The following is a 70,691-nucleotide window of genomic DNA, read 5'->3' as shown; positions in this document are numbered from 1 at the left end:
GATCACTCGCCTGCTCCCGGACTCACGGGGGGGGGGGGGGGGGAAATGTGACCTAATCTATGACAAATATACTATCACCTCTGGGGGGAAAAAAAAAAGAAAGGGAGAGAGACAGAGAAACACCTGCAGGACTGCTTCACCTCTCACAAAGTTTTCCTCCTGCAGGTGGCGACTGGGGCTTGAACCCAAGGGCTTTTGTCTTGTAACCTATTTATATATTATAAGCTCAATCAGATGCACAGACAGCTGCCCAGACCCACCCCCACCGCTTTATTTAAAAAGGATTTTATTTATTTATTAATGAGAAAGATAGGAGGAGAGAGAAAGAACCAGACATCACTCTGGCACATGTGCTGCCGGGGTTCGAACTCAGGACCTCATGCTTGAGAGTCCAAAGCCTCATCACTGTGCCACCTCCCGGACCCCCGCTTTTCTTTTTAACAAGAAACAGAGAGATAGAAAGAGGGAAGGAGGGGGAGCTGGGCGGTAGCGCAGAGGGTTGAGCGCACATGGCGCAAAGCGCAAGGACAGGCTTGCTTAAGGATCCGGTTCGAGCCCCCGGCTCCCCACCTGCAGGGAAGTTGCTTCACAGGTGATGAAGCAGGTCTGCAGGTGTCTATCTTTCTCTCCCCTCTCTGTCTTCCCCTCCTGTCTCTATTTCTCTGTCTTATCCAACAATGACGACAACAATAAAACAACTAAGACAACAATAGGGAAAGTAAATAAATACATAAATATTTTTTAAAAAAACAGAGCTAATTAGTGGCAGTGTTTTGTGTTTTGGTCTCTATCTCTATCGTTCTTTTTCGTTAAAATAAAATTAAAAAATCTTTTTAAAATGTGTTAGGTAGAGCTGGGTGGTGGCACACCTAGTTGAGCATATATTATCCGGAAGTCCCCAGTCCCCATCTGCAGCATGAAAGCTTTGCAAGTGGTGAAGCAGTGTTACAGATGTCTGTCTCGATCCCTTTCTATCACCTTCTTCTCTCTTGATCTCTGGCTCTCTCTATCCAATAAATAAATAAAGATAGACTTCCCTGGATTGAAGACCCCACCAATGTGTCCTGGAGCTCAGCTTCCCCAGAGACACACCCTACTAGGGAAAGAGAGAGGCAGACTGGGAGTATGGAGCGACCAGTCAACGCCCATGTTCAGCGGGGAAGCAATTACAGAAGCCAGACCTTCTACCTTCTGCAACCCTCAATGACCCTGGGTCCATGCTCCCAGAGGGATAGAGAATGGGAAAGCTATCGGGGGAGGGGGTGGGATATGGAGATTGGGTGGTGGGAATTGTGTGGGGTTGTACCCCTCCTACCCTATGGTTTTGTTCATTAATCCTTTCTTAAATAAAAAAGAAAAAAAATTTATTTTTCAACATTTATTTATTCCCTTTGCTGCCCTTGTTGTTTTATTGTTGTAGTTATTCTTGTCGTTGTTGGATAGGACAGAGAGAAATGGAGAGAGGAAAGGGAGACAGAGAGGAGGAGAGAAAGACAGACACCTGCAGACCTGTTTCACCCTCTGTGAAGCGACTCCCCTGCAGGTGGGGAGCCAAGGCTTGAACCGGGATCCTTATGCCGGAAATAAAGATAATTTTTAAAAATTTAAATGTGTGGTGGTCCGGGAGGTGGCACAGTGGATAAAGCACTGGATTCTCAACCATGAGGTCTTGAGTTCAATCCCTGGCAGCACATGTACCAGAGTGATGTCTGGTTCTTTCTCTCTCTGCCTATCTTTCTCATAAATAAATAAATTCTTTTAAAAAACAAAACAAGTCTTTAAAATTTAAATGTGTGGCCCGGGAGGTGGCGCAGTGGATAAAGCATGGGACTCTCAAGCATGAGGTCCTGAGTTCAATCCCCAGAAGCACATGTACCAAAGTGATATCTGACTCTTTCTTTCTCCTCCTATGTTTCTCATTAATAAATAAATACAATAAAATAAAAAATTAAATTCTGGGAGTTGGGCGCTAGTGCAGTGGGTTAAGTGCAGGTGGTGCAAAGCACAAGGACCGGCATAAGGATCCAGGTTGGAGCCCCCGGCTCCTCACCTGCAAGGGAGTCGCTTAACAAGTGGTAAAGCAGGTCTGCAGGTGTCTGTCTTTCTCTCCCCCTCTCTGTTTTCCCTTCCTGTCTCCATTTCTTAAGTGCAAGTGGCGCGAAGCACAAGGACCGGCGTAAGGATCCCAGTTCGAGCCCCGGCTCTTCACCTGCAGGAGAGTCGCTTCACAGGCGGTGAAGCAGGTCTGCAGGTGTCTGTCTTTCTCTCCCCCTCTCCTTCTTCCCCTCCTCTCTCCATTTCTCTCTGTCCTATCCAACGACAGCAACAACAACAATAATAATAATAACCACAACAATGATAAAACAAGGGCAACAAAATGGGAAAAAATGGTCTCCAGAAGCAGTGGATTTGTGGTGCAGGCAGGGAGCCCTGGCAATAACCCTGGAGGCAAATAAATAAATAATTAAAATTTAAAATTTAAATGTGTTAGGGACACATCCAATATATATTTCTCAAACTCGGCTATTTTTCTTCTGCCAACAAGGGAATTTCTCAATGAGTATACAGATGTGACTGTGACTTTACTTGGAAAGGGAAGGGCTCCAACTATTCCACAGCTAAACAATGTAAGCTGTTTCCATCACTGCATCTGTACATTATTGGAGCAATTCTAAGAGAATAGGAAGAGACCCTCCTGAAGTCTATTTACATGAGAGGCTAGAAGCCTCCCGGGAGTAAACGTATTATCTTAAGCAAAGGGAAGATTAGATCAGCTTCAAGCTTGATCTTGAAACAAAGCTTCAATGCTCAGAGGACATAGTACACAGTTCCTGAGACTGGCAGTATCTCTAGCTTGGAAGTCAAAGCAGAGTTTCAGGAAAGAGAGGGCTATAAATAAAAATGGAAACGCCTGTTCATGTTAAAAAGCTTTGACCAGGAGTCGGGTGGTAGCACAGCGGGTTAAGCGCACGTGGCGCAAAGCGCAAGGACCAGCGTAAGGATCCCGGTTCAAGCCCAAGGCTCCCCACCTGCAGGGGAATCTCTTCACAGGCGGTGAAGCAGGTCTGCAGGTGTCTATCTTTCTCTCCCCCTCTCTGTCTTCCCCTCCTCTCTCCATTTCTCTCTGTCCTATCCAACAATGATGACATTAATAACAACAACAATAACAACAACAATAAAATAACAAGGGCAACAAAAAAGGGGAAAATAAATATTAAAAAAAAAAAAAGGACAAAAAGCTTTAACCAGGGCAGAGGGTAGATAGCATGATGGTTATACAAACAGACTTTCATGCCTGAGGCTCCAGAGTCCCAGGTTCAATCCCCCGCACCACCATAAGCCAGAGCTGAACAGTGCTCTGGTTAAAAAAAAAAGAAAGAAAAAAAAATAATAAATAGCTTTGACCATTTGCAAACCCTCTGACAGAGCCTATCACAAATAATCAGCCCTGAACACTGCAGAACTTTGGCACTTCCTGGATAGCAGTGTGGGTATCAACAGCTGAATCTGGAAGAGGCAACAGTACACACAGAAATGATGCCCTGAAAGAGATGACAGTCAGCAACACTAGTCCTACCAGAGGATGAATGGCACAGCCCAAGAACCAGGCTAATGAACAAATGGCCAAGGTCTGAAAGGTTCAAAGCTCCAGGTGGATGGGGCCTGGTGGTGGTGCCCCTGCTTGAGTACACATGTTATAGGACAGGGGGGGGGGGGAGCGTACATAGTATAATGGTTATGCAAAAAGACTATCATGCCTGAGGCCCAAAAGTCCCAGGTTCAATTCCCTGTACTACTAAAAGCCAGAGATTAGCAGTGCACGAGTAAAGGGGAAAAAAATAAAATACAGGAGAAAGGAAAGGAAAATAAAAGAAAATCTGGATCCTCTTGCACCATAATGTGTGCACCCAGAAAGGGGGAGCCACCATCTGAACCCCGAAAACAATATACAAGGACCAAGATTGAAGCCCTCATCCCCACCTGCAGAGAGAAATCTTCAGGAGTGGTGAAAGCAGTGATACAGATGGCTCTCTGTTTCTCTTCCTCCCTATCTTTCCCATATCTCTTGATTTCTGTCTCTACCCAAAAAATAAGTAAAATGTTAAAAAACAAAACAAAATTACTTGTGGTCCAGGAGGAGGCGCAGTGGCTAAGGCACTAGACACTCAAGCATGAGGTCCTGAGTTCGATCCCTGGCAGCACGTGTACCAGACTGATGTCTGGTTCTTTCTCTCTCTCCTATCTTTCTAGTAAATAAATAAAAATCTTAAAAAAAAGAAAAAAGAAAACTAATGGAGAATTCTAAAAGAGTATTATTTAGCAAGGTGAATCTTGAGATGCAATTACAGAAACCAGAACTCCCACTTCTGCAACCCAAAAAGCATTTTGCTCTAAGTGGGGGAGATAGCATAATGGTTATGCAAACAGACTCTCATGCCTGAGGCTCCTAAGTCCCAGGTTCAATCCTCCGCACCACCATAAGCCAGACTGAGCAGTGCTCTGGTGTTTCTCTCTGTGTGTGTCCCTCTCTGCATTAATCTCAAAAAAAAATTAAATAAATAAAAAATTTTTTAAATAAAAAAAAAAGAAAAAAGCCTCCAGGAGCAGTGGATTCATGGTGCAGGCACTGAGCCCCTGGAGGCAAAGATAAGATCTGAGTTATTGAGTCATTTAAGTTTTTTTAATTAATTATCATTTATCTTGACTCCTTCCCCCCCCCCCAAGTGCTGGAGTAATCCCATTACCTTTAAACTGACTTTACTTTTTAGGTTGAGAGGGGCAGAGAGGAGTGGCACCACAGCACTGCTCCATCACCATGGGGGGGGGGGGGAGTTAGCATGGTGCTGTCCATGGTGTTTCCATGTGGTGTCTAGGTTCTGATCTGGGTCCTCACGCATTGTAAGATGTCATATTTCCTGACTCTTGTTTAATTTTTTGTATTATTTTTAAGCCCAGAAAACTGAACAAAGATGCTGTAGAACACAATTTGGGGTGGTCTGGGAAGTGGTGCAGTGGATAAAGCATTGAATTCTCAGACATGAGGTCCTGAGTTCAATCCCTGGTAGCACATGTACCAGAGTGATGTCTGGTTCTTTCTCTCCTCCTATCTCTCAAAAATAAATAAATTCTTAAAAAAAAAAAAAAAAGAACACAATTTGGGGACCTCTGAGGAAACTGTATAAAGTGCTTTCTTTGTAATACAATTGTACACATTGTTTTGAGAAAAGATTAAGTAAGCATGATGGCCAGGAGGCGACAGACACACCTGGTTAAGGACACATATTTCCACCTGGTTAAGGACACATATTTCCACGTGCAACATGTATAGTATGTATCTAGTATGTGTCGGAGTTTGAGCCCTTGGTCTCCTCTGCAGGGGGGAAGCTTCATGAGTGGTGAAGCAGGTCTGGACATTTTTGTCTTCCTCCCTCTCTACCTCCCCTCCCCCTTTCTTTTAATATTTATTTTATTTTAATGAGAGAGAGATACAGAGAGAAAGATACAGAAAGGCCAGAGCACTGCTCAGCTCTGACTTATGGTGGTGCTAGGGATTGAACTTGGGACATCAGAGACTCAGGAATGAACATCTTTTGTATAACCATTATGCTGTCTCCCCAGCCCTTCCCTCTCCTATCAATTTCTCTATGTCTTATCAAGTACAATAGATAGGGGAAAGGAAAAAAAAAAAGGAATCATAACAGCCGAAACGTTGAAGGAGACTTTTCACAAAGTAAAAGACAGAAAAGGGACTGTTAGTCCGGGAGACAGCTCCTCAGGTAGACCGCAGGTGCCGCAGCCTGAGGCCACAGTTTCCACCTTCACATCTCAGCCTGAGGCAGGACAGGAGCAGGGGGCTACTTTGAAAGCTCTTGGTAGGTCTTGGAGCCATTTGCCTTTTCAGTTGACTGACTTGATGTGCTACATGTATAGCATGTAGCTTTGGCATATCCAAAGCTGAGCAGTGCTCTGGTCTGTCTCTCTCTGTCTTAAAAATACAAATAACAGCAGCTTGGGAGGTGGCACCTTGGCTGCAGTGCTGGACTTAGAAGGATATTAGAAGTCTATGCCAGAGTGATGATCACTCCCTTTCCTGTTCTTGCTTCTATTTAATAAATACATCCTTAAACAATGAAGGGGGGAGTCGGGCTGTAGCGCAGCGGGTTAAGCGCAGGTGGCGCAAAGCACAAGGACCAGCGGAAGGATCCCGGCTCAAACCCCGGCTCCCCACCTGCAGGGGAGTCCCTTCACAGGCGGTGAAGCAGGTCTGCAGGTGTCTGTCTTTCTCTCCTCCTCTCTGTCTTCTCCTCCTCTCTCCATTTCTCTCTGTCCTATCCAACAATGACCACAATAATAACTACAACAATAAAACAACAAGGGCAACAAAAGGGAATAAAGGAATAAAATAAATATATAAAAAAATTTTTTTAAAAATGAAGGGGCCAGGGGCTGGGCAGTAGTGTAGCTAGTTAAGTGCACATGGCACAAAGTACAATGACCAGAGTAAGGAACCCAGTTTGAGGCCCCAGCTCCCCACCTGTAAGGGGCGGGGAGTTGCTTCATGGGCAGTGAAGCAGGTCTACAGGTAATCTATCTTTTTCTCCCCTTCTCTGTCTTCCCCTCCTCTCTCCATTTCTCTGTACTATCCAACAACAACGACAACAACAATAATAATGACAATGATAAACCACAAGGTCAACAAAAGGGAAAAAATAGCCTCCAGGAGCAGTGGATTTGGGTTCCTAATGCAGGCACCAAGGCCCAGCGATAACCCTGCAGGCCAAAGAAAGAAAGAAAGAAAGAAAGAAAGAAAGAAAGAATTAATGGGGGGCAGGTGGTGGTGCAGCTGGTTAACCACACACATCACAGTGCAAAAGGACCAGATTCAAGCCCCTGGTTCCCGCCTGCAGGGAGAAAGGCTTCACAAACGGGGAAACAGGTCTGCAGATGTCTCTCTGTCTCTCCCTCTCTATTTTCCCCTAACCTCTCAATTTCTCGCTATCTCTATCCAATAATAAATAAATAATAAAAATATTTTTTAAATAAAAATAAGTCTTTAAAAAGGGGGGTGGGGCAGGGGAGATGGCATATAATACTATAAAACAACTTTCATGCTTGAGGCACCAAAGGACCCAGATTTAGTCCCCAGCACCACCATCCGCCAGAGCTGAGCAGTGCTCTGGTAAATACACACATAAAAAAATTAAGGCCAAAATACTAGGCTGATTTGTTGACAGGATACAAGTCCTGTATCATGGAGACTTGACAAAGCACTTAAACTTCTTCTATGGACTGAACAAAAGGTATTACTTTCTTGATAGTGATGAGTCCAGACATCAGGTAAGTCAACTGAGAAAAGGTAAACAGCTCTAGGACCTGTTAAAAGCTTTCAAAGTAGCCCCCAACTTCAGTCCTGCCACGAAACACAGCCTCGGGTGAGATATGGTTGGGTCAAGCCCTTCAGATATAGGCTCAACCTCCTCTGTCTTCTTTATGAAGTACTATTATTTATAAGACACTTTACACACATTTAAATACTTACATATGTAGTTCCTCAGGTTCAGGAAATGAGACTTGTTGGGGGAGAAGGGGGGCACCATGTAATGAGGGAGTTAACAAGGGCTGATATATATATGTATATGTGTATATGTGTATATATGTATGTATATATGTATATGTATATATTTAGCTTATTTATTTATTCCCTTTTGTTGACCTTGTTTTTATCATTATTGTGTTTATTATTATTGTTGTTGTTATTGATGTCATCATTGTTGGATAGGACAGAGAGAAATGGAGAGAGGAGGGGAAGACAGAGAGGGGGAGAGAAAGATAGACACCTACAGACCTGCTTCACCGCCTGTGAAGCGACTCCCCTGCAGGTGGGGAGCAGGGGCTGGAACCTGAATCCTTATGCCGGTCCTTGCACTTTCCGCCATGTGCACTTAACCCACTGCGTTACCGCCCAACTCCTGATACATATATATATATATTTACAACATTCTTTAAAAAAAAAAAAAAGTCTTTAAATACCAGAAACAACTTAAATCATTCACTCTGGGCCTTCAGGACCTTTGTGGGTCTTTCAAGTACTTGGTTTCCCTTCTGGATGCTTCCACACCAGGCTTCATCCCAGACACTGGGCCGGACAGATGGCCTTGTCCACTATGTGGGCACTTAACCTCAGGATCACTAGGTCCTGGACCTTAGGGAGAGGGTTTCACAGGTGACCCTTTGCCCAGGGAATGCCAGGGGAGAAGGTGACCCTGAACGTTGACAGCACACTTTTAGACCCTTTGGGCGCAAAGGATGCCGGGACAGGTGGAAGTACAGCCTGAAGAAATGGCTGCCTCCACAGCTTACCGGAAGTGGCAGTGCCCATGGCCGGGAGCCAATTCCTCCAGCCTTAAAGAGAGGCCAGGGAGGTCCCATGGGAGCTGAGCAAACCCCTCCCTCCCTTATGCACACCCAGGGGATCAGTATGACTCCTGGAAAAGATCCAGGAGAGTCCCCAAATGTCACTGTCCTTGGTATGCCACCCCCTCCACGCCCTGGGTAGCGACATGGGGGCCCACTTCCGGGATGTGGGGCCTCTATGGCCATAGTTTCACGGGAAGGAGGTCGACGGAGCTGCGTTCTCTTTCCTGGCCCTCACACTCCCATCTGGACCCACGAACTGTGCCCAAGGCTCTGGGGAGAAAGGAGGCCACAGAGGGCAAACTGCGGCGGTGGAGGAGGTGAAGGCAGGGAAGCACCTGCCTCATCTCACCTTGACCCCAGCCCTCCTGCCCCCGCGTTGTCCTAGTGGGGGTCGCAGGAAGGCGACACCCACACTTGACAGTCACAGAGACCTGAGTCTCTCTTGGGGAGCAGCCCCGCTCCCCAAGTCCTGGAGAGAGCTCCGGGCTCCCCAGGAGGTTAGTGTGGGGGTGGGGGAGAGTTGAAAGCCTGAAGGCCATCCCTTCTGCGAACAGGAGGAGTTGGGCGCAGGCAAGCCAGCAACTGATGGGAATAATTGTCGTGAGCGCACCCATACAGTGGCACACATACACACACCATACACACACACACACCACCCATACGGTGGTGCATACACACACACACACACACACACACACACACACACACACACACACCAATACAGTGGCACACACACACCACCCATACAGTGGCGCATACACAAACACACACACACACACACACACACACACACCCCTTGCCTTCTTTAGCTACCCAGCCTTAGTATTCTGGGCATGTGGTTTTCAACAACTTACTTGACACAATAACAAAGACATTTAAATGCCAGGACTCAGACTTCACTTTTTAACCTGCTGAGAGGAACTCCTTTCAAAGCTTCCCTGCTGTGAATAAACTGACAAAAAATATGGGGTGCACTTATAAATTAAACACCTTACCCTCAAAGCACCGTGCATTAATCAGTTTTCTAAGGCAATAGCCATCTCTGTCTTTTCCTATTCACCCAAATAATGCCTAAGAAGGAACCCTTTACACAAGAGAGCTGGGGTGGGGGGAGAATTATACCCATTGCTAGTAAAAAACCATCTTAAATCAATAGAGCACCACTTGAACTCGAGTTTCCATTGTTTCACTGAATCATCAGTGTTTTTAATTAAACAGAGCTACCCTTTCTGTTAAAACATTACATAAAAGGGTTAGGTTTCTACTTTTGTTGAGGCAGCTGGCGTTTGTTGGCTGTTGTGTTTGAGCAACAGACTGTTCAATAGAAGCGAGAAATAGCTCAACGCAGTCTTAATAGACCTGTTTCAACAATGTACCTTGAAAAGGAATACATTGTGTTATTGTGTTAGTTTGCTACAAACCTATTAAAAGAAAAATAGCATCCATCAGGTCTAACAAAACAGCATTTGTATTATACGTACTTATCTGCTTCAAATACACTTGGCACAATGTCTTGAATTCAACTAGATCATCAAGAGTTGGACAGAAGAACACATACCAGTTAGGTAATGATACACGGGTTAAAAATAATAATACAGGAAGATCCAAGCAGTCTGTAATCGTTGCTTTTTGTTTGTTTATCGGGAGAAATACAGGCAAACCCACCTCACTGATAAAAATATTGTAGTCCTATGACAAAAATCATTTAAAGATATTTCTAGGATGGGGCTATTGATTCAAACCCCATTTTAGGAACGAATCTGGCAAACCCCATTTTAGGAATGAATTGGTAGTTTGTTTCAGAGAAAGATATAGGGCAAAAGCAGTGCTTCTTAAAAAAAAAAAAACAACTGAATTAAACAACACACTGAACCAGGTTCTTTAGGGAAACGGGTGAAACAAACAAATCGAAAGCAAGGGTTCCAGCCAAGAGGTTGGGGAGCAGAGCTGTCTAGCAGTAGGAAAGAGCATGCTTCTTGAAAGTGCCCTCCTAAAAATTATTTTTAAGCTTATCTTACTGTCTTTTAAACACAAAGTGAAAGAGCACATAAACTTGCAACTTTGCCATTATGAAACAGAAACTCTGGTAGGTTTCAAAGAGGACTATCATTTATTTGGACCATAAACCTTAGAAAAACAGTGGCAAATAATCAAGCTAATTTAGCTCTGCGATCTGCTTAGCAGAAAAGACACCCAAAGCAGCATCGTCAGAAGGAGATGCCTTTTGCTTTCATGAAAAGCAATCAGTTTGGTTTCCATTCTCAAACTGTCCAGTATTCAACTTTTCAAGTAAGGAAAATGTTGGGGGCACAAGAGAATAGTACAGTGCCTACAAGTGAACTCAATTGTCGAAAAACAAACAAACCATCAATTACAATAGCACCCTCGGTGAGATATCCAAGTTAGGAAAGACTTAAAGCAATATTTTGTCCAACATAGTCAATTGTTTTTCACATTTCTTAATTAGTGGATTTCCACAAAAAGGTGTAGAAAAATATCATATCACCGGGATATTTTAAATCATAATTTTTTCATGTGGTACAATAAAATGTTTATTATATGAAACTTTTCTAGAAGGCACTTAGGAGTCAGATGGTCGGTTAGACTGCTCTCTTCAGTTGAAACATTTTCTTTTCTGAAGGAGGGTATATATATATATATATATATATATATATATATATGTACACTGGAAGATGTTTGAAATGTGTTTGACTTATACTTTTAAGATTTTTTTCTGATAATGTCATCTCTAGTCAAAATCAAATTCTAAATTAATTCCTTTAGATTAAAAATAGAGATAATAGTACTAACCCCAAATTGCATATTATGACATCAGTTTCTCATAAGACTGACAGGAAAAGCTGACTTATTCAAAGTCAGATTTCTTTTTTAATGTACAGGCTAATCTACCAAAGATGAAAGGATATCCATAATAAATTGTTTTGACAATGACATGGAATGTTGCTACTGTCTTTCTAAAAAGTTCTTGATTTTCATTTAGAAACTTTAGGAATGTTTGCCAGTCAGATGTTAAGCTAATTAGGGGGAAATATTCAGTGCATTTGAATTTGAAGAGATTGTTCAAATAAACAAAGAACTTCCAAAGAGATCATTTGAAAGTCCAGCCGAAGTAGAAATATATTTTAAAAGAAGCCTGTAATCTGATGCTTTGTTTTGTTCTTCTTCTTGAAAACCCTTGATTCCTTACTCTTAGAAGAAGAAAAAAAAGCATTAATATATAGTGGATAAATATTTTATTTCTTTCTTTAATGTTAGAAAAAACCCCACTCATTTGTACTATAATCTATTTCCCCATAAAGACCAGAAAAGAGATGGTCCTGTATTTTCATCCCCTTCAATTTTTTTCCTAGAGATTTCTAACCTGTTAATTCATCATTGCTAATATCTAGAAACATCTGAACAAATTAAACCCGTATTTTTATTTGATGCCATGCACCATTTGATTTGAAAGCTACTCGAGTTTACATGTTCTAAATATCAAATCTTCCATTTGCTCAATCAGCCTTAGGTAGCTGTCTTTTTTGGCTCGCATTTCCTTTTCATTTGCCTGCTAGCTTAGAAGCATGGCAGTCAGAAAGGTTCATATTTTAGTCTTTTTTTTTTTTTTGCCACACGCAATTACTTCTGTACCATTCTTGGGGGGGTTGTGTCTGGAGAGCGGGTGACTGAGCCCGCTGCCTGCAGAGCAAAGACATTCAGCTGGACCCACCCCTGGGCATGGCCGGCTGAGGGAAAAGATCCAGCTTCCAAACTTGATTAAAAACACTCAAAACAACTCCTGCCCAGTTACAGAAGTGTGTGGCTTGAGAAACTGAGTGAAATGCCTGGGAGGGAGGTGCCTGTTTTAAGTCTACACTCCTTTTCTATGCGACTTGAGAGGAGGTAAGAAAACTGAAAAAACATTAGGTAGTGGCTGCAGAAACACCGCTTGTCTGAAATCCATAGTTAAGATGCACTTGACTCCATGTAAGTGTTAAGAAAGAGCGAGTGTACCTACCTTGGAATGCCTCACCTGAATCTACTCCAAAGGGAATGCTTTCAGTACTTGGAAGAACTATTAGAGAAATAGAAACCTCTTTCTGGTTTACCCCCTTTTCTTTTTTTTTTTTCTTCTGTGTTTCCTTTTGACAAACACTTCAAAATATTTTCCCCATCCACCCCCCAAAGTTATATTCTGGAAGACACAATTTAAAGGAAAATACTAATGTGGACAACTAAACTAGCTGTGTGGGTTGGTGAGCAGAGTAGCTGCCTCCTGTCAGCATCTTCTAAAGTGGGGCTGCCTGTGAATGTTTTGTGATTAAAAACTAAAGACACTAAAGAGGAATCCCCATATGACAAGATGTAGGTGGTTTCCTGACATGTTTCAATAATAAAATGAAAACTGTCCTTCCACTTGAAATTTTATTCCACAGAATGGTGTAATTTGTTCCTTCTTCTCCTTCTCCTTCTTCTTCTAGCACAGGAGGAGGAAAGTATGATACACTGGGGGATTTTTCAGTTTAGCTGTGTTTAGTTTTAATTTTCCTGTATTTTAAAATAAACACTTTGACCAAAGCATGTTTGATCTTTGTGAGAAGGAAATATACATTGTGAAGGAATGTGCAGGGATGGGGTATGAAAATGGGGTTGTGGCTCACAGCTGCAGGCACAAAAAATAATAATAAAAAAAAAAGGTGTCGTAGTGTCAACCAGAGGTGTTCAGTCTAATAATTCAAGCTGTAAACTGTATCCCCTAAAATTACCTACATAATAAATCATTGTGTGAATGGGAGGGAAAAAGTTTGGACTGCAGAGTGTGAGTGAAGCAGAATGCCCAGGAGATTTCAGTGCTGGGACCTATTGACAGTGCTGTGACATATGGGCCTCTGCTACTCAAACCTTTAAGGCCCAGAAGAACGCCGAAATGGTTCTAGGAGAGCAGAGCTTTTTTTGCCTTTTTTTTTTTTTTTGTCTTTGTCTTTCCACATATTTCTGCATAGTCAGTTGCAGACATGATGGACTTGCTTCTCCTTTTGTTTTTCCTCCTCTTCTCTGAGGGCACAGAGAAGCTGTTTTGTGGAACTTGTCATCTCCGAAGAAAGCTCAGTTCCAGAAAGACTTTCAGGAATGGAGGATAGAACTAAGTTCTTATGTTACCCCCTCGAAGAGAATGGAAGTAGAGATCTTTTCTGGAAAGTGCCTCAGGTCCCTGCCTCGGGATTTCAAGCTTGCTTGTAGCTACCAAAGAAAAACACGACTTTAGTGTAAACTAGTGGATTTGGCTCGGTCTGAACCGCTAAGTCTCTGCGGTTGGCACGCACCGCCGGTGCCCAATCCTGCAGGCTGGAGAGAACCCCCCCCCCCCAAAGGTAGTGCCTAGGACCAGCGGGCCGGGGAGCGCGGAGGAAGAAAAAAAAAAGATGCAACTGGGCCAGAGGAAGTATCCGATCCAAAGGATGCCGCTGCGAAGGCTTAGGAACAATAAGGAAGTCCCGGAACAGGCTCGCCCACAAGCCACAGAAAACCCATTTTTTTCCCTGGGCTCCTCCAGCATCAGCGAAGAAGGGGGGCAGCGCTGAGCTGGGGGGAGGGCGGGGGGCCAGGCACAGCGGTAGGGACAGAGTCCCTGAGTCTGACTCCGGTCTCTTGGGGCCAAAGCTTTGGGATCAGAACTCTCAGAGGAGCCCCGATGGGAGAGCAGGACCCTAATGGAGTTTGGGCGAGCGCTGACTCCTGCCACGACTGTAATAAAGATAGATAGATAGATAGATAGATAGAGGTGTGTGTGTGTGTGTGTGTGTGTGTGTGTGTGTGTGTGTATGTTGGGAGAAGGTGTCCACAGCACCACAGCAATTAAAAGCCCGACGTGTTCTGGCTTCTTAGCATTCATGAGCCAGTGCCCAGCGTTGCCTGAGCTTTCTCCCAAGATCAATATATCTAGGCAGCTTGGGCCCTGCGTGCGCTCGACCCAGTCAGTGCGCCTTCCTGCCAGGCTGAGGCCCCTGCAGACACCCAGACACCGGTCCCCTGCTGCAAGCTGAAGCTGCCACTCGGCCCTCCCCCGCCCCGTGGGGCCAGGACAGAGGGACAGGCCCCGGGTGCTGGGAGCTTGGTTTCCAGCGGGCAGACCCAATCGACTACAGTTTCCATAAAACTCCTTCAGCCTCACCAACCGGGAAGGGCCCAGGAGACCTGTGAGAATGAAGAGGAAAAAGGGGTCTCACCGACAGCCCAAGGCATAGAGCGGCTCCAAGTTTTGGTGGTGAGGGTGGGGTGAGAGCCAACCTATGATTCCCCTCTCAGTAACACCCCCCAAAAAAAAGAAAGAAAAAAAAAACCCTTGCCCACCCCACTCAGCCACCCCCATGCAAGCTCAGATGCCTCCCCAGGCCTTTAACAAAGTACTCAGCCTTAACTAGGGTGATTATCTCTGATGTTATTAGCTTTATTATTATTTCTACCCCCTACCTTGGGGCGGGGGAGGCAGTCTCTCTGTTCCCTGGGGCCACCAACTGGGCCTCAGGGATAGAAGGGGACCAAAAAAAAAAAAAAGCTTTGAGAAGTTAGAAAAGGGAGAACTTTAAAGACTGGTGTAGAAATGAGGGGTATCTGTATTGGGGGGGTCTGCCCCTCCCTCATTTTCTAACATGGTCCAAGTAGAAGGTGAGGGGGCATCCCTCCATTCCAACTTAGCTAGGAGGAGGCTTCAGGGATGGTCTAGTCCTTCACAATGCCCAGGAAAAGGGCTGGAAAGATCCCCACACACAGAGGGATAGACCCCCCCTTCTCTAATTTGATCTTCTTCTGGTGGGGGGGCTGGGAGTGCAGTCCAAACAAGGGGCTCTCAAAGTCAAGCTGAAGAGAGACTGGGTGGGGGGTTGGGGTGGGGGAAGGGAGGTGAGGGCTGTGTCCCTGAATCACTCTTCTACTTCCCCTCCTCAGGGTTCAGCTCTACCCATGAGCCTTTGGGTCTGCAGGTGAGCGTGTGTGTGTGTGTGTGTGTGTGTGTGTGTGTGTGTGTGTGTGTGTGTGTGTGTGTGTATCTTGCAGTGTGGAGAGTCTGTCATCCATCTGTGTGCTCATGGAGGCCAAAGGGCACACCAAGTTACAGCTTGGCAGCTGTGCTGAACCCCAAAATGAGCGATGGAGACAGAACGCAGGGCTGGAGACCCCACAGTCACCCCTCCCTCCGCACACTCCTGGGTCCCTGAGAACAAAAGGCAAATGTCTGAGGACAAAGTGACCCCGCTTGGACAGTTTGGGGGGCCCTTGGGAAGACCCTGACCTCCTGCACCTCAAGGGAATTCTGCCTCCCCTCTCCCCCCAGGCAGGGCCAGAGCTCCACAGCCCTGGCCACTCCACAGCCTTGACCATGAGCCCTGTTTCTGGTTGACACAAATACTTCCCAATTCCGGGTTCTGAAGGTTGTCTCTGCCTGGGGGTGCCCAGATGCTCAGAGGGACATGCCCAAGGATTTGGAGGCCCCCAACCCAATCTGGAAATCTGGTCTCCCCTGAAACCCAGCCAGCGCCAGTCTGTCAGTGGCCTAGGTAGTGAGCCTGGGGTGGGGGGTGGGAGTAGAAAGGAGACATGGCTCCTGGCCTTAGTCTGAGTGGCTAGTTAAAAATAGAAACAGTTCATGGGGGGCATCGGGCAGAGAAGCTGCAAGTAGGCCTGTGGGTCTGTAATCAATCAATCAATCAATCCACGTGGGTTTATTGGCCGCCTACTTTGGATCCTGCGGGTCGCTTTCTGGGTTTCTTTTCTGATCAAGCAATGATGATGGTGATAACAAAACAACAACAATAATAATACTATGCATCCAAGGATTCAACAGTTTTAATGGGTTATTTTGAAGCCTGTATTTCTGAGTTGTTGGCTGCAGGCCTAGTGCGCTCCTGGGGTTCTTTTGGTGACTGGATGAGTAGGAGGACTGGGCCTAAGTGTCTGGGGTCTATGTCCCTGGGTCCCCTCCATCCTAGGCCCAAGTTTCGTAGAGCTGAGGGTCACAAGTGAGCGAAGGGCACAGGCGGGAAGCCTGAACCTCCGGTCCCAGCCTGTGCTCTGCCCTTGATCTCCAAGCTGGGTGCGGAAAACAGTGGGCTAGGACTACAAACATCCGTCTGAAAAAGAGACAAAGCGCCCAAGGGGTAGGGAAGGGCTGGAGGAAGAAGGGAGGAAGGCGGCGGCCCGGAGGGAAGGGGCCTTGACCAGCCGTGTCTCCGCCGGCTGTCCCCCACCCGGGGTGCGTCTCCAGACACCTCTGCTGCGGGCTGTCGCCTTTTCCCCACTTCTCTGGGACTTGTGGAGGGTAGAACGGATGCCTCTCTGGAAGGGAGTGATCAGAGAGCGAGGAGAGGGATAATTAATAATAATAATGGCCTTCCCCAGAGGCCCCAGCTGTCTCAGGACTTTGAATGGCAGCCAGGCCCTTCGCAGGTTCAAGATGACTAAGGTGGCCAGTGGGAACTGTCCCCAGGCGCTGAAGCCTGGGGGCTCTCCACAGGCAATGCTGCCTCCAGAGTGAGGTCCAGGCAGGCTTTGATTTGGGGGTGTATGAGATGGGAGAGGGGGGTCAAGGAGGCCAGGGCAGGTTAGGATTCAAGTCCCTTTGGAAAGTGGAGTGTATGGGGGGTGTGTGTGTGTTTGTGTGTGAGCGCCTGCACCCCTCCCCCCATTTCCTAGGACCAGTTCCTGCCTGCCTGAATACTTACTATCTCTCCCTCCTCTGTCCCAAAGTGCATCCCAAAGGCTATGGGGCTGAAGTTTGGACTCAGAGGTGATGAGGTGAGTTGAAGCTGGGATGTTGCTGTGGGGAGAGGAGGCTGATCCCACCGGGTCCCCACCTGGGGGGTGGGGTTGGGCCAGGAGTCACCCCCAGGTTGCATTCCTTCTTCCCATTTTTACTTCCTGCAGAAAACAAGGGTCTGATTCCCACCCCCACACGCAACTAAAGGGGGGCTTCTCGGTAGCTCCCAGACATGGAGAGCCAGTCAGAAGGGAAGCTCCAAAGCCTGGACTTGAGTCTTAAATTCTATACTTTTAGATTTGGGAGGCATCTCAAACCCGCTTCCTCTACCTCTCCACCCCTCCCCTCCAAAAAAGTTTAGAGCATTGACTTGAAGCGTCCTTGTCTTGCAAAAGCTGTGACGATTATTGAAGCTGGTGGCTTCTCCTCCCCTTCCCCAGGCGGGACCAGTGTGAGAAACTGCAAAAGGTTTTAGTTCTTCTTGCAGCTTAGAGTATGTCCCAGGGGCTCTCCCGTCGATCAGGAACATATGCCCATTACTCTCACCATTTTCCCTTAATATTATTAGGGGTTATGAATTAGGTTTTATTGCCCCCTCCCCCCCCTTTTTTTTTTTTACTGTTGTAGTTATTATTGTTGTTGTTGGATAGGACAGAAAGAGGGAAAGACAGAGAGGAGAGACAGACACCTGCTTCAGGTGAAGCGACTCCCCTGCAGGTGGGGAGCCAGAGGCTCGAACTGGGATCCTTTGCGGCATGTGTGCTTAACCCGCTGTGCTACCTCAGGGACCCCCATGAATTAGGTTTTAATAGCTCGGCTGATTGCTGCAGGAGGTGGTGTTTGGGCAGAGCGCAGTGCTAGCCTGGTGGCTTTCAGTAGGTGGCTGTGGCCTCCTGGAGTTCGGGTCATGCTCACCTCCCCCTCCCCAGATTCAGTCCAGAGCCTGAGGACAGTGGTCACCAGTGGTGAAGCCATGTCCCTTTCCACCCAGTGAGGCCTGCTGGGACATTCTTGAATTTTGTCTCCATTACTGCCCAAAGGTTCTCGCCACTGGAGAGAGGGGGACACCTCGAGATTGCTGGGGGAGTTGGTTTCTCCCTTCCCTACTCTTATGATTATTAAAGATGACCATCTTCCTATCTCCTGTTAGAGCAGGATGATCACCTTTTGCAAGGCAATCCGATCGAAAGCTTTACTTAGCTGTGCTTGGTGCCTGCACCCGATGATGTCTATCTCATCTTGTTGTATTTTACTTGAATCTCTTTCATTTTGCACCAGACGCTTCTTCGCTGCTTTCCTCATCATTCCTCTTTACCTCCTTCTGCTTCATGTCCTCCAGGGAAGCAGAAAGGCAGGGATTCTCGAATCAGCTGTTGAAGATCGCAAGGAGGGAGGGGGAGGGAACCTTTTGGTGGAGCCCTGAAACTATACTCATTGGGCCAAGTTCAAAAACAAAGTGCTCATCTCAGTTTTAAACGTGCAATTAAAAATAACTGTACCTCCAGCTTTTCAGAGGAAGGGAGGGGGCAGGGGAGAGGGGAAACAAAGAATAAGGAAATGTTTAGTGCTCTTAAATCCAGCCCAAATAGCCAAAGAGAAAGGCATTCCCTGAGATAATGAAGCCATTAGAAAGCTGAGAAGGCCACTCCTTTCCAAAATTTTAATTCATTTGCAAGTCCCGAACAAAGGATGAAGAAAATAATTTCGAGAGTTTCTGCCAAAGAAGCCCCGTGGCCTGGCAATGTGCATGCAGACACCTTCTTGCCCAGGAGGTACACCCCCCCTTTCATCCAGCAACCTCCCCAGACCCAGATCTACTGTTTCCTTGAATAATTGTGCTAGAAAAATAGGTATGTTCATGCAGTTTCAACACGTTTTATTATATTTCTGTATGCATTACTCTCAAAACATATCACAAGAAATGATCAGACCACTTAAAACCTTCAAATAAAAAATCTGAAACAGTTTATGCCCACAATTGTACATATTTATAGTTAAGAAACATTCTTTATAAATATTGTTTCCTCTGTAGCAAGTTAATACCATAATTTAATTACAAATGGATAAATATGGCAACGGGTATTTACAGAAGGAAGGGTGTTATTACGAAGAGAATAATAATAATAAAAAAAAGCTAACGGTACAACGTTTATTCCCCCTCCCCCCCACAATCTTTCATACAGGAGCTAACAAATCGAACTTGCAAAAGCACTAAAACTTCACATGGAAACCCCAGCTAACAGAAAAAAATACATTCACGAGCGTTGGTGGTGTGCGGATGTGTGCAGTGGGTGTGGTAGAGGACGGGAAGGGGCTTTGGCACAGTTCGGTGTTTTTTTTTTCCAGTCTATAGTTGCATGAAGTTTACAATCAAGTTGCCTCATGAGAAAGAACACAATATTCAATATCACGATACAAAATAAGGTAATTTTCTCCACATTATTTAAAGAAGAAATAAGAAGACACCGGGTCAAACTAAAGTAAAATAAAAAAAAGAGGAGAAAAGACAAAAAAAAAAAAAAAAAAGCCATCACAAGGGTAGGATGGAGAGTGAGCCGGGAAACTTACAAATGGACAAACTTCTATTCAGCAAGAAGGCATTAAATCACGATTTTCGGAGAAGGAAGGATGAGCTATGTACAGTTTCTCAGAAGACTGGCTGCAGGAGGGGGGAACAAAGGCTGGGATGGCTCCCTAATTTTGACTTTTCTTCTTTTTACTTCTTAAGCAATATTTTCATCTAGAGAGACTCCGGGGAAGGTTTTGCTTTGCATGCCTAGATGATTATTATTTTTTTTTTCCTTTTTAACAAGGAAAAAAAATGGGGGGGGGGAATGACGTCTAAAATCCTTCTGCTGGTAAAATCTTTTTCATCTCCGTAAAAAAAAAAAAAAATCAGAATGGTCATTTGGACCTCACGATGGTGGTCACAAGGGTGGGGGGGGGAGGGGAGCCGCTGGCCAGAAAGGGGAAACAGGGTGAGAGATAAAGAGGGGGGTAGTAGAAAGAGAAAAAAGGAGAGCCCCCCTTCCCCGGTCGCTCGCTCACACGTACCATTCGTTGAAGTTAGAGGAGAGGCCACTGTGGCCCCCGGTCGCCCCGCCGCCCCCGCCCGAGCCGCCCCCGCCCGCCCCGCCGCCGCCCCCGCCGCCTCCCGCGCCGCCTCCCGCGCCGCCCGAGCCGCCGCCTCCGCCCCGGTGAACAGCCGACGCGGCCGCCGCCGCTGCAGCCGCCGCCGCCGGGGACAGGTTGGCGCTGCCCTGGGGCTCGGCGCTCGGCGACACCAGCCCCGGTGGCGTGGACGACTCGTAGCCGGAGCTGGCGGCCGGGGAGGACTCGGAGCCCTGGGGGGAGGACTCATGGACCTGCAAGACAAAAGGCGGGGACAGGGAGGGGGCGAGGGGACTGGGTGTGAGTGCAGCTGCTGTGGTACCTGGGGGTGGGGGCGCCCACAGGACCCCAACCCCGCGCACTGAGCCCCGCACCGGCCCCGGGGGTACCTTCATGTGCTTGCGCAGCGAGCTGGGGTGCGTGTATGACTTGTCACACATCTTGCACAGGTAGGGCTTGTCCGAGGTGTGCACGTGCATGTGCTTCTTCCTGTCGCTGCTGTTGGCGAAGCGCCGGTCACAGCCCTCGAACTCGCACTGGAAGGGCTTCTCGCCTGAGGGGGGGAGCCGAGAGGGGCGCTGGAGACCCACCCCGAGCCCCCACCGCCTTGAACAGAAGGGTCCCGTTTCTCCCCAGTGGCTCAAGAAAAGCCCTTCTAACTGAACTCCCTTGATTTTTCCATTTTCACCCACAAGCGACACCCCAGTTTTGCAAGGACGACGGGGCCCTGCCTGCCTGCCTGCCTCTCCGCAGCTTCCAACAAGTTGGGTCTCTCTCGCCACGGAGAAGCTGTTATTATGACAAAATATTTGGAGCATTATCGAAATCACACCGGCTGCTGTCGCCCCTCTCTGGGGCCAATAGATTACATCTAAGCTGTTGTGTGTGTTTTATTTTATTTTATGGGGGTGGGCGCGGGCAGCAGCTGTGGATTCTTACTGAGCTAGCCGTCTTCATCCTAAAAAAAAAGATGAATATACCGTATATTGCAAAGAGGCGTAACTCTAGTCTCCAGGTTAAAAAAAGGGGGGGGGGAGGCGGAGAAGGTAAACATTTAAAAAAGGGTACAGCCATTGGTATCCAGGAGCAAGGGCTGGGGGAAGGCAGTCAAACCCTCTACTTCCCGGTTGCCAGAATTCCAAATGCTTGGAGTCATTTAGAGGTGTGAGAACTCAAACAGCATTCCCCTTGGAAAGGGAGGGGACACCCTTTGCCGATAGATTCCATTAGCACCTAAATTGTTTTTTTCATCAAGACATCCGCTCAGATGAGGGACTCGAACCGTGAGCAGCTCATGCAAATACATTTCTCAAATTTTAAACCTTGTTAAAAGCTTGTCTCGCACCTCCGCTCTCTCCCCTCCCCGGAAGAGAACAATAGGCCGCTGGCGCATCCCCACTCCCGAGTAAATATTGACGGGATAAGTTGCTGAAACATTTGGCTTTCTTTTAAGCAATCATCTGGCACGATTTTGCTGGGACCTGGTCAAAGATGAATAATCCATGAAATGAAGCGGGGAGGGAGGCGCCTAGCTGGAGGCGCCGGCTTCTCACGAGAGCGCCCCACGGAGCTCGGGTTGTGCGGTGAGCTGTCCAAAAGTCTGGCGCCGCCAACCCGCTAGTGCCCTTACTCGATTTCCCACATGGGGGTTACTATACCCCCACCCACGCCAATCCAACCTGGGATGGGCTTTTAAAAACACTTTGAAAAAAAATAATAAAGAACCACCCAGAGATGCTTTACAGCTTGGGCTCACACCAGACTCACTTAATGGGAAACAGCTCTATTCCCCGGGCGGTTTGGAACCGGAGAGAAGTTAGTGGGAACCTCTCCCGGCCAGTCCAACGCACACGCACACGCACACACACACACACACGGTGCAGAAAAGCACATCCACGCCGAGCTGCCAAATCCTCTCTCTAGGCTCCATTCCCGGGCATCGAGTTGGAGAACAGTTTTGATTTTGTGTGCGCGCGCGAGTGCGTTCTGCTAGAGAACGGGGAATTTTTGAGCCTGGCCTGGGTCAACCAAATGTTTGCACCCCCAGCAAAACACGCCTTGGCTGTTCCGCTTGGCATTGAAAACTCCCATTTCCGCGCATGGAAAAAAAATTATAATAATAAAAGAAATTTTCCAACCTGATCATGCCTTTCCATTTTCCAACAGAAACAAGCTCGCTTTCTCACGCGCGCACAGGTTCTCAGGCGCCTGGACAGCCAGCAGCCCCCACCGCTGCCGCAGCCTCCGCGCCCCCCCCCCCCCCCGCGCCCCGGCCCGGGTTACCTGTGTGGGTCCTCTTGTGGATTTTGAGGTTCTCGGAGCGCGCGAAAACCTTGCCGCAACCCGGAAAGGGGCAGGGGAAGGGCTTCTCGCCCGTGTGAACGCGGATGTGGTTGACCAGTTTGTACTTGGCCTTGAAGGGCTTGCCCTCGCGGGGACACTCCTCCCAAAAGCAGACGTGGTTGCTCTGCTCCGGGCCGCCCACGTGCTCCACCGAGACGTGGGTGACGAGCTCGTGCATGGTGCTGAAAGTTTTGTTGCAGCTCTTCTTGGGGGTGCTGAGCTGCTCGGGGTCGATCCACTTGCAGATGAGCTCCTGCTTGATGCACTGCTGCCGCATGTAGCGGAAGAAGGCGCCGGGGTGGTGGTGGTGGTGATGGTGGTGGTGGGCCGCTATGTTCATGCCCATGTTCATATTCATCGGGCCGTACTGATTGTGCAGCTGCGCGGCCGAGTAGGGGTCGGTCCGCGGACTGGCCACCTGCGGTACTGCTCCGAGCGGCCGAAAACCTCCCCGGGCAGCCCCAGGCGCATCTGACCGTTGAGCACATTCTGCGAGCCGTGCGGCCCGTGCTGCTCGGGGAGCCCCGGGAACAGAAGGTGGCCCTGCGCGTCCGAGTGCGCGGGGTGCAGGCCGCCAGCGCCCGGCCCGAACAGCCCGTGCTGCCCGCCGCCCGCCGCCGCCGAGTCCCCGAAGCCGCGGCCGCGGAACAGGAAGTCCCGGGGGGAGTTGAAGGGCGGCCCCGAGTACGAGCCCACGTGCGCCGCGTGGGGGCCGAGCGCGGCGGCTGAGCCCGGGTAGGCGCCGGGGCCCTGCGACGTGAAGGCCGAGCTCTGGCCCGGGGACAGGTCGTGCGCGCCGCCGGGGTTGAGCTTGAAGGCGCCCATGTGCGCGGCGGCGGCGGCGGCGGCCGCGTCCACGAAGCCGCTTTGAGCCGCGGCGGCAGCCAGGCTCAGCTCCCGCTCCTGCATGTCGGCCGCGGCCGCCGGGTGCGGGTGGTGGTGGTGGTGGCGCGCGAAGCTGCCCACCCCGAGCGCCGGGAACTGCGGCCCCGCGTCCAGCAGCATGGCCAGCGCCGGCCGCCGGGCTCCGAGCGCGGGGCCGAGCCGCCCGGGCAGCCGGGGAGCAGGGCTCGGCCGCGGGAGGAGGAGGCGGAGGGCGCGGGAGGCGGAGGGCGCGGGAGGCGGAGGCGGCGGCGGAGGAGGAGAAGAGTCCAAAGGCAGGCGGAGAACCAAAGTGTATTAAAGGCGCTGCGGCGGGCGGGGGCGGGCGGAGGGAGCGGCGGGGAGAGAGAGAGGGAGAGAGAGGAGAGGGAGAGGGAGAGGGAGAGGCAGAGGCAGAGGGAGAGGCAGAGGGAGAGGCAGAGGGAGAGGGAGAGGGAGAGGGAGAGGCAGAGGGAGAGGGAGAGGGAGAGGGAGAGGGAGAGGCAGAGGCAGAGGCAGAGGCAGAGGCAGAGGCAGAGGCAGAGGCAGAGGCAGAGGCAGAGGCAGAGGCAGAGGCAGAGGGAGAGGGAGAGGCAGAGGGGGCCCCCCGCCCCTGCGCGCCCCCGCCCTGCGCGCTCGCACTCGCCGCCTGGCTGCTGCCTGCCGGCTGCTGGGCTCGCCGCCCCGGGGCCGGGCCGTGCGGGTCGGGTCGGGCCGGGCCGGCGGGGCTGGGGGTCGGGCCGCCCGGCGCCGCGCTCCACCTGCCGGGATGGTGGGGCTCAGCCCTGGGCGTCCCCCGCGCCGGGCATCGGCGACTCGCGGCGGCCGGCGGCTCCCCCCAGGAAGACCGGCGCGCGCCGCTCCCCCTTTCTTTAAGTTGCGCGGGGGAGGCGGGGAGAGGGGGCTGTGGGAGGGAAGACGACGCGAGGTGGAAAAAAAAAAAAAAGAGTGTGTGTTGGGAGGGTGGGGGAGTGAAGCCCGCTGCACCACAACAACTCCCAGGCCCGCGGCACCCCGGCCAGGCACCCCGCCACCCGGCGGTCCCCCACTTAGGGCTCTGCTCGCTGCCGCCTCCTCCGCTTGTTTATTTCAGAGGGCGCCACCACCGATTCTGCAGCCTTTTATTTGCGATTTTTCCTCCCTTATTTATTATTATTATTGGTTATTTGCCTCCTTTTTCTTTTTCTCCATTTTTTCCTTCCCCCCCTCCGCCCTCCAGAGTCCCCGTGGCGGCTTCTGCGGCCTTCACTCCCCGCAACATATACACACCCCTTTTTGTCCCCCAGCCCCCTCCCATTGATTACTCCCCCCTCCCGCTCCAGGCAGGGCCTCCCCGCCCTTCTCTCCCCGTTGCGCCCGCCCCGGCCGCGCCCCCATTGGCCGCCGCGGCCTTGTCAATCTAGCGCCTCCCGCCCCCCGAGCCCGTGCGCCCCTCCTCCTGTCCCCCCACGCCTCTGGGTCCCAGCGATCCCGGCCTGCTGGCCCGTGGCAGTGCACTCCCGGTCCCCGCCGGTCGCAAGCGCTCCTCGGGGTCCCCGCGCCTCCTGGCCGGCCGCGGGCTCCTCCTTGCCTCATGGCGAAGACATGGCTGGCTGCCGGGGAGTTGGGTACACTGGACCGGGGATACATCAGGACCAGGGGGGGCTTCCCCAGGCGTGAGCGCCTGAGGGACGGCAGCCTGGGGACAGGTCCCCTGATGGGCTGAGAGCGCACCCCAACGTCCCCTCCATGACCCGCCAACACACACACAGAAGCACACTCTCAATTTGCTCTGGACACAGCACACAGGTCCTGGGGAGGCCTAGTCCGACCGCACGCCCCCTTTCCAGGCGCTCCCAGACCCCCACCCCGACACCGCCCACTACCCCCGATGATGGACCCTCCCCCCTCCCCGCGGGTGGGCCCAACGTACCCTCCCCTCAGCGGCTGGCGTCCTGCTCGGGTTACAGCTGTAAACACTGGGCAGCGACCCCCGCGGGGGGGGGGGTTGTTGGATGTGGTTTAAAGGCTGTGTCACCCTCGGGCTGGATGCCCAGAAGGCCTGGCTGCGGCCACCGCGAGGTGGCCAGTGTGCGGACACAGACACGCCGTGCTGCAGCGCGGGGCCTGGGGAGGACTCGCCTGGGCTGGCCGAGGCTGCGTGGCGATGTGTGTGTGTGTGTGTGTGTGTGTGTGTGTACGCCTGCCACCCCTACCATGGCTGAGAGAGGAAGGACGGCTTGGGATGAGGGGGCAGCATCCCGTCCCCTCTTTAGCAAGTATTTGCCAACCTGGAGGAATCGGAATCTCGCACTCCAAGAAGAGAAAATGATCGCCCTGTGCTTTCCAACAGTTCGTGCGGAAGAGAAACCCACAAAAAACGCGGGAAGATGAGCCCTGCGGCTAGGGCTGGCACCTCTGAGGGTCCCAGCCTGGCTGCAGGGCCTCCTGGGGATGGGGGCTGTCTCGAACCTTCCCACTGTGCCCTCCTCTTTTCCCTGGCATGGGGGGGAGGGGTGTATGAGCAGAAAAGAACCGAGCCCTGTGGCCTGAAAGTCTAGGACTTGGTCTGCAGGCTGGGAGGGAGAAAATGTTTCTACTCATCTTCCAATGATAATAACAATAATTATGGGGGGGGGCAAGAAACACACTACTTCTCCCAAACGGAGAAGACCTGAGATTAGGCTCGTAGAGGCTTCCCTATTCCATTGCATGAATAAAAAAAACCCAAAAAACCATGAATGTGGGTGCTGGTAGGAGGTTAAATGCACATGGTGCAAGGACTGGCTAAGGATCCCGGTTCGAGACCCCGCCCCCACCTGCGGCGGCGGGGGGGAGGGGGTCGCTTCACAGGCGGTGAAACAGGTCTGCAGGTGCCTATGTCTTCCTCTCTCGATTTCTCTGTCCTATCCAACAACAACAGCAATGGCAACAATAACAATAAGGGCAACAAAATGGGGGAGAATGGCCTCCAGGAGCAGTGGCTTCCTAGTGCAAGCAATGAGCCCAGCGATAATCCTGGAGGGAAAAAAAAAAATTGAACGCAGGGCCTTTTAACAGTTGTCCATTCATCAACTGAAGTTGGGTGCGGGGTGAGTGATGGGGGGATGGAGAATTGAAAATGCTGACTCCAAAAATATTTCCCCAAGGGAATCTTTTCTTAGAGGCCTAGGAGAGCTATCCGGCATGGGCAAGAGCGCGCGCACACGCACACGCACACACACACGCACACGCACACGCACACACACACACACACACACACACACAAATAAAGCCTCCCTGCCTTCTCTTCTGTCCCCAGACTTCTTCAAGCCCCCCGCCCCCCTTCTCCCCCACAGGATCGCCCCTCCCTCCCTGCCCTGCCCACTCCTTCTTCCCTCCCTTCTCTGACCCTTTCTGTCCCGGGCTTTGATTCTCCCCGGAGCAGTGCCCGCGTTGTGGGCCCCCGCGGCTGGGCGCTGGCCGGCGCTGGGTTCTGGGGGTCAAGCGCTCCGCGGCGATGGGGCTGCCGCCTTAATTCCCGCCGGAGTCCCCGCGGGCTGGGCCCTCCTGGCTATTCTTCCCCGGCTCTCGTTTTCCTCTCCCCGCAGGACACAGAGGAGCTGAGCCAAGTTCAAAGTCACGTCGCCGTCCCCTCTTAGAAGTGCTTTCGTGCTTTCTTTCACTACAAACCAAAAAAAAAAAAAAAAAGAAGAAGAAAAGAAAAGAAACCTTTCCCTCTGGCAATTTTTTTTAAAGGAAGGAAAGGGAAGAAAGAAAGCAAGGGGAAAAAGAAATTAGAAAAGAAAAGAAAAAGGAAGCTCTTGCAAAAGCTTTCAGAGCCATTGCCTCAAAAGTAGATTTTGGTTTTCTTGGCAGAAGGGGTGGGGGTGGGGAGCTCCGTGGGAATGAATTCAGGTTTTCAACAGGTTTCTGGAGCTGTCCTTCCTTGGTGAGGTCAACCCAAGGGATTCACAGCTGTCTTCTTGGGCCAGTCTGTGCCCTCTTCGGAGGTTTTCAAGATTGTTGTTGTTATTATTATTATTATATGTGTATGAGGCACTTCAGGAGCCTGAACCCTGAGCTTGGGCCTAAACTTGGGGCTGGCGAGGGCCTGCTGGAGTTTGGAGGGGGTGGCCCCCCTTCCATGGAAAAATCCCTTGGCACTGTAGAGGGAGAGGACTATAGAGAATTCTGGTTGGTAAAAAAATAAAGCAAGCACCATTCAATAGCACTTCCTTGTGGTTTATGGGCCTCTGCAGATGCTTGACTGAGTTCTTTTTGTAATAAGATGAGTACTTTGTGTATCTACACACACATACACACAGAGAGAAAAGTGTGTGTGCACATAGCACACAGGCATATCCAGTTTGATGGCCCAGAGAAGCCAAAACCAAAACCAAATAAAAATAAAAACAAGCCAAGCTCGAGATCTTTCCATTAGAAGGGAGAAGCTCCTGGGGCCACCACATATGGTTTGCAAAGTTCTCCTTTTCCTCACTGAAGGAGGCAGTGGGGGAGTGGAAGGGAGAAACAAATGTGGACTTAGCTGTCAATATGTACCAGACCCCCACCAAAAAAAATTAATAATCATATAAAATACCAAGAGGACTTCAGCACTAACCTCTACATCACACACACACACAGACCCATACATCCAACAAGATCATCAACAGGATATTAAGTTACAGGTCATCATTAATTCAGCCACTCCTGGGCTGGCTGACCCCTGACCCAGTGTGTATATGTGTGTGTGTGTGTGTGTGTGTGTGTGTGTGTGTGTGTGTGTGTGTGTGTGTGTGTGTGTAGGGTGGAGAGGGTTTATGGAACCCTCAGCCAGTGTTGTAACTGCAGCACCATTTTTTAAGAAGGGGGAGGTTGGGTGGAGGTGGGGAACGGACAAGCACTCAGTCTTCTCCCATCTGTTGGAACACCTCCTCCTCTTCCTGTCCTCACACTGACCACTGTGTAACCAGGCTCACTCAGTGCCTCCTGATAACAAATATCCTTACCAATGCTTCAAGGCCAGATGTGCAACCGCTATTAACGTAATTGTCAGGAGAGGGTGTGTGTGTGTGTGTGTGTGTTGTGACAGATGGGACAGTAGCCGTGGTTTTGCAAAAGAAAAAAATTCATTGTCTTTATTTTCTCTCTTAGTCCCTGTTGGGCTTCTGATGCTGCCACCACAAAAAAAAAAAAAAAACCAACCCCCAAACCAGGAGGCTTTTCACTTACACAAATGTAATTCTTTTGAGGGCCAGGGTTCTTGGGGGCTCCTAGGCAGACTACAGCCAGCCAGCCGAGGAGGTTGAAGATGGTGACAGGCTAGAAGCTTTCCAATAAGCTACAGTATGGTTGCAATACTCTGTAATACCATTTCTGCTGTCATTCATAAATAACAATGCCATATGCCAACCATATTGCTTATACAAGTAAGCCCATCAACGTGTCACTATTTGATTTATCTCAACTGCTTCTTCAAATATTGGAATATAGATATTGGAAGGGGTCTGCCTTGGGAGGCTACTTATGCATTTAGAGATTTATAAAAACAACAACCCCAAAACCTTTCTGCTTCATCTTTATTTACTGTCCAAAACATCTCAAAAGGATGTGTTGGAGGGGAAGAAGAAGCCAGTATTAATCAAGGGTGGGGAGCGATTATCTAAGTCCTGAGCACAGAAGGGAATTTTTGTAGTAGCTGTTTTGACCTTCCTAAACTTTGATGGATAACCCATCGAGAATATTTGATGACAGGCCAATTTTACTCAACTTATTTTTCTTAGTAGAAAGGAAATAAAAAGGACCATATTTCTCCCCAAGGACTTTTCACTAGGGAAGGCAGGTAAATATGAGGTTCCAGGTCCTCTGGGATTTTTGAATATCCCAAAGAGTTTTTGGCTGTCCAATTCTTGACACTCCAGAATCAGCATACTCCAAAAGTACTGAATCCAACGTCTGGGTCATGGTCACAGAATTCCAACCTTCTGCTTAAAAGACAGACAGAAAGATAGAAGGAAAAAAAGAAAAAGAAACAAAGAAATCTTTATGAGGTCCACATACGTGGGACAAGGATCCACATTCTGGGCTACTCAGGATTTTGTGTGAGCTCGGAAAGACGTAGGGGACCGGTACCCAGCACACCCCCGCCCTCAAGGGCGCCCAGGGCGCGTGTAATTCTGCATTTGCACTATGGGGTTCCCAAGGTGCCAGGGCCCTGGCGGGGACTCCCCAGAATAGGCATGGGTAGATCACAAGGTGGGGTGGGGGTAGGCGGACTGGGTCCCCTGCTGTCAGGCAAACCGGCCTTGAAAAACGGGTCCTTGAACCTCACTTCCGGCCGTGATAAAAATCCACTCTGCCCACCTCGCCCCCCCCCCCAGGGGACTTGGATGCACCCCTCTTCTTGCCAATGTCTGCTAGTGCTCCCTAGCACCCCTGGGCTAGGCTTCCAAAGCCTTCGGATGCCCTCGGGGAAGTCGGGGCACCCTGTTTGCCCTTGAGCCTCGCTCTGGCGCGGCGCAGATGTCACCGGGCGCTGGAAGCAGGCTAGGATGGCTGGCTGGGCGCGCCATTCCTAAAGCGATGGCGAGGCCAGAAAGGGTAGCTGGGGTGAGCTCCTCCTTCCTCCGCGCCCCCCCCATGCAGAAACAATCAAAGGCTCAAAAGCAAGGAAATGCCCAATTCACTTCTCTTGAAACTTTCTTAACTGCCCACACTCCTCGCAAGACAACTTGTCTGCTTTTTTTTTTGCGGGGGGGGGGGGGCGCACTGGGGAGTCATGGGGCACGGCTGCCCCAACTTTTGCCTCTGGCTTTGTTGGGGCGGGGTATTGGGAGGAAGTTGGGGTTCCCCGGGTGCAACAGTGAAGTCTGATTTGCTCCTCCCAGGGCACCTGTTGGCAGGAAAGCTATTTCCAGGGCGGGTCACAACTCCCCCCTCCAGCCCCCGCCAAGACAGAAGGGGGTTCAGCCCACCCAACTCGCACCACCGGGCGGAAAGGGGAGGGTTGAAATCACCAGAGAACTAGCCTAACGATTTGTACAACCTTCTCTTAAAAAGAAGGTGGAGGAGGAGGAGAAAGAGAAGAAAAAGATAGAAAAGCATTATCATTATTTTCTCTAAACGCTTTGGAAATAGGTGGTGTTTGTTTAGATGCATCCACTTTTGGTGGAGGGGCGGGTGCGATTGGGGGTTTGAGAAAGCCACAGCGCACCTGGATTCAGGCAGGTCATCACAATAACAAAAAAAGCGCGTCTGCAAAATAAAAAGCCCTTTGAGAAAGAAAGGCAAGGCCGGAAATCCACAGCCAGCCTCCCAGAACTCCATCCAGCTCGGCCTATTCTCCGCTTTAATTGGCAGTCTGTTTATTGGTGCCTTATTGGTGTTGATTGAAATTTTGCTTCCAATGCTTTAAGAGTTAGCATTTCAAGTCGATTTACCTGAGTCAATTATCTTTTTTTTTTTTTTTTTAGGGTCCAGGTTTGGCCATAAATTTGTAAATATTCATTAAAGCTACTTTGTAAATAGCCTCTCTCACCCCCCTACAACCACCTCAAATCTCAGTGACTTCCTAAGCAAGCCTCCCCCCTTTTAAGGTTCACATTAAAAAGAAGAAAAAAATTGATCAGGGAGCTATATATGAATTAAGACATATTAAATTGATGACAGATACAGATCACGCTGTGTTTAACAAGAGTTGTACAAGGAGGCGGGTTCCAGATTCCGCACGGATCTGCTGGACCATTATTCACATTTTTTACAGCCTTTCCTCTATGCCTTTACCCATTAAACCATTAAATTTCAGCAATTCAATAAAACAAAGCAGTTATAATTTTGAAGAGAAGCTATTTTGAAGGGGGTGGAAGTACCCATTTTATTGCACAATAAAGAAAAAAAAAGCTCCACAGTCCATATGAAAGGCTGGGCTGTGCTTAATTTCTTCTTTCTTTCTTCATCTAGTTTCTTGATTTTAGTTAGAACCTGCAGGATTGGACACATAGCTGCCATTAGGGAAGCGTCAGTGCTCTGCTCACTGCTGCTGGGGTACTAAAATAAAAGCAACTCATTTGAAATGCGCTGACAGGAAATAAAGATGGTGGTGATAATTCCAAACAGGAGGCATTCTTAAAAAAAACAAAAAACACTGTAGGGATGCCCTCTCCTCTCTCTACTTCTGCTTGTTTGGCATGCAAGGCTTTAAGTCTTAGAAAGGGGACTTGTGGAAGGACTTGTCCTTCTCAAATACAGATGTAGATTTTGCCACTCTTACTGCTAGTTGCTCTCCGTTGTGTCTGCTCTCTAGCCTTTCATATCTCTTCATATGTGAACTTCATGGAAGCTTAAAGGGACGAAGGAAAAAAAAAAAGCCATTCAAAATTTGATGATTGTCTTTTCTTTGTTTGCTTGTCAGTTTTCTAAGAGAAATGACATCCCCAAGGTCCCAGGGAAGTACCCAGTTAGCCAGTGTTTGAACCAGTGTAAATAGACTACCGGGTCAGCTCTTTTGCTAATATTTCTTAGGCTAGCTCCCAGATGGTGGCTCTATGTGGTCTGTCTTTACCTAGACTGCAAACGAATGGAGCTGATGACATACTTTACTGCAACCCCAAATGGGGGGATTAGTTTACTCATGATCACTTTAAAAACTATTTTTAAAACTATATTTAAAAATTTCGCAGGGCAGCGAAGAATGAAAAACTCTAATTTCTGAGCATCTTTAGCCACCACACGTTTTTAAGATGCTTTCTTTCTTTTTCAAACTGAAGTGACAGCTTGAGACAGTTAAGTTTTGCTCTTTTTTTTGGGGGGGTGGCACATTTCTCTAGATCTTTCTGGCAATGCAGTAGCATATATATATATATATATATAATTGAGTTGAAGACACGTCGTTCGAAAGGGGTCGGGGCTCGCTTTTTAAGGCTTTCAAACGATAAGAGGTGAAAGGTTATTTTATTCGTAATGAATAGGGAAGCTCCAGCTTGATTGAAGAATAATTATCTCACCCGATCAAGTCTCATTTGTGATCCTTTCAAAGAAACTGAGGTACACCCGTGGAGTGTGTCCTGGACCGGAAGAGAATTTTTTTTTTTGCTTGTTCCTGAGCCGCTAACGTCCAGTCTGTTTGGCTTGCTAGCCACTTGTACTTCCAATAGGCTAAAAGTAGTAAGAGTCGCTCCCCGATGCCCCCTCCCCCGCCCCCACCCTACAGGAGATCTAATTGAGGGTGGCAAACCTAGAACCTACGAGCAGTGGAGATTACACTTGGAGCCAACTCCTTTGAACCACGTTAGGATTGGAAAGGGCTTCACGAGCTACAACATTCATCTTTTTTTTTTTTTTAAAGTCCCTCTTGGGAAAGATTTATTTGTAACTTCACCTGCGGTTTCACAGAGCCAAAGAAGTCTTTGCGACCAATCATACTAGAGTGGCCTTGTTCACTCGGGCTCGTGTCTGCGCGCCCGACAGGGCGACCTCCCCAAAGGCACTTTCCAAGGTCACCTGTCGGTCTCCAGGGCTAGGCCTAGGACTCAGGCCAGGGAAGAGGGAAGAGGGTTTAGATGCTGGAAGGGCCCAAGCCTATGGCGCGGCTCCCCACCCCCCGCCCCAAGCCTCTTGCCGCTCCGGGAAGAGCGCAGCGGGTCCCCGAGTCCTTAGCCCTCCGGCCGCGAGCTGGCGCACGCTCACCGCGCAGCGCGTCCCGGGAGCGCAGGGCTCTGCGCGCGCCGACCGGGCACAAACTTTCCGCAAGTGCAACTTGCGCATCCCCGGGGGGCGGGAACGCGGGGCTCCCGAGGAGGCGGGGATGCACGGCGCGAGCAGAGGGGGCCTCCAGCACCCGGGCGAAACCCCGCTGCGCCGGGGGCCTGAACGGGAGCCAATCGGGCAGCCGCGGCTTCTGCCAATCACGCGCCGCCCTCCAATCCCACCCGTGCCATGTCCCCAATCGAGCCCCCCCGCGCAGCTCCGAGGCGGCAGCGCGGGCGCTGCTAATCGCCGGAGGACCGAGTGGGCACGGGGGACAGCAGAGTTCGGGGGACCGGAATAAAGAAGTGAAAGAACGCCCAATATACATATGTTTCTGAAGGCGGGCCGCGGAAAAAGGGGCCCCCTGGGGAGGGTCTATGGGGCGCGCGGTGCGCCTCGCACGCAGCCCCCCTCGGGCCGGAGGAAGCCGCCAGCACCGGGATCAGCAGCTTTGGCGACGGCTCAGGCCCGGCCGAGCCAGAACCTGCCCGGCCCGCGGGACCCGGGCGCTGACCCCGGCGCGGCCCACCCCGAGCCCCCGGCCCCACTCGCCCGCCCCGGCGCGGGCACCTCCCCGGGCGGCCGCGGCGGCAGGGGGGTCGGCCCGGGCGCGCGGCCCTCGGCGCCCCCGCCCCCAGCCCCTCCCCCAGAGACCCCCTCCCCTCCCCCGCCGCCCCCGCCTCCTCCTGGCCTCTCGGGCTCCTCCGCCACCAACAGTGGCGGCGGCGGCAGCAGCGGCAAAGGCCACAGCAGGGACTTCGTCCTCCGGAGGGACCTCTCCGCCACGGCCCCCGCGGCGGCCATGCGCGGGGCCCCGCTCGCCGGGGAGCAGCGGCCCGGCCCGGGCTCCCCCCAGCCCCCGGCCCCGCCTCCCCACCCGGCCGGCTTGTTCCTCGCGGCCAGCGGCGCCTACGCGCGCCCGGACGGCGGCGGGCCCCCGGCGCTCTTCCCCGCGCTGCACGACGCGCAAGGGGCCCCCGGCGGCCCCCCGCAAGCGCTCAACGGCCACATGCGCCTGGGGCTGGCGGTGGCCGAGCTGTACGCGCGCGCAGAGCCGCCCTTCGCGCCGCGCTCCGGGGACGCGCACTACGGCGCCGTGGCGGTGGCCGCGCTGCACGGCTACGGGCCCGTGAACTTCAACCTGAACCTGGCGGCGGCCGGGCCCGGGCCCCACCTGCAGCCGCCCGCGCCGCCCCCGGCGCCCCCGCCGCCCGCGCCGCGCCCGCGCCCGCGCGCCCCCCACCTCCCGGGCGCGGCCGGGGCCTTCCTGCGCTACATGCGGCAGCCAATCAAGCAGGAGCTCATCTGCAAGTGGATCGACGCCGAGCCGCCGGCCCGGCCGCCACCGCCCCCGGCCGGCGCCGCCGGGCCCTGCTCGCTGACTTTCAGCACCATGCACGAGCTGGTGAACCACGTCACCGTGGAGCACGTGGGCGGCCCGGAGCAGAGCAGTCACGTCTGCTTCTGGGAGGACTGTCCGCGCCAGGGCAAGCCCTTCAAGGCCAAGTACAAGCTCATCAACCACATCCGCGTGCACACGGGCGAGAAGCCCTTCCCCTGCCCTTTTCCGGGCTGCGGCAAGGTCTTCGCGCGCTCCGAGAACCTCAAGATCCACAAACGCACTCATACAGGTGGGTGTCCGTGCCCGGCCTCGCCGCTTCTCCTCTTCCTCCTCCACCTCCTCGGCCCACCCCCCTCCGTCTGCTGCTGCCGCTGCTGCTGCTGCTGCTTCGCATACGTGTAACCCGGACATGTGACTTCTTTTTTTTTTGTCTCCCCCCCTTTTTTTTTTCTTGTTCTATGAATAAGTAATTGCATAGCGCACGCAGGCCCCGCGCCGGGTTCGCACACGGCGGAGTCTCCAGCGCGCCCGCAGCCCCGCCGCCCGGGACCGGCCCCGCGCTCCAGCCGCCGCCGCCGCCGCGCCCGGAGCAGGAGCAGCAGCAGCCGGAGCAGCAAGGCCCCCACGACGGTCGGCAGCTCCCCTCCAGGGTCCCCACAACCTCCCTGCTCGGTATCCGCCCGCGTCCCCCACCCCACCCCGGGAGCTTGGGGAGGGCGCCGGGGTAAGGGGGGCCGGGGCGTGCGGCGCAGCGGGCCTGCCAGGGGCTGCGGGGTTTGCTCCGGGCCACTAGGCCAAGCTCGGTGCGGCCCTCCAGGAGGTGGGGGCCCTGTCCCTGCCGGGCGGAGTGCAAAAGGCTCGATGGTGTAGAGAACCCTCCCCCGACCCGCACACCCGCGCGTGTTCGCGTGCGCCCACACCCACGCGCGCCCCACAAGTGCTGGAGAGGTTGGCGTCGGGCCTGTTCGAGAAGCTTCCAGTGAAGCTGCCGGGGCGGGCTGCATACCCTCCAGGGATCTGCGGGGCCTACTCTCGGTGGTACTTGGGGGGAAGCCCCTGGAAGTGTCGGGGGTCCCTCCGCGACCCACTAAGCGGTGTGTCCGCTTGGAGGGAAGGAAGAAGCCGGCTGGGCGGCGAGCGGGGGAGAGCGAGTCACAGTCGCGATTTACGGACAGGCGAGATCACCCCTCGGAGGACACTTAGGGGACTGGCGTTTACGCTCAGTAATTGCTCGGCTGATTTATCGGCTCGAAGGCGGCTGCAACGGCGGGGCCTGGGTTTCAGCCGGAGTCCCGGTGGCACCAGGCGGGGAGCTTGGGAAAGGGGGTTCTCACGTTTGCCCTGGAACAAACCCCGTGGAGCCTGGCTGTGTGCGTCTTCTTGCTGCCTTTTCCAAATGGGAAAAAACCTAGCAATCCCGGTGCCCACTGCTTCTAAAAGGAGGAGAAAGGGTGGACATGCTCGTGGCTGGGGCCTAGCCCTGTAGAGGATAAAGGCACAAGCCGCCTCCTGATCCCCACGGCCCAGAGGGAGGCCGGGGAGTGGGAGATGGCGACCCCGGGCCTGTTTGCTGTCTGCCCTGTGCCGGGATGCCCGGGATGAATGGAAACGTGGCAGCCCGGAGCCTGGGGCTTGAGGCGAGTCCTGGGCCTCTGGGCCCCAGAGCATTGTTGTCGGCAGAGGGACTCTCCCAGCTCTTTCGCTGCTCTCGGCTTATCTGGGACTGGGACGGACGAACCTGTAGGTCAAAGGCAGTAAACCCAGGGCTCTCCCAAAGGAGAGTGTCATGTGCCACCCACCCCCTACCCCCCAGTACTGCAAGCATAAGTTCTTGTCAGACTTGTCAGAAGCCAGAGTGTAAACACTGGGTCCCCCCCCCCCCTTTCTCCTTGTAAGGGTTTACTCCTACCTTGGGACTCCAGTTCCATCAGTTTTCTTTCTTTCTCTCCCCCGCCCCTCCACCCCACACTTTCTGCTTGCTCCTTAATTTTCTACTTTTCTTTCCACCTCCTACATTTTCCTTTCCCGGCTCGGCTCCCCTTCTTTCCCTCGGGTCTGCGCAGCCTTTGCAGGCCATGCTCAGCCCTCCCTTCCCCAACTCCCTCACACCCAACCCTGGACCTGTAGCAGAAGCTACAGAACATTCGCAGGGGTGAACAGACACACGCAAGCCTCTGTTGGGAAGGGAGGCTGGTTCTCTTGGTCTGGAAATGAATTCCTGCAAAGTGCTGGGGGGACTGTTTCCTGCTGCATGAAAGCCAGCACCAGAGGAAGGGCAAAGGACTTGTGCTTTGAGTACAAGCAGTGAGTTTTGTGTTGCATTGCAAGCCTATCTGCAGAGATTTTAGTTTTTTTTTTTTTTAACTGGTGGATTGCATTGTGTAAAAGCCCACTCACCCACTCCCTACCTAATGTGTAAACTAACAGAGGAGTACACTTGAAGACTGTCCTGTTTGTTACTAAACAGTCTTTCCAAGTAGAGCAGCAGAGAATAGTCCACACCACACACCTGAATGCTGACAGTTGTTCCAAGTGACACTGTTTTGGGCACACTTGCTGCTGGTGAGATTAAAGCATAATAATGAAACTGCAGTGTTTGGAGGAAGTCGGCCAGGGAATTTACTGCTGAAATGTGCTGTGTCCTGAAATGTTTTCATAGAACTCTTAGCTTATTTGTGGTGGGTGCGACATACCTCTCATCTGAGTCCATCACAGACATCATCTAGGGCTATCCAAAGGCACTGATTCGTCCTCAGAGGCCCTGATAACTTGTTTTCCTAAGTGAAGTAATCCTAAACCAAGGGAAAGACCATACCCCATGGACTCCACCAGTGTGTAGTAGCTGAAATGGGGAGAGATCCAACTTTATTATTTCAGTCATTCAAATGTGAGGGAAGTGCTGTTGTACTGTGAGGTAACTGGTTCATAGGTCCTAAGGTGTGTGGGGGTGGGGTGGGAAGGGGAGGCTCGTTCATACACTTACCCGCTGCCTGCCTGCTTTGCTTTGCCATGCCTAGGTGTGGTGTGGCTTGATTTCAAGTAGCCTTAAAAAGCATTTCCACTTCCTGGGTTGAGGGAGCCTGGTGAGGAAAGTGGCTGTTTCAGGGGTGACTATTATATCAGCTTAAAGGGGCCATGGGCCCAAAGCCCAGTGTAGGGTCCATCTTTCTGACGTTTCCATAATGTGGAAAGCTGTTTTGAGTGTTTCTCTTGAGCGTCAGGTCATCGCAAGTATCTGGCTGTCCCCCCCCCCCCCCGGCCTTTATTGGTGCCAGTTCAGGTTCTATTCTTTTTTTTTTTTTAATATTTATTTATTTATTTATTTATTCTCTTTTGTTGCCCTTGTTGTTTTATTGTAGTTATTATTGATGTCATTGTTGCTGGATAGGACAGAGAGAAAATGGAGAGAGGAGGGGAAGACAGAGAGAGGAGAGAAAGATAGACACCTGCAGACCTGCTTCACCGCTTGTGAAGCGACTCCCCTGCAGGTGGGGAGCCGGGGGGCTCAAACCCAGATCCTTACGCTGGTCCTTGCTTTGTGCCACCTGCGCTTAACCCACTGTGCTACTACCCCACTCCCTCAGGTTCTGTTCTTAACTGCCCTGTCGGGAGGCTGGGGGGCTGGAGGCTGCAGAGGCCAGGTTGTAATGGAGGAATCTAGTGGCCGACTTAGGGATTTCACAGGTGACTTTATTTCTTTGAGGGAGTTGTGTTAAATTACTGTCCTCACCTCTCTACCTGCCCTTTCCCATCAGTGGAATTCTGGGGAGACTGCTGTGCCCTGTGCCCCTGTTGTATAACTTGGCCACATCCCTGTTTGAATATTTTTAAAAATATATATTTTTAAGTTTTTTTTGTTGTATTTATTTTGCCACCCACGTTATCCCTGGGGTTTGGCGCCTGCACAACAAATCCACTGCACCTGGCAGCCATTTTGATTTAATAAGACAGATAGAAATTGAGAGGCGAGAAAGAAAGATACCTGCAGACTTGCTTCTCCAATTGTGAAGCTTTCCCCTGCAAGTGGGAATGAGGGGCCTGAACTCTGGTCCTCACACATGGTGATGTGTGCAGTCAGCTGGGTGTGCCACTGCCCAGCCCCTCTCTGTTTCTCTAGGATCATGACAGAACTGCACAGGGAAGGGGACAGATGGAGAGAGAGACACCCGCAGCACTGCTTCACAATTCGTGAAGCTTCCCGGTGAAACTTCACCCCTTGCAGGTGGGGATCAAGGCAACATGTCTACAGAGTGTGTGGCCACCAGGCCCCCGTTTGACCTTCAACGTAGGGGCCTGGGTTTCTTTTCTTGTGTGTGGCCACTTCCCTACACAGTGGCTTGAGAGGTACGTTGTTTATGTCACTCCTTATCTAGACAAGGAATTTCCTTGCAGTTCTCTATGTACAAAAATTCTGGTGAGGTCACCAGAATCTGGGTCCTAGGTGGCTTTCTGTGTTGTGTTCCAGACCATTCTCACCATGACTTCTACTGGTGCCACAGGACATGCCACAAGCCCAAGCCCCACCACTGGACACCAGGCCCGGCCTCGTATCTAGAAGCCGCCGCTAACCTGTCCTGCGTTTTTGTTGCAGGGGAGAAGCCTTTCAAATGTGAATTCGACGGCTGTGACCGGAAGTTCGCCAACAGCAGCGATCGCAAGAAGCACTCCCACGTCCACACCAGCGACAAGCCCTACTACTGCAAGATCCGGGGCTGTGACAAGTCCTACACCCACCCCAGCTCCCTGCGCAAGCACATGAAAATCCACTGCAAGTCCCCACCACCTTCCCCGGGAGCCCCCGGCTACTTATCCATGGGGACACCAGTGGGTGCGCCCCTGTCCCCTCAGGTGACCAACCTCAACGAGTGGTACGTGTGCCAGGGCAGCGGGGGCCCCAGCCACCTCCACGCCGCCTCCAGCAACGGGACCACGTCGGAGTCTGAGGATGGGGAGCTGTACGGGAGCGCGGAGGTTGTTCGGACCATGCATTAGAACCCACCTCACTGTCGCCCTCCCTGCCTGCCCGTGAAACGGAACTGGGGGTCCTTGGACCACGTCCTAACTCCAGACAATGCCGAGTATGCAAGGCAGACCTTCCACTCCGTCTCGCCACTGGGTCTAATTAGCCCTATTTATTCAGTATGAAGCCCTATGGTGTTTGTACATTTAATTAATTTAATTAAACTATTTGGGCTCTTTTTTTTTTTTTTTTTGTCTTCGAAAACAAACAAACCCAAACCAAGCTGGACTTGTACATTGAAGGGGCAGGGGGACAGAACGGGGAGCAGATTGTCCCAAGGAGGATAAACAGGGGGAGAGCCTCGCCGGTGGAGCCCGGGATGGCAGGTGCAGTGAACATCTACATTGTGCAGAGCGGGACAAAGAGCAGCCAGCCAGACCCCACAGCTAGCGTCCCGGTGCTCTGTGTTCCCTGGGCTGTCCCAAGAATGCCTTTCACACCCTCACGGGCCCCTGGAAGCCTCTTCACCTCTTCAGTGCCCCCCTCCCCCATTCTGCACGGCCCTCGTGATTGTAACCACACACTTGCTGCATCCCCAAGGGTCCATGGACTTGGACCTGGGTCCAAAACTCTGTAAAAACCCTCTGACTTTGAATATTTGTGATTTTTTTTCCCATTTCTGCTCTTTTTATGACTGATCTCACCTGAACACACTATTTTTCTACAGGTTAGTCCTTCAGTGCCCTGTGTGTACGCAAAAGTAGTAATAATGATGGTAATAATAGATGTGGCCACATCGACACCTCTCTGTCTACTGTGCTACTGTCATTGTTGCATCGAAAGTGGAGAGATGGACAAAACCTCTCACAGGTTACTATGAAACTGATATTTATAAACCACAAGAAATTCAAGTGCTTTTTTTCCTCTCTCTTGGGTGTTATTTTATTATTATTATTATTATTTTAATCTGAAATCCCAGATGCTGCCTCTTGTCACTGTGCCCAAACTTCTTGTGTAATAAAGATGTGAAGTTTCAGATCATAATTTCTTTAAGGTGCCAAAATGAACCAGGCAGGTCTGAGGTGTGAGGTCGGCATCAGACCTCTTTTTTTTTTTTTTTTTCCTCCTCTCTTCTGGGAATTCTCGTTTTTTCAAAACAGGCCAACCCCTCTTTTATACTGTTGTGTCAGCCTTGGGAAAAGGCTGTGTTTTTCAGGGCCTGAGTGCGTTTCCGTGTATTTTTCCTTCTACCCAAGTACTGACTCCCACCATTTGAAAATGACACTGGTCCGAGGGGCTAAAGTATAAGGAAGAAGGAAGCTGCTATACATATTAAAAAAAATTTTTAAGAGTTTAGAGTTACCACCAAACAGTGATGAATGCATGACCTTTGCCAGAGCTGTCAAGCTTGGAGAAAGAAGGTCAAGGACCTGGGACAATAACTCTTAGTCAGATGGTTTGCGGTTGGTACAACACACCTTGTGTGCAAAATGTAGTCCGCCAGAAGCATACAAATATACTGCAGAGCACTAATTTATCCTCAGAGACCCTGAAGATACCCTCTTTCCCCAGGGTTTGTAAAAATTTGTTGTGTGAGCTGTGAGTGGTTGATGTAGTCTTGTCATTGTTAATAACTTGTATGTGAACACTATTATTTGTACAGTGGAATTAATTTATTTTCAGACATCATTCCCTCACCACCCCTGCCTTTTTTTTTTTTAATTCCCCCTGGAAGAGTTCAAAGCACACCAAAGAAATATATTATACATTTTGGTGAAAGATTGTTGTTTATGATCCATGATTTATTAAAAGAAAGGAAAGGACGGGGAAATATATTTTAAGCTTACTTGAATGAACAACATAATGTGAAAATCAGGGCTCTTCCTTCATGTTTTTTTCTCTCATGTTGAGATTATTCATAGTTCATAGAGAAATTGTATTAGTACAGTGCATGGTGCTGTCACTTTAAAAACCTCAGTGGTGTCTTCAACTTGCTATGGTGAATGAGAAACACAGAACCCTCCTTTATAAAGAAAAGGACCATGAAACTTGAATATAAAATAATTCATTTTTAAAAGTTTATTTGAATCTTTTCAGATTATTCGCTTTCAAAGCTCTTCCAAGTAGACAAGCTAAGGTATGAACTTTGGGGGTGGGGAAGGATACTTTATGTATCTGTTAGAATGAAATATTGCTGATTTATTATAATGAGTTGTTTTATTTATACAACTTTTCCAATGGTAGTTTGCACTATTCTTTATGATGCCACAGGTCTATTTATTATGGAACAAAGGAATAATGTATTTTATGTATTTTGTCATGCATAGGTTAACTCTTCGCCACAGAGTTACTGGGTCCTGATACACCTAAAGTAAAAACCTAAAATGTGTACCTCCAATAGAAAGCAAGCAAGAATGATTACGAAGTGGAAATTTTAATAAAGGTATTCTTCCTACGTATTGCTCATGTTTTCCACTGTGACACATCCCTGCGATCCTGTGACGTACAGGTCTCTGATTCCATTGATTTTTATTCCTTTAGCCTCTCCTCAAGCAATCCAATAACTTTCAGAGCTCGTTTTAATTTGCAAGTGATTCTAGTAGCTTCAACACACCGATGAAGATTAAGTCCTCTAGGCACACATAGTACCTGCCTTGAGTCTTAACACTAATGCTTGAATGATACTAATCATTCATTGAAAGATACCCCCCCCAAAAAAAATCATTCAGCAATTCTTGGGTGCCTGGCCTCAAAAGGAAAAAGGTGAGAAAGAATGGAGAAATGATGGAGGGAGAGACCAGAGGGAAATCAGGAACTGGGCTGGGTACTGAGACTCAACACCTCAGTGAGGCCAGCCCTGCATCCCTGCAGCTGGGTGATCAGAATCTCATGCTAGGGTGGCTTGTTTGGAAGCTGAGTGATAGAAATACTAGCTGCAGCATTTGGGGACAGATACTAAATCAGGCTTTCTCCTCTAGCAACAAAATATCCAAGTGGCTTAAGTGAAAATCACCGACTAACCTTCACAAGCCTTAGTTTGTGTCCATGTTAACAGGTAGAGGAAAAACAAGATAGTAATATTAATACCCAGTTCTCCAAAAGATTAGTGGGGTTTTGTTGTTTGTTGTTTGTTTTTTTTTTTTTAAGTCAGGTTTGTTGAATGTAGCCTAGGTGAAACAGGTTGCAAAATTGTTATGAGTCTGGAGACAATAGCCAGCCCACACGATGGAGAGACACTTAAATGAGGGCCCAGTCACTGGGAAAACTTATAGCTCTCTAATGAAGTTTCTTGTGAAAAGGGAGGGGGACACAAAGCCACCAAGACATGAATCATTCATGGGAAATAGAAAAGATAAAAGGTAGCTGACAATGAGCAGGACCTTGTATAGAGGGAAGAAAAGTTTCCTCTTCTTATTTTCTGCTTTAAGACGCACAATCTCCCACTCCCGGCCTGGCCTGTCCACTCTATAGAGTGAAAATTGACCACAGGTCGTCCCTGAGCCACTTCAAAGTAATTTAGGCTAGAACGGAAAGCTTGGCGCTTGGACAATCTTCATGGTGTGTTAAGATTTCTATGGCAATTGGCAAGCAAGACGTTCCCATCTGAGCATGTCTCAAAGAAAGCCACTTATTGACACTAAATTGGCCATCTTCAAAGACTTCATCTTTCCTAGGCAAAAGGTAGCCCTCAGCAACACTAAATGAACTTTGTTTCCAGGTCCGGAGGATCTCGAGGCCCAGGATTAGTTGTTTTGTTGGTATAGATTTTTCCCCATTCAAGGTAATCTTTGAGAAACATGCTCTTAAAAGTTTACTACCCTCTGTGATAGTTCCAAGGGTTGTTTGTTTGTTTGTTTGTTTGTTTAAGGAGTTGGAGATGGCCACACAAGTGGGATATAGCCTTGGGCACAGGAAAAGAGGTGGTTCCCACTTTCAAAGACAGACCCAACTCATCAGACCTTATGTTTGTCTTTTGTGTCTGGTGGAAGAGACTCCAGTGGCTCAGTCCCCTGGACTCTCTGGGGCTGTGATTAACTAGCCGTCACTTATTCATGGATCTGTCATCTTGAGTTCTGCTAGTCACTTCTCATTATCATCTATTAACGACCTCTTATGTCTATTATCTCTCCCCCTCCCTCTCTGTATCTACCTATCAACTATCTACCGCCTATTGGTTATCTTCTCTTTGTCAATGAAGCAGAACAAGGCATGTTTCCAAGAAGCCTTTTGTATACTGGTCTGGTTGGAATACGTACCTTGAGGGGGGTGGCTCGTGAGAGACAACTCATTTCTCAAGCGCTGACCTTAACTCAGAGAAAAGGTAGGCTGGGCAGAAAGGAACAAGGTGGGTACTTTTAGCCTTTGCATCACCCCAGCCCCACTCCACCTTCCCTCCCAGTCCACCAAATAGTTGGCTAGGAAAAGACCCCACACCCCCACACACAGTGTAAGGGCCCTGGGCTTGCCAGCTCAATCCACATGCCCTGAATTCAAATTACACAAACTCCCAGACACCCCATATCCACACACAACTGCCAGCTCTCCTCCCTTCCCCCATCAGACCCAGAGGAGTTCAAAGGTGTGTTCTTTGAAATTCAGAGTGCTCTGCCTCTCTGGGGGAGATTGCTATGGCAATGGGCAGGGGTGCCTGGCAGAGAGGAGGTGGGCGGCCTTGGAAACCCTGGCTCCAGATACAGCTGCAGTGACCTTCCCTGTTCCTGCCAAGTGACTCCAGCCCCTTTCCAGCCATCAGAAACAGCTAACAGAGTGGGTGGGTGACATACACAAACACACACACACCTTCCGCCACTTCTTGTCCCTCTTCCTTGCCCTAGAACCTACGAGGCTGAGAGACAGGAGAAAGAGAATGAGAGCAAGCCGACTGGGGGTGGGAAGTGAGCCATGGAAGAAGGGGGTGGGTCTAGAGGGGGTTGGGGGCGGGAACAACCCCCCCATTCTCTCCCCACCTAAGTACTTTTATTTGCAGAGCGATTGTCCTTTGTTTATTTAATACAAGTACTGTGTGAATGACGAAAAATAAACACGATGAAAAATAACCAAGCAGATGATCCCTCCCAGTGGAAAAAAAAAAAGTTCCCGGACTTCATAAAAAAAAAAAAAAGAAAGAAAAGGAAGGAAGGAAGGAAGAAAGAGTGCGAGGCAGTGGCCGCTGAATGAGAAACCCTTTGAAGTGGAACTTATTCTAGGGGGGAATGCTTTGGGAGTTGCCTTAACGACGCCGCTGAATCGAGAGAGCTCTCCTTTGTCAGCGATTTGTTCTCCTTTGCTGGGGCGCGAGGAGAAATCACTCACACGGGCAGCCCCAACTTCTGCCGCCTGCACATCAGTATCTTTGCAGCTCAGACTTGCAGACGCCAATCCCGCAACTGAGGACAAAATAATAGTAATAATAAATAATAATGGGGGCAGAGAAGGAGCACCCGCCTTGCGCACTAGGCCTTTGGAGATGGGGGCACATGTTAGCTGCTCCCCTCCACCGGGGAGGTTACCCAGCCCTGCCTGCCCCTGAAGGGGTGGGGCTAAAGATGGGGCGCCATCCTCTCCACTGTCCCCAACCTCCCGGCTGGTTCAGGGCTCCCCAGCTCTCCAACCTGGGTGCTCTGCGTCATCCCACCCTGGAGGGCACTTTCTAGCCACCCCGACCATAATTAATTAATAAGGGCCCTTTGTTGGGGGGGGGGCATTGAAAGTTGCCTCCAGCGTTGGGGTCCATTAGAAAGGCAGAGATGGGGGTAAGGCACACCTAGTTGAGTGCATCCGCGACAGTCCATAAGTACCCGGGTTCAAGTCCCCAGTCCCCACCTTCCGGGGGTAAGTTTCATGAGTGGTGAGGCAGCGCTGTGGGTGTCTCTCTTTTCCTCTCTCTCTCTTATTTTCTCTCTGTCTCTATCCAAGATAAATAAGAAAGAAAAGAAGAAAGAGAAGAAGGAAGGAAGGCAGGCAGGCGGAGGTGACATTTCAACTCCATTTTTCCAGACTGGAAGGGGATTTAATTTTTTTTTTTTCTGAAAAGGTCTCTCCTTTGCCTTAAGGGGGGTGGGGTGGAGGACGGAGACAAGCTCCTTTTGACCACATGGCAGAACTCAAAAACAATAGTTCAAAAGTGAACTGGCAGCGCGGCGTGGAGGCTGAGGCAGCCCCCGTCCGGGGCCAGAGAAAGGGGGTCGTCTGCGGGACAATGCGCTTTTTGTCTGGGGCCCTGTCGCCAGAATGGCGTTGTTTGCTTTGGGCGCTGCGCCTGTTAGATTTCGCTCAAAGTGCTTGTGTTCAACAAGAGTTATAAGTCATCCAAAACAACAAACATTTTGATTTTCTTTGCCTAAAGGGACTTTTTCCCCCCCTTTTCCCCCCCCCTGGGCTCTGGGCACCGTGAAAAAATAATGTCCTGGCCCAGAAAGCAGCACCAGTAGGAGCACTGAGAGCGGGCGCGTTAAATATTGAATGACACGCCGAGAAAGGGTTTGTCGAGGGGCACTCAGCCTTAAAAGTCTTTCTTCAACTTTTGACGGCGGGGGCTGCCTGCCTATTTAAGATGGGATTAATTAAGGCCGCTGCCGCTGCGGCCCCTCCATGGGCCAGCGTCCCCGCGCCCAGTGCTCACGCCCCGCCTGGACCGGGTGCAAATGTCACCTCTCATTTGGTGGCAGAAGAGAAAGGCCGGGCTGGGCAGGGGCAGGGGCAGGGGCAGGGGCAGGGGCAGGGGCAGGGGCAGGGGCAGGGGCGAGGCGGGCGCTGCAGGGAACAGCCGCCGGGGCCGGGGCGCACAGCCTGGAGTGCTTTCTGGAGAGGGTTGGGGTCCGGTGTTCACAGACTGGGAAGGGCGTCTCTGCGTGTTCCTGCATGGGGGTGAGGCTGGAGGGGCAACTGCCAGCTCTGTGACTACCCCTTTCCCCAGTCCCCAGGCAATCCTGCAGGGGAGCGAGTTGGTCATAGGGACTCAGGGACTCGCCTCCACCCCCCAATAACCCTAGACAAAACCTTGGTGTTATTGCTGACTTCTTTCTCCCCCAATGAGTGGGGGTGGGGGGGTCTCTTCACAGATGCCAGAGAAAGGCCCTCAAGACATATTTGGCATTTTTATTACGCGCCTTTAAAAAAATATGGTTCCGGGAGTCGGGCTGTAGCGCAGCGGGTTAAGCGCAGGTGGCGCAAAGCACAAGGACCGGCATAAGGATCCCGGTTCGAGCCCCCGGCTCCCCACCTGCAGGGGAGTCGCTTCACAGGCGGTGAAGCAGGTCTGCAGGTGTCTGTCTTTCTTTCCTCCTCTCTGTCTTCCCCTCCTCTCTCCATTTCTCTCTGTCCTATCCAACAACGACAACAACAATAATAACTACAACAATAAAACAACAAGGGCAACAAAAGGGAATAAATAAATAAAATAAATATTTAAAAAAATATATATGGTTCCTTAGAATTATATTTCGCTTTGGGATAAAAATAGATCTTTTTAAAGAATTTTAAAATTTTATTTATTTATTATTGAGTAGAGAAAGAAATTGAGAGGGGAGGGGGAGATAGGGAGAAAGATAAAGAGACACCTGCAGCCCTACTTCACCACTTGTGAAGCTTCCCTCTGCAGGTGGGGACCAGGGCCTTAAACCTGGGTCCTTGTGCACTGTAATGCATGCATTTAGCCAGGTGCACCACTGCCTGGCCTCTGGAATAAACTATATCTTTTTTTTAATATTTTCTTTTCATTTAAAAAATTGTTTTATATTTATTTATTTTCCCGTTTGTTGCCTTTGTTTTTTATTGTTGTTGTATTTATTATTGTTGTTGCTATTGATGTCGTCGTTGTTAGAACAGAGAGAAATGGAGAGAGGAAGGGAAGACAGAGAGGGGGAGAGAAGGACAGACACCTGCAGACCTGCTTCAAAGCCTGTGAAGCAACCGCCCTGCAGGTGGGGAGCCGGGGGCTCAAACCAGGATCCTTCTTCATGCCAAGTGTGCTTAACCCACTGTGTTACCGCCAGACTCCCACTTTCTTTTATTTTTTATTTTTATTATTTTTTTAAGATTTATTTTTTAGTGAGGAGGGGCCCAAGGGAGGCCCAGCTGGAGGGGCTTGACTGAGACAAAGATTTTTTAATATTTATTTATTTATTCCCTTTTGTTGCCCTTGTTGTTTTATTGTAGTTATTATTGATGTTGTTGTTGGATAGGACAGAGAGAAATGGAGAGAGGAAGGAAAGACAGAGAGGGGGAGAGAAAGACAGACACCTGCAGACCTGCTTCACTGCCTGGTGAAGCGACTCCCCTGCAGGTGGAGAGCCAGGGGCTCAAACCGGGATCCTTATGCTGGTCCTTGTGCTTCTTGCCACTTGCGCTTAACCCACTGCACTACTGCCCGACTACCTTTCTTTTCTTTTATTATTATTATTTTTTAAATTTTATTTATGTATTTATTTTTTGTTGCCCTAGTTGCTTTATTCTAATTATTACTGTTGTCATTGTTGTTGGATAGGATAGAGAGAAATGGAGAGAGGAGGGGAAGACAGAAAGGAGGAAAGATAGACAGACACCTGCAGACCTACTTCACTGCCTGTGAAGCAACTCCCCTGCAGATGGGGAGTCGGGGGCTCGAACCGGGTTATTTTTTTTATATTTTATTTTTGAGAGAGAGAAACACTAGAGCCCTGCTCAGCTCAGGTTTATGGTGGTGCAGGGGATTGAATCTGGGATTTTGGAGCCTCAGGCATGAGAGTCTCTTTGCATAACAATTATGCTATCTGCCCTGCCCATAAAATATGTCTTTACATATGAGAAAACTAAAAAAGAATGTTTAATTGATTAATTAATTGGATGGAAACAGAAATTGAAAGGGTAGAGTGGAAGAGAGACAGACACCTGCAGCCCTGCTTCACCATTTGTGAAGCTTCCCCCCTGCAGGTGGGGACTGGGGCTTGAACCCTGGTCCTTGTGCGTGGTAACATGTGCCCTCAACCAAGTGTGCCATCCCCCAATAGTTAATTTATTTGTTTAGGGTAGAGACAGAGAGATGGGGAGAGTATGAGAAATAGACCCCTGAAGCACTTGCCTCAGGGCTTGTGAAGCTTAGTCTTCCCACTCCACCCCCACCTCTGCAAGTGTGAATTCAGGGGCTTGAACCAGGAGTCCTTAACGTGGTGTGCCACCACTCCGCCCCCTGTGTCCAATTTTACACATGGAAAAACTGAGGCCTCAAGCAAGAATCAGGTTGGTGTTGTCAATTTCCCCAGCTCCCACGTGAAGTGACAGCAGTGAGGTTCAGTTCAAGGGGCCAAGAGAACCCCCCCCCCCAAGTTCCAAGCCTTGGATTTGAAATCAAGTGGAAGTGGGTTTCAGCAGCTGGAAATGTCCAACCTTATATGAGAGAGACAGAGAGAGAGAGAGAGAGAGAGAGAGAGAGAGAGAGAAATTAAGTTTACTGGCAACTGATAACAACTGGAGTGGAACAGGCTTTAGGAAACTCTGAGCACTCTTGAAGAGGAGAGACAAGACTTAAATCTCCTTCCTCTCCTGGGTGGGATTTGGAGGCTTGGAGGCAGATACTGGGGTTCAGCACCCCGGAAATCTAAACCTATCAGTGATGCTTGAGGCAGATTCCACCCAGAGCAAGATAATTTTTTTAGGGAGAGGGACGACCTGCTGGGGAATGGGCGCTACACTCTCTGGAGTTGGGTGGCTGGGGTCTATCACCCCAGATTTCTGGGGACTCCAAGTGTCTGACAGGGTCAGAAAGTGGCAGGGGTGGGCGGGGTGGGGGTGGGAGGGGCTGCAGCCGCGAACAGCACTCCCAATGCACCACCTGCCGGGCAGGCAGCTAAGCCTAGGGTTTGCAGGACTGGGGTTTGGGGACTGACACCTCCCTCCACCGCCCAGGCCACGGAGGAAGATTCTAGACTCACGACCTGGAGTGCGCTGGCGTGCCCCCGCCCGAGCCAGGTCGCCCCCAGACCTAGCACACCGGGCACACGCTCCGGGCACCCTGCCAAGAGCACAAGAGCACCTGGCGCGGCCCACTGGCTGCAGGCCTGCCCGCCCCGAGTGCAGGCAGGGGTGGGGTGCTCGGGGCCGGCCAAGTGGCAGCGGTGAGCTAAACTTCTCGCTGTGGAGTGGCTGGGGAGTGTGCCCTGAAGGGGAGGAGGGGGAGCGCCCTGGAGAGGCCGGGGTGCACGCTGGAGAGGCCGGGGAGTGTAACCTGGAGAGGCTAAGAGCGCCCTGGAGAGGTGGGGAGTGACCTGGAGAGGTGGGGAGCGCCCTGGAGAAGCTAGGAGCGCCCTGGAGAGGCTAGGAGCGCCCTGGAGAGGCTGGGAGCGCCCTGGAGAGGCTAAGAGCCCCCTGGAGAGGCGGGGAGCGCCCTGGGGAGGCGGGGAGCGCCCTGGAGAGGCGGGGAGCGCCCTGGAGAGGCTAAGAGCGCCCTGGAGAGGCTAAGAGCGCCCTGGAGAGGCGGGGAGCACCCTGGAGAGGCGGGGAGCGTCCTGGAGAGGCGGGGAGCGCCCTGGAGAGGCGGGGAGCGCCCTGGAGAGGCGGGGAGCACCCTGAAGAGGCGGGGAGCGCCCTGGAGAGGCGAGGAGCACCCTGGAGAGGCTAAGAGCGCCCTAGAGAGGCTAAGAGCGCCCTGGAGAGGCGGGGAGCATCCTGGAGAGGCTAAGAGCGCCCTGGAGAGGCGGGGAGCGCCCTGGAGAGGCGGGGAGCACCCTGAAGAGGCGGGGAGCGCCCTGGAGAGGCTAAGAGCGCCAAAGAGAGGCTAAGAGCGCCCTAGAGAGGCTAAGAGCGCCCTGGAGAGGCGGGGAGCACCCTGGAGAGGCTAAGAGCGCCCTGGAGAGGCGGGGAGCGCCTTAGAGAGGCGGGGAGCACCCTGAAGAGGCGGGGAGCGCCCTGGAGAGGCTAAGAGCGCCCTGGAGAGGTGCGGAGTGCCCTGGAGAGGTGGGGAGCGCCCTGGAGAAGCTAGGAGCGCCCTGGAGAGGCGGGGAGCCCCCTGGAGAGGCGGGGAGCGCCCTGGAGAGGCGAGGAGCAACCTGGAGAGGTGGGGAGTGCCCTGGAGAGGCGGGGAGCACCCTGGAGAGGCGGGGAGCGCCCTGGAGAGGCGGGGAGCACCCTGGAGAGGCGGGGAGCGCCCTGGAGAGGCGAGGAGCAACCTGGAGAGGCTAAGAGCGCCCTGGAGAGGCGGGGAGCGCCCTGGAGAGGCCTGGGAGCGCTCTGGAGGCCGGGAGCCTCGCTGGGGCAAGCCGGGGCAAGCCGGGCGGCGCAGGGTGCGGGCGGGGGTCTCAGGGTGCCCTCACCTATTAGCCCCGATGTCTTTCCCCGGAGCCGGCGGAGTCCAGCCGCCCTCAGTGCGCGCCCCAGGGCGCCCCCAGCCTGACCTCCGGCCGGCCTGCCGAGTTTCATAGAGGAACTTCATTAAATCAATTACGGAGTGAGCACATCATCATTCATTCGCCATTAGCGGCCAGTGGCACCATCCTCCCCCACCCAGCCCGCACGCAGCGGGATTGGTTAACTTGGGCAAGCACTTTTTTGGGAGGGGGATGGGGTGGGCGTGGGGGGGTGTTTGCTGGTGGGTCGACTCCCGGTAGGTTTGGGCCCCGGTGATCTCTTGAGTCTTCATCCAACATGGGGGTGGGAGTGAGGGCTCAGGACTCCTTGCCGGGGGGGGGGGGGGGGGGGCTCATCTCCACTGTTTTCCCCCACCCGGCCCTCTGGAGAGAGCGAGGTTGCCCTGGACCTGAGGAGTGAAACAAAAGGGGGTGGCTGCGGGCAGGAAGGCGCCTGTGCGTGTCTGTGTTGGGGGGGTGCGCAACCGCTGCAGGACTCCGCGCTGCGAGCCGGGGCCCCCTGCTCCTGGCGGCCTTTTACCCCATTTTATTAGATAGGATAGAGAGAAATTGAGAGGGGAGAGGGCGATAGAGGGGGAGAGACAGACAGACCTACTTCACCACTTGTGAAGCAGACCCTGTGCAGGTAGGGAGTGGGGGCTCGAACCAGGGTCCTTGCAATTGATGTTATGTGCGCTTAACCTGGTGCACCACCACCATCAACCACCGTCAACTATGCTTCTCCTTCCACTCGAGTGCAGTGGGTAAAGCTTTGGACTCTCAGGGGCCAGTTGAGCACACACACACACACACACACACACACACACACACACACACACATTACCATTTGCAAAGACCCAGGTTCAAGCCCCACTGCCCCCACCTCCAGGGGGGAAGCTTCATGAACTGTGAAGCAGGGCTGCAGGAGTCTGTCTTTCTCCCTCTCGGTCTCCCCCTCCTCTCTCAATTTCTCTTTGTCCTATTAAATAAAAATAGAAAAAGAAAGAAAGAAAATGGTAACCAGGAGAAACGGATTCATATGGCCCTTACTGAGCCCCGGTGATAACTCTGGTGGCAATTTAAAAAATGAATAAAATTTAAAAACAAGGCTTTGGACTCTCAAGCCCTGAGTTCAGTTCCCAGCGTGGCAAGTGCCAGAGTGATGCTCTGGCTCTCTCTTTCTCTTCCTCTCTCTTTTTAAAAACTCTTATTATTGTTACTTTTTGCCTCCAGAGTTATTGCTGGGCTCAGTGCCAGCACTACGAATCCACAGCTCCTGGAGGCCATTTTCTTTTTCTTTTTTCCTTCTATTTTATTGGGTAAGAACAGAGAGAAATTGAGAGAGGAGGGGAGATAGAGAGGGAGAAAGAAAAACACCTGCAGACCTGCTTTGCCACTTACAAAGCCCCCCCCCCACACACACACACAGATGAGGAGCAGGGGCTTGAATCCAGATCCTTGTGCAGGTGCTTGAGCTTTGTACTATGTGCACTTACATGATGCACCACCACCTGGCCCTCTCTTCCTCTCACTTTCTCTTAAATAAACAGGCAAGTTGAGAGAGAGAGAGAGAGAGAGAGAGAAGGGTGGAGAAAGGAAACTAGCAGTAGTTAAAAGGGCTAGGCTTCCAGATGACTTAGGAGCAGAAGCAAATGTGAACACATCAGCTGATCTCGACTCTTGCTTTCTTTCCCTCCCTTTTTGTTTTTGGGTGGGGGTGCTGGAAACCAAATGCAGGGCTTCACAGTGTGTGAGTTCTCTACCTTTCTAGTCTCTCTCTCATTTTTTACTATTTATTTATTTATTCCTTTTTGTTGCCCTAGTTTTTTAATTATTGTAGTTATTATTGTTGTTGTTGATGTCGTCGTTGTTGGATAGGACAGAGAGAAATGGAGAGAGGAGGGGAAGACAGAGAGGGGGAGAGAAAGATAGACACCTGCAGACCTGCTTCACCGCCTGTGAAGCGACTCCCCTGCAGGTGGGGAGCCGGGGGCTCGAACCGGGATCCTTGTGCCGGTCTCCCCCCCCCCCACACCTTTCTCGTTTTCTCTCTGTCCTATCGAATAAAATGGAAAGAAAAAAAAAAGAGGAAAAAATGGCCACCAGAAGCGGAGGATTCATAGTGCTGGCACTGAGCCCCAGTGATTGGAGGAAAGAAAGGAGGGGGGAAGGAAGGAAGGAAGGGCAAGCTGGGTTGAGTGGACATGTCACCATCCACAAGGACCTGTGCTCAAGCCCTTGGTCCCCACCTGCAGGAGGGAAGCTTCAGGAGTGTTGAAGCAGAGATGCTTCTCAATTTCTCTCAATCCTAACAAAATATAAGGAAAAATATAATGAAAAAAGAAAGGAAATAAACCCCCAGACAAGCAAGGATCTTCGGGGAAATGACCCTCTAGCTAGGGCCACCTCCCTTATTACTAATTTTGACTGCCTAGGCCCTTCCTATCTGGCCTGTATGAAAGAGGGCTGATGCCCACGCAGAAGGGCATTTTGGAAGAGCTTTCGTGTCCCTGACCACAGGCACGGGGTTGTGGGGGGTTGTATCTGAGCTGCTCTGGTCTGACTGCAGCCTGTTGGGTTGGAAGCACTCCAGCTGCGTCACGAGAGGCATCATTCTTGGTGGCTTCTGCTTCCTTTTCAGATCGGAGCGGGGGTTTTTATGGGGAGGTTTTTCTGGACCATATGGGTGTCTGGGGGGTTGTAGAGTTAAAGCTTCTCATTTCCTGAAGGGCTCAACCTGGGGCCTGGACTGAACCTAGGCCCTCTTCTGCGGAGGGCACGGGGACAGATCTAATGGGCCTGCACTGGGAAGCCAAGCAGGCTCCCTTCTTCATTAAGATACTGTGGGGTGCAGCCCAGGAAGTAGCACAGTGCTGGGCTTTCAAGCACGAGGTCCTGAGTTCGGACTATTGGCACTGCATGTGCGAAAGTGATGGTCTAGTTCTCTCACTTTCTCTCCCTTCTCTCATAATTAAACAAGTACATCTTTTCAAAAAAAATTTTTTTTTAATTATCTTTATTTATTTCCTGGATAGACACAGCCAGAAACTGAGAAGGAAGCGGGTGATGGAGAGGGAGAGAAACAGAGAGACACCTGCAACACTACTTCACCACTCGTGAAGCTTGCTCCTATAGGTGGGGACCGGGGGCTCGAACCTGGGGCCTTGCACTTTGTAACATGTGCGCTCAACCAGGTGCGCCATCACCCGGCCCCACAAGTAAATCTTTCTAAAAACCAAAAAACCCGGAGTCAGGAACTGGGCAGTGTCACACTGTTGAGTGCACACACTCGGATGTGCAAGGACCAGGTTCAAACCCCTAGTCCCGCCTGCAGGGTGACACAGTGCTGCAGGAGATCCTCTCTCCCACTCTCCGTCCCTGCTCCACTTCCCTCTCAATTTCTCTGTCTCTATCCCATAAACAAAGTTCTGAGGTCAGGAGAGAGCTCATCCGGTAGAATGCACACTCTGCCATGCCCGAGGTCCTGGGGTTTGAGCCCCGGGCACCACATGTGAACACCATGTATAGCACCAGGGGCAGCTCCATGAATGATGGAGTGGTGCTGCGGTGTCTCTCTGTCCTCACTGGGTCTCTGTCTTTCTGGAGCTCTCTTCCATTCTTCTCTCTGTCTTTATCTGAAATAAAAGGGTAAAAAGAAAAAGAAAGAAAGAAAGAAAACAGAGTCCTCTGGGAGTGGTGGAATTACACAGGCGCCATTTTTTTTTCCTGATAAAATCTATAACATAGAAATGCTTATTTCAGGAGTCGGGCACAATGGGTTAAGTGCAGGTGGCGCAAAGCGCAAAAGCGCAAGGACCGGCATAAGGATCCCGGTTCCAGCCCCCGCTCCCCACCTGCGGGGGGGGGGGTCCCTTCACAGGCGGTGAAGCAGGTCTGCAGGTGTCTGTCTTTCTCTCCTCTCTGTCTTCCCCTCCTCTCTCCATTTCTCTCTGTCCTATCCAACAACAATGACATCAATAATAACTACAACAATAAAACAACAAAGGCAACTAAAGAAAATAAATAAATAAATATTTTTTAAAATTTTAAAAAGAAATTAAAAGAAAACAGAAATGCTTATTTCAGCTTTTTTTTTTTTTTTTTTTGCCTCCAGGGTTGTTGCTGGGGCTCAGTGCCTGCACTAGAAATCCACTGCTCCTGGAGGCTGTTTTTTCTCTTTTGTTGTCTATCGTTGTTATTGCTGTCGTCATCATTGTTGGATAGGACAGAGAGAAATGGAGAGAGGAGGGGAAGACAGAGGGGGAAAGAGAGACACCTGCAGGCCTGCTTCACCGCTTCTGAAGCCAATCCCCTCCAGGTGGGGAGCTGGGGGCTTGAACTGGGATCCTTAAGCCAGTTCTTGCGCTTTGTGCCACATGCGCTTAACCCGCTGCACTACTGCCTAGCCCCCCCCCCCCAGCTCTTTTTTAGGTATTTATTTTTTAAATATTTATTTTGGGAATCGGGTGGTAGTGCTGCGGGTTAAGAGCAGGTGGCGCCAAACGCAAGGACCGGCATAAGGATCCTGGTTCGAGCCCCCAGCTCCCCACCTGCAGGGGAGTCGCTTCACAGGCGGTGAAGCAGGTCTGCAGGTGTCTTTCTTTCTCTCCCCCTCTGTCTTCCCCTCCTCTCTCCATTTCTCTCTGTCCTATCCAACAATGACGACATCGACAACAATGATAACTACAACAAGGGCAACAAAAGGGAATAAATAAACATTTAAAAATATTTTAAAAATACATACTTATTTTACTTTTTGTTTCTTTACTTTTAAAAAATTTTGTTATTATCTTTATTTACTGGATAGAGACAGCCAGAAATTGAGATGGTAGGAAGAGCTAGAGAGACAGAGAGACACCTGTAGCCCTGCTTCACCGCTCGCAAAGCCTTCCCCCTGCAGGTGGGGACCAGGGGCTCAAACCTGGGTCCTTGTGCACTGTAACATGTGTGTTCAACTAGGTGTGGCACCACCCGGCCCCTATTTTTAATTTGTTTATAAGGACTTTTTTAATCTTTATTTATTAGCTGGAGAGAGCCAGAAATTGAGAGGAAAAGCAGAGATAGAGTGGCAGAGAGACACCTGCAGTTCGGCTTCCCCACTTGTAAAACTTTCCCCCTGCAGGTGGGGACAGGGGGCTTGAACCTGGGTCCTTGTGCATTGTAACATGTGCGTTCAACTAGGTGCTTCACCTGCCAGCCACTATTTTAATTAATTAATTAATTAATTCCCTTTTGTTGCCCTTGTTGTTTTATTGTAGATTTTATTGTTGGATAGGACAGAGAGAAATGGAGAGAGGAGGGGAAGACAGAGAGGGGGAGAGAAAGATAGACACCTGCAGACCTGCTTCACCGCCTGCCTGTGAAGTGACTCCCCTGCAGGTGGGGAGCCGGGGGCTTGAATGGAGATCCTTGCGCCAGTCCTTGTGCTTTGCACCATGTGCACTTAACCCACCATGCTACTGCCCAACTCCCCATCTAATTTTTTTAAACATTATTTACTTATTTATTTATTATTGGGTAGAGACAGATAGTGAGAGAGACACCTGCCGACCTGCGTCACCACTCATTAAGTGGACTCCCTGCAGGTGGGAAGCCGGGGCTTGAACCTTCATCCTTGTGCTTGGTAATATGTGAACTTAACCAGGTGCGCCACTGCCCGGTCCCTTCTCTCTCCTCTGTTTTTCCCCTTCCCTCCCAATTTTTGACTGTCTCCATCAAATAAATAAATAAATAAATAAATAAATAAATAAATTTTAAAAGAAGGGGGGGAGAGAGAGAGGGGCTTGCAGCACCTAACTGACTATGAAGCAGCACCCCTGCAGGTGGGGGTGGGGGCCTGAACCTGGGTCCTTGAACCCAGGTCCTTGCGCATGATAACATGTTCACTCAGTCTGGTGTGCCATCGCCCACCCCATCCCATCCATCCCATCCCATCCATTCCATCCCATCCATCTCATCCCATCCATCTCATCCCATCCCATCCCATCCCATCCCATCCCATCCCATCCCATCCCATCCCATCCCATCCCATCCATCCCATCCCATCCATCCCATCCCATCCATCCCATCCCATCCCATCCCATCCATCCCATCCCATCCCATCCCATCCCATCCCATCCCATCCCATCCCATCCATCCCATCTCATCCCATCCCATCCCATCCCATCCATCCCATCCCATCCCATCCATCCCATCCCATCCCATCCCATCCCATCCCATCCCATCCCATCCCATCCCATCCCATCCCATCCCATCCCATCCCATCCCATCCCATCCCATCCCATCCTCCCATCCCATCCATCCCATCCATCCCATCCCATCCATCCCATCCCATCCCATCCCATCCCATCCCATCCCATCCCATCCCATCCCATCCCATCCCATCCCATCCATTCCATCCATCCCATCCCATCCCATCCCATCCATCCCATCCCATCCCATCCCATCCCATCCTTAATGCTGTTTTCTTTTCTATTTGAATTATTTATTTATTTTTATTGGGCCGCACAGAGTGAAATTGAGAGGGATGGGTAGCTAGAGAGGGAGAAAGATAGACACCTGCAGACCTGCTTCACTGATCATGAAGTGGACCACTTACAGGTGGGGAGCCGGGAGCTTGAACCCAGATCCTTATGCATAAGCTTAATGAGTGCCCCCCATGTTGTTTTCTTTTTTTTTTCTTTTTTTTAATGTGATTTTCTTTCCCCTTTTGTTGCCCTTGTTGTAGCCTTGTTGTGGTTATTATTGTTGTTGCTGATGTCGTTTGTTGTTGGATAGGACAGAGAGAAATGGAGAGAGGAGGGGAAGACAGAGAGGGGGAGAGAAAGACAGACGCCTGCAGACCTGCTTCACCGCCTGTGAAGCGACTCCCCTGCAGGTGGGGAGCCGGGGGCTCGAACTGGGATCCTTGCGCCAGTCCTTGTGCTTTGCGCCATGTGCGCTTAACACGCTGTGCTACTGCCTGACCCCCTCATGTTGTCTTCTTATGTGTAGGTGGGCCTATATTGTCTGTTTTATTTTAGAAATTTAGTTATTAATGGACAGAGAACCAGATTCTCACTTTGTCACAGGCGATGTTGGGGATTGAACTCAGGCCCTCATGACTGAGAGTCCAAGGTTTTATCCACTGGGTCATCTCCTGGGCTCTTCTTGTCTGTTTTGAAATGAACTAACAGGGTGCTCCAGCCAGGAATCTAGAACAGCAGACTTCATGCTGAGGGGATCTGACTTCCCAGGGTCCAGAAGTGAGCTGGAATTCACAGGTGAGTCCCTCCGCTGCTGTCAGGTCCCATGGTGTGTGTGTGTGTGTGTGTGTGTGTGCTGTGTGGGTCTCTCCCTTCCTGGTGTTCCCAGGCCTGTTAACACATTACTGTTATCAACAGCAGGCAGCGCCGGAGCCATGAGGGATTTATGAAAACATCTGAGGCGAGGCGTTTCAAAGCGCTGATTTGTTTTATGGTCAGTGGTTGCATTTTATGACGGGCTCCTTTGCCAGGAGCGTGAGTGTCTCAGCCTTGCACAGGGCTCAGGAGAGGGAATGGCTGCTTTGGGCTGCCCTGTGAGCTGCCACCCCAGCCCCCTTGGGAGGCTCCTGCCATCTTCACTGAGAGCCACTGAGAATTGACCTTGGGCCTGATGGTTGACTCAGAATGCAATGGGGGTGACCCCCATCCCCACATGTTAGGCCCTGGAGAAACTATGGCCCCTTCCATTCTGGGTCATTTCCCCTGAGTTTCTAACACAGTAAGAAAACCAGGCTGGGGACCGGGTGGTGGCACAGTGAATTGAGCACACATGCCACTAAGCACAAGGACCCAAGTTCAAGTCCCTGGCCCCCAACCTACAAGGGCGAAGCTGCATGAGTAGTGAAGCAGGGTTGCAAGTGTCTTTCGGTCTCTCTCTCTTTTTTTAAAATTTCCTTTTTGTTGCCCTTGTTTTTATTGTTGTAGTTGTTATTATTATTTAAAGATTTTATTTATTTATGAGAAAGATAGGAGGAGAGAGAAAGAACCAGACATCTCTCTGGCATACATCTGCTGCCAGGGGTCGAACTCATGCTTGACAGTCCACAGCTTTACCACTGTACCACCTCCCGGACCACGTTGTAGTTATTATTGTTGTTGTTATTGAAGTTGTCATTGTTGACAGGACAGAGAGAAATGGAGAGCGGAGGGGAGGACAGAGAGGGAGAGAGAAAGACAGACATCTGCAGACCTGCTTCACTGCTTGTGAAGTGACTCCCTTGCAGGTGGGGAGCCGGGGGCTCAAACCAGGATCTTCATGCCAGTCCTTGCGTTTTGTGCCACCTGTGCTACCACCTGACACCCTTCTCTCTCACTCTTTAGCCTCCTTCTCTCTCAATTTCTCTTGGTCCCATTAAATTAATTAATTAGGGAGTCAGGCGGTAGCACAGCGGGTTAAGCGCATGTGGCACGAAGCTCAAGGGGGGCATTAGGATCCGGGTTCGAGCCCCCGGCTCCCCACCTGCAGGGGAGTCGCTTCACAGGCGGTGAAGCAGGTCTGCAGGTGTCTGTCTTTCTCTTCCCCTCTCTGTCTTCCTCTCCTCTCTCCATTTCTCTCTCTGTCCTATCTAACAGTGATGACATCAGTAACAACAACAACAATAAAAAACAAGGGCAACAAAAGGGAAGATAAATAAATAAAACAGTGTATAAACATTAATTAATTAATTAATTAATTAATAAGAAAGAAAACCAGTCTGGGGGAGTAGCTTAGCAAGTAGTGAGCAGAACTTACATGCCTGAAGACCTGGGTCTGATCCCTGGTGCTGCATAAACTGGAGTGGTGGGTACTCTGTCCTCTCTCTCAAAGAGAGTTTCTTAGGTGGGCTCTCTTGTGTATAAAGTAGATGTGCGTGAGTTGGGTGGTAGCACAGCAGGTTAAGGGCACGTGGTATAAAGGCAAGGACCAGTTTAAGGATCCCAGCTGGAGCTCCCGGCTCCCCACCTGCAGGGGAGTCACTTCACAGGCAGTGAAGCAGGTCTGCAAGTGTCTGTCTTTCTCTCCCCCTCTCTGTTTTCCCCTCCTCTCTCCATTTCTCTCTGTCCTATCCAACGATGACATCAATAACTTTAACAATAAAACAACAAGGGCAACAAAAGGGGATAAATAAATAAATAATAAATAAAAACAAAAATAAAACAAAGATACAGATGGACATTCTCCACTCACACATCCCTCCCATCCTCCACCCCCACCAGCACCCCAGAAATGGAGGGAGGGGGAAACCGTGGTAGTAAAAAGCAAAAGGGGGGAGGCAACACCCCCCAACCTGGGTTTTGTGGGCCCCCTCCCCTGGGCTTCTCTGGGGAAGGAGACAGCCCCACAAAGTTCCTTCTCCGTGTTCCCAGGGTCTGTAATATTTTACAGCAGCTGTTGAACATTCCCCTACCTAGTTATTAAACACGAAAGGGAGTAAATTAAAATGGCAAAGTAAAATGAAATAAAAGGCGTCTTTCCTTTCTGCAAAGAGACAACACCTAATTAAGGAATATTTGAATCCCACAAAAATGCAGACTCTCATGGGTAACATAAAAATTCTCCCTTTAAACTGGGAAACCAAGCCCCAGAAAATGAGAGGCAGGCCGGAGAGGGAGTCCCTTAAAACAGCACAGCACAAAACTGCTCCTTCCTCAGGAGACTTTGGGCTGGTTCTCCCCTTCCTGCCTGCCCTGCCCTCTCTCTGCATCCTGGGGGAGGATTAAATGCAAACAGTTCCTTTGAGTTGGAGTTTTTTTGGGCTGAGTCCAGCCTGGCTCTGGGCGCCTGGCTCTGAGGTCCCCCACTGCTGGAGTGGGGGTAGGGTACTCCTCTGTCTTTACTCCCAGTGCCACCCCATGTCTCTCTTTTGTCTCTGGCCCAGTCTGTTTTGAAACACTTTCTTTCTTTCCTTTTCTTTCTTTCATTCTTTTTTAATTTCTTGCAGCACTCTCTAGTTCTGCCTTAGTTGGGAGCTTTCTGGAATGTTCGGCCTACCTCCGCCCCCATCTTTCATTTCCCTCCACCTACCTGCATTTGGAGACTGGGACCTTCTTTCTCTCTCTTTTTTTCTCCTGTGATCTTCTTTTATTTGTTTATGTTTAAAAGTTTATTTATTGGGGCCGGGCAGTGGTACAAGTGGCTGAGCACACGTTACAGTGCGCAAGGACCCGGGTTTGAGCCCCTCTGGTCCTCACCTGCTGGGGGAAAGCTTCATGAGTGGTGAAGCAGGGCTGCAGGCGTCTCTCTGTCTCTCTTCCTCTCTATCACTCCCTTCCCTCTAAATTTCTGACTGCCTCTATTCAGTAAATAAATAAAGATAATTAAAAAGTAAAAAAAGTTTACTTATTTATATCTTTTTTTTTTGCATTATCTTTATCTATTTGATAGACACAGCCAGAAATCGAGAGGGAAGGGAATGACAGAGATAAAGACCACAGGTGGGGACCAGAGGCTTGAGCCTGGGTCCTTGAGTAACTGTAATGTGTGTGTTCAACAGCTGTACCACCACCCGGCCCCTCTTTTTTTTTTAACCAGAGCATTGTTTAGCTCTGGCTTATGGTGGTGCAGGGGATTGAGCCTGGGACATTGGAGCCTCAGGCAAGAGGGTCTTTTTGCATTTATATCTCTTTTTGATAGAGACAGAAATTGAGGGGGCCAGGTGGTGGTGCACCTGGTTAAGTGCACACACTACAATGTATAAGGACCTGGCTTCAAGCCCCTGGGGAAATCTGTCTGAATGGTGAAGTAGAGTTGCAGGTGTCTCTGTCTGCCTCCCTCTCTGTTCCCTCTTCTCCCCTTACTTTCTCTCTGTATCCAATAATAAATAAATACAATCCAAAAATTGTCTACACACACACACACACACACACACACACACACACATACACACACACGTACATATAAGACAAAAGCTGAGAGGGAAGGGGAATAGACAGGGAAGGGTCGGGTGGTGGGGCTCCCAGCTAAGTGCACATATCACCTTATGCAGTGACCTGGGCTCACTCCCCACCTGCATGGGGGACACTTTGTGAGTGGTGAAGCAGGTATGCAGGTACCTCTCTTTCTCCCTATCCCCCTACCCCTCTTAATTTCTCTCTGTCCTATCAGATAGGGATACATGTATAGATTTACTATGGAGATAAGCTGGATATCTGCTTTCTCAAATGTGGCACTGAAAATTAAATTCAGGGCCTCGGGGGTTGGGCTGTAGCGCAGTCGGTTAAGCACACGTAGCACGAAGTGCAAAAACTGGCATCAGGGTCCCGGTTCGAGCCTCTGGCTCTCCACCTGCTGGGGAGTCGCTTCACAAGCGGTGGGTAAAGCAGGTCTGCAGGTGTCTATCTTTCTTTCCTCCTCTGTCTTGCCCTCCTCTCTCGATTTCTCTGTGTCCTATCCAACAATGACGACATTAATAACAATATCTACAACAACAATAAAAAACAACAAAGGTGTGGTCCAGGAGGTGGCGCAGTGGATAAAGCACTGGATTCTCAACCATGAGGTCCTGAGTTCAATCCCCAGCAGCACATGTACCAGAGTGATGTCTGGTTCTTTCTCCTCCTATCTTTCTCATGAATACATAAATAAATTATTTTAAAAAAAAGGGCAGGGGCCAGGTGGTGGCTCACCTGGTTGAGCGCACATGTTACAGTGTACAAGGATTGGGGTTCGAGCCCCTGGTCCCCACCTGTAAGGGGAAAGCTTTGGGAGTGGTGAAGCAGGTCTGCAGGTGTCTCCCTGTCTCTCTCCCTTCCTGTCACTCCCTTTCCTCTCAATTTCCGGATGTCTCTATCCAATAAATAAGTAACAATAAAAAAATTTAAAAATGGGCAACAAAAGGGAAAATAAATAATAAAAAAATAAATAATTCGGGGCCTCATGCATGCAAGCACTGTCTCTATCAAATAAATACGTTTTTTTGCCTCCAGGGTTATTGCTGGGGCTCGGTGCCTGCACTATGAATGCACTGCTCCTGGAGGCCATTTTTCCCATTTTGTTGCCCTTGTTGTTGTCATTGCTGTTGTTGTTGTTGAATAGGACAGAGAGAAATGGAGAGAGGAGGGGAGACAGAGAGGGGGAGAGAAAGATAAACACCTGCAGACCTGCTTCACCCTTTGTGAAGTGACCCCCCTGCAGGTGGGGAGCCAGGGGCTCGAACTGGGATCCTTATGCCGGTCCTTGCGCTCTGCACCATGTGCGGTTAACCCACTGTGTTACCACCCGACCCAACAAATAAATATTTATTTAAAAAACAAAACAAACCCCCTTGTATGACAAATTAAAAATAGAGAGAGAGAGAGGCAGAAAAAAGAAAGAAAAGAAAAGGGAAGAACACTGTGCAGCTCTGGTTTATGGTGGTGCTGGGGACTGAATCTGGGACCTCAGAGCCTCAGGCATGAAAGACGGTTGCTTAACTATCATCTTATCCCCCTGCCAGGGAACCAGCTTTTAATGCACACTTGGTGAAATGCTAGGGAGGCAATATAAAATTCCACCAAGGTTATCGCTGGGGCTTCAAGTGGCTTTTTTTTTTTTCTATTTTATTTGACAGGACAGTGAAAGCTTGAGGTGAGGGGAGAGGGGTAGATGAGAGGGAGAGAGAGACACTTGCAGACCTGCTTCAGTGATCATGAAGCTTCCCCTGCAAATGGGGAGCGGGGGCTTGAACCCAGCCACTTGTTACCACTTTTTTTTTACACTTAAATTTTTTTTGTTTTATTTATGCATTTATTATTGGATAGAGACAGAGAGAAATTGAGAGGAAAAGGGGGAGATAGAGAGGGAGAGAGACAGAGAGACACCTGCAGCCCTGCTTCACCACTCTCAAAGCTTTCCTTCTGAAGGTGTGGACTGGGGACTTGAACCTGGGTCCTTGTGCACTGTGATGTGAGCACTTAACCAGGTGCGCCACCATCTGGCCCCCTTTTTTACACTTTCATGTGGCACTTGGGACTCATACATACATGATTCTAGTGCTCCTGAGTTAAGTTTTCCTTTCTCTTCATTTTAGATAGAGATAGAAAATGACCGGGAGAAAAGGAGAGGAGTCCCCACCCCCACCCCCATCCCCACCCTGTGTCAGGGCTCAAACCCAAAGTCTCATGCGTGGTGAAGCACATGTCCAACTGGTGAGCTAGCCCCTTCCTTCCTTCCTTCCTTCCTTCCTTCCTTCCTTCCTTCCTTCCTCTCTCTCTCTCTTTCTTTCTTCCTTTTTATTAGAAAAAGTGGAGCCAACTGGTGGTACACCTGGTAGCGCACACATGACACTATGTTCAAGGACCCAGGTCCAAAGCCCTGGTCCCCACCTGTAGGGGAAAGCACCATGACAGGTGAAGTCATGCTGCAGGTCTCTCTCTCTCTCTCTCTCCCTCCTTCTCAATCTGTCTCTATCAAATATATAAATAAAGAAATAAATTAATAAATGAAATTAGCAAAAGAAAAAGTGAATAGCCATTCACATAGATAAAAGCCAAAGATATTATGCTGAGGGGATCATTTAGATGATTAGAAATAGTCTCTATCCCCCATGTTTTCTTTAAATATTTATTTATTTCCTTTTGTTGTCCTTGTTGTTTTATTGTTGTAGTTATTATTGTTGTCATTGTTGGATAGGACAGAGAGAAATGGAGAGAGGAGGGGAAGACAGAGGGGGAGAGAAAGACAGACACCTGCAGACCTGCTTCACCCACTGCTTGTGAAGCGACTCCCCTGCAGGTGGCGAGCTGGGGGTTCAAACCGGGATCCTTAAGCGGGTCCTTGCGCTTTGCACCACCTGCGCCTAACTCGCTGCGCTGCCATCCGACTCCCAACAGCAGTATTTTTATGAGAAAATCCTGGCAGACAACCTCCTTAGATGCTCAGCCACTCCAGAACAGAGGAGACCAGCGGCTCAGGTGAGCACCTGAAACCCATTTCCACGTGGCTTGGAGGGAACCCTCCTCAGTGAACATCATGGACGCCCAGTGACAAGATGAAGGAAGAGGAACCCTTTGATGATCTGATGAGAGACCATATGTATAGACACACGTAGAATTTGGCCTGCAAGGCAGGTGGCGCAAAGCACAAGGACCGGAATAAGGATCCCGGTTCGAACTCCGGCTCCCCACCTGCAGGGGAGCCGCTTCACAGGCGGTGAAGCAGGTCTGCAGGTGTCTATCTTTCTCTGCCCCTCTCTGTCTTCCCCTCCTCTCTCCATTTCTCTCTGTCCTATCCAACAACGACGACAACAACAATAATAACTACAACAATAAAACAACAAGGGCAACAAAAGGGAATAAATAAATAAAAATAAAATATTAAAAAAATTAAAAAAAAAAGAATTTGGCCTGCAAAAAGCAAAGCGTTTATAGAGATGCCTGTGTCGGACGGACGGGGGTAGATAACATAATGGTTATGGAAAGAGACTCTCAGGTTTGAGGTTCCAAAGTCCCAGGTTCAATCCCCCATACCACTATAAACCAGAGCTGAGTAGTGCTCTGGTAAAAACAAAAACAAACAAACGAAAACTAATGCCTATATCTGTCTCTGGTTGTGAAGAATGCTCCAGATATTCACCCAAAGAAAAGGTGTTGATGGGAGCCGGGCAGTAGCGCAGTGGGTTAAGTGCATGTGGTACAAAGCGCAAGGACCTGCATAAGGATCCCGGTTCAATCCCCTGGCTCCCTGGGTTAAGCGCATGTGGCGCAAAGCACAAGGACCTGAGTAAGGATCCCGGTTCAAGCCCCCGGCTCCCCAACTGCAGGGGAGTCACTTCACAGGCGGTGAAGCAGGTCTGCAGGTGTCTGTCTTTCTCTCCTCCTCTCTGTCTTCCCCTCCTCTCTCCATTTCTCTCTGTCCTATCCAATGACATCAACATCAATAATAACTACGACAATAAAACAAAAAGGGCAACAAGAGGGACTAAATATTTAAAAATAAAAAAATGTGTTGATGGGGGCAGGTGATATAGCTCATTCAGTATAGTGCTCATGTTATAGTGTGCAAGGACCCAGGTTCAAGCCACAGCTCCCCACCTACATGGGGAGCTTCATGAGCAGTGAAGCAGGTATCCCGTCTTTGACTCTGTATCTTCTCCATCTTTGTCACATTCTCTCTGTCCCGTTAAATAAAGGGGGTGGGGTCGGAGAAAAATTACTGCTGGAAGGAGCAGTCAACTCATTGTGCAGACACTAAGCCCCAGTGATCACCCTGGTGGCAATAAATAAATAAGTAAACAAACAAAAGTCATATCTCCAAAGACTCAGTGGTAAGTGAGCCCTGGGTTAGGGCTCACCTCACCTCAAATAATGCCTATGATTTCTGCTAGCTTTATCTCTGGTCTCTTTGCAAAACACAGCCTGGAGGGAAAATTTGCCAGTGTCGTGCTCTGGTGAGTTAATATGCATCTAAACAGTTTTAGAACAGATTATTTACAACAGGAACAGAATGCCTTGGCACGGGATGCCGCCGCCGAGAGGAGAGAGCTGTTCTACTCCACTGGCTGATTCCAGATTTCAGAGTCTCTTCCACATAACTCCCAGTTCCTCGCGGGGTCTCTCATACTCTCCCCTCTGCTGATGGAACAAAAGACCTGACCAGTCAATGAGCTGATGTTGCCCTCTGGTGTGTGCCAATCCCAGAGAAAGAACTAGAACTCTGGGAGAGGGACAGAGGCTGAAGCAGACAGACAGCAGCTACTTTATACCCAAAGATGGAAAAGATGGAGGTATGGAGAGGGAAGGGGGAGCCATGCTCACTGTTGAACGATGGATGGAATTTCAACCTCCCCTCTTCCTGACTGAGGAGGATAGCACAGTAACTTGGCCCAACAGATGTGGAGTCTCTGTGGTCTGTGGTAGGAAGAGAAGGTTCATGGAGGGGTGGGATTGGTAGCGGTCAGCTGCCTTCTTATCTTTTGCTTTGGGCATAATGAAGACTTTCATGGGGCATGGGCTGGGGAGGAAGCCTTCCTCATGGGGAGACATCTTTGTGACTGGTGTGTCACTGAAAGACCAGGAATGGAAAATGGAAGGAAGAGAGGCTGGTTGGCTCCCGCAGGAGGCCTTCTGCCTCCTAAACAAAAACCTTTCTTTTTATTGGACAGGACAGAGAGAAACTGAGAGGGGAAGGGAGATAGAGAGGGAGAGAGAAAGAGACACACCTGCAACACTGCTTCCCCACTTGTGAAGCTGTCCCCTGCAGGTGAGGACTGAGGGTTTGAACCAGCGTCCTTGTGCATCCAACCAGTTAAGCCTAGCAGAGGAATTTTGAAAACTGTCTCTTGGAATCCCTTAAGAACATGAAGATATGAAGGGCAACCTGGGGGGTGGGAGAGAGAGCGAGAGAGGCACGGCTTAGCTCTGGCTTATGGTGATGCTGGGGATTGAACCTGGGACCCTGAGCCTCAGTCATTGCATAACCATTATACTGTCTTCCCAGCCAGTGGAGGACTTTTTTCATAGAAACAAAACACCTGGTGACTAAAAAAATTAGTGGAAAAAAAAGTGGAAGCCTAGAACAAAAACATGGCCCAATGGGCGGAGGGTAGATAGCATAATGGCTATGCAAACAGACTCTCATGCCTGAGGCTCCAAAGTCCCCGGTTCAGTCCCCCACACCACCATAAGCCAGAGCTGAACAGTGCTCTGGTTAAAAAATAAAAAATAAAAAAAAATAAAAAACATGGCCAAAGTTTGGGAGACCAAACATCCCATCTTCAGGTCAAGGCATGAGGACATCATCAGGGAGTCACAAAAAGGAATCCTTTGTTTCTCAGAGCCCCGTGGGGGTGGGGAGAAGACTAGGGTGCCTGGTTCCCCGGGGAGAGGCAGGAAGTGAGGCCAGGGGGAGGGTGGGAGAAAGCAGTGCCAGGAAGTATAAGTTATTTGTGTAGATTTCCTTGGAATCTTCAAATCCTACTTCAAAACTCTTGAAAGAAAGAGGGACAACTGCCCTCAAATTCCAGACATCATGTTATGAGTGGAATATTGTAACTGATTTTGTTCTTAGTTTTTGCAGGGAAAACACACACAAATAATCAGTGAGGGGAGAGAAAAGGAAGTCAGGCCAGCCCTCACTTGATGATCGGGTTAAAAAAAACAAACAAAACTCAGCTTAGAGTGAGGTGGGGTTGGAAGTAACTAGGAAAAGCTTATGAAGTATAGAAGGAGAGAAGAAAGCCATTAATAGGTGTTTCCTAGGTAGCCCAGAGCATTTAATTGACGTCGAAGGAGGCATGATAATAGCGCTTCCATGGTGGCTCCAGGCAATAAATAGATACTCAGTACGTCCGGGGCTGGGTCAGGAGCTCCGCTGAGTACTTCCTGTCCCTTGCCCAATTGTTTTCCTCTCTAAAGAGACCTCTTTAGGCTCTTGCATGTCAATACCGAGGGCTGTGTATTTGTGTGTGTTCCCAAAACCCCACCCATTTTACCTGGTGCCTACCAGGTGGTCTGTGCCTTTGAACTTCCAGCCTCCCGGATCCTGCCTTCACCCCTGCCCCTCGCCCTGCCCCTCACTCCCCAGCCTCTTCTCCCTCGCAGGAAGTGGCTGAGTTCATCTGATGCCAACTAATTAAGGTTGCTGTCCTTCCTGCTGCCTCAGTTATCTTGGATGGAGCTTGAAGGAATCATGTGAAGTGAGATTAGCCAGAAAGAGAAGGATGAATATGGGATGATCTCACCCATAGAAGTTGGAAAACAGTGGTCCAGGAGGTGGCGCAGTGGCTAAGGCACTAGACTCTCAAGCATGAGGTCCTGAGTTCAATCCCTGGCAGCACATGTACCAGAGTGATGTCTGGTTTTTTCTCTCCCCTATCTTTCTCATAAATAAATAAATAATATCTTTTAAAAAAAAAGAAGTTGGAAAACAGACAGTCTGGCAGTTGCACAGCGGGTTAAGCACAGGTAGCACAAAGCTCAAGGGCCAGCGGAATGATCCCGGCTTGAGCCCCCTGCAGGTGGGGAGCCACTCACAGCCGGTGAAGCAGGTCTGCAGGTGTCTGTCTTTCTCTCCCCCTCTCTGCCTTCCCCTCCTCTCTCCATTTCTCTCTGTCCTATCCAACAACGACAAAAATAATAACCATAACAGTAAACACAAGGACAACAAAAAGGGAATAAATATTTTTTTAAAAGAAAGAAGTTGGAAAAACAGTATCAGCAGGGAAAACACTAAGCAGAACTTGGACTGGAGTCAGTGTATTGCACCAAAGTAAAGGACTCTGGGTGGGTGTGTGGGTGGAGGGGAGGGTTCAGGTCCTGGATCATGATGGCAGAGGAGGACCTAGTGGGGGTTGTATTGTTATGTGGAAAACCGGGAAATGTTATTCATGTACAAACCATTGTATTTACTGTTGACTGTAAACCATTAATCCCCCCAATAAAGAAATTAAAAAAAAAAAAGATTCCGTGAGGTTTCTTGTGTTCACACTGGGGTGTTTCTGGAGGAGCCTCTTTGTTGTGGTTTCCTTTGGTTTGTCAGTAATAGTAATAAAGAAAGAAATAAAGGAGCCTTTACATTTTGTTCAAGCTTTCTCCTCACTGCCCCTGCCAGTCAGAGTGATTCTGAGAACTATCCCAGCAACAGATCCAGAGTTCTGAAGAGTGAAAGGGACCATCTATTGTAATGGGGAAGGGCGGTAAACACTATTTAAAAAAAAATTATGTTTATTTATTTTCTCTTTTGTTGCCCTTGCTTTTTTTTATTGTTGTAGTAGTTATTGTTATTGATGTCATTGTTGTTATTGATGTCATCATTGTTGTTGGATAGCACAGAGAGAAATGGAGAGAGGAGGGGAAGACAGAGAAGGAGAGAGAAAGATAGACACCTGCAGACCTGCTTCACCGCCTGTGAAGCAAATCCCCTGCCGGTGGGGAGCCCAGGGCTTGAACCAGGATCCTTACCAGGGTCCTTGTGCTTCGCACCATGTGCATTTAACCCGCTGAGCTACAGCCCAACTCCCAGTAAACACACTGTATAAGCACCTGGCTGCTGTTGACTTTTTGGAGGGGAACTTGGGGAGGTAGTGAAAAGTCAAATGGGGCCGGGCAATGGTGCACCTGTTTGAGCAGCATGTTTACCATGCACAAGCACCCGGTTCAAGCCCCCAGGCCCCCCCTGCACAAGTGGTGGGGCTGTGTTGCAGGTGTCTCTCTTTCTGTCCTTCTCTCCCTCATTCCTGTCTATTATAATTAAAAATAAAATATGTCCCTTTGCAGATACCTGAGTGAGACTCAGCTCTTCCTGAGGGAGCTTCCAGGAGAGAGGCCAGAAAGCCACTCATGGTGCCAGGGATTGAACCTGCAGATTCCAAGACCCCAGACCTCCCTCTTCCCTGGGGCCTCACTCACATGCTCTGTGACTGCTCTGTTGAAGGCAAAAAAGTACTTAGCTCTGGATGGGGGCCCTGGGATGATAGCGTGGAGGGCAGTGTGCCTGGCAGCTACCAGTTCTCTAGTGGTAGAATCAGTGCCCAGTCTGTTCACAGGCATTGGCTGCATTTCTTTATTTCTTTCCTCTTACTCTTTAATTTTTTTAAAAAAATTTTTAATATTTATTTTCCCTTTTGTTGCCCTTGTTTTTGTTATAGTTCTAGTCATTACTGTTGTTATTGATGTCATTGTTGTTAGATAGGACAGAGAGAAATGGAGAGAGGAGGCGAAGACAGAGAGGGGGAGAGAAAGACAGACATCTGCAGACCTGCTTCACTGCCTGTGAAGTGACCCCCCTGCAGGTGGGGAGCTGGGGGCTCGAACCTGGCTCCTTAAGCCAGTCCTTGTGATTTGCGCCACATGCACTTAACCTGCTGTGCTACTGCCTGACTCCCCTCTTTTTAATTTTTATTATTGCCACCAGGGTTATCACTGGGACTCACTAACAGCACTATGAATCCACAACTCCCAT

The 70,691-nt window shown here is 50.1% G+C and overlaps 2 protein-coding genes across 2 annotated transcripts; one reads left to right on the top strand and one right to left on the bottom strand.

The window, feature by feature from the left end:
* Nucleotides 1-19,029: 19,029 nt before the first annotated feature.
* On the bottom strand, nt 19,030-23,799 carry ZIC2 (Zic family member 2). The gene is given in 4 exon segments (XM_060191811.1): nt 19,030-20,535; nt 20,671-20,834; nt 22,565-23,047; nt 23,050-23,799. Coding segments are annotated over 4 exon segments (1,548 nt in total). The 5' UTR covers nt 23,630-23,799; the 3' UTR covers nt 19,030-20,214.
* A 9,719-nt stretch (nt 23,800-33,518) lies between these two features.
* On the top strand, nt 33,519-41,947 carry ZIC5 (Zic family member 5). Its single transcript, XM_007521932.3, has 2 exons — nt 33,519-34,821; nt 39,124-41,947. The coding sequence occupies exons 1-2, from the start codon at nt 33,519-33,521 to the stop codon at nt 39,522-39,524; spliced, it is 1,704 nt and encodes a 567-aa protein (XP_007521994.2). The 3' UTR covers nt 39,525-41,947.
* The last annotated feature ends 28,744 nt before the right edge of the window (nt 41,948-70,691 follow it).

Source organism: Erinaceus europaeus, chromosome 5 (genome assembly GCF_950295315.1).
Source record: "Erinaceus europaeus chromosome 5, mEriEur2.1, whole genome shotgun sequence".
Lineage (NCBI taxonomy): Eukaryota > Metazoa > Chordata > Mammalia > Eulipotyphla > Erinaceidae > Erinaceus > Erinaceus europaeus.
The sequence above is the reverse complement of the archived record's forward strand: the minus strand, read 5'-3'. Positions and strand labels throughout refer to the sequence as shown.

Coding starts and splice junctions, on each gene's coding strand:
- ZIC5 (XM_007521932.3), top strand. CDS start 33,519: ATGTTTCTGAAGGCGGGCCGCGGAAAAAGGGGCCCCCTGGGGAGGGTC. Junction 34,822..39,123: donor CCACAAACGCACTCATACAG/GTGGGTGTCCGT, acceptor TTTTTGTTGCAG/GGGAGAAGCCTTTCAAATGT.